The following is a 70,219-nucleotide window of genomic DNA, read 5'->3' on the forward strand; positions in this document are numbered from 1 at the left end:
CATCATTCTGTCAGAGATTCTCTATGTCAGCTAGCTCTGGACTTTGACTGGGTCATTCTAACAATGTGCTTTGTCTTGACAGGTTTATAGTTAAGCACAGTGCAAAACTTGATCCATTAAGATGTCCAAAACACATTATATTGTTATTATAACCTAGTGATCTTTAATAATAATTGGTTGGAAACTGACTGAGCACAGATGCCACATCATCCACATTGTTATTTCTGAAAGATTTAGAAAGTCTTACATCATTTTCTGTTTGCTTCACAATTGTGTGCACTAGTTGTTCTTGGTAACTGAAATGAAAAACCCTGCGAAATAAGTTGAAGTTTGCAGCGAATAAATGTTGAAGGAGGATCGTTACTTTTGCAGGGCAACAGAATATAAAATAAACTAAAGACCAAACTGTACTTTCATAACAGGAGGAAATCTGGACCACAGAAGAAAGTGGACTCTCTGCTTCCCAAGCTGCTTACCAACAACTTGACTCAGAGAGTTTCAAAGATCTACAGCGGCAACAAAATCTGCACTGATGTTGTCATTTAAAAACATTTCGGAACTCGTCTTTTTTTTGTTTTGTTCATTGTTATTGTTGCACTTCTACTTAAGTCTGACGCTGCCTGTCCAGATAAGTAAATTGCTGTACTGCTCTGTACAGTGTGTTAGTTACAAAACTGTCTAGCATTCAACAAATATGTTAAACAGAACTAGGAAGCTACTTTAGAGACAATAAATCAAGAGTTTTCGGTTTATTGTGTACTTTTTTTTGCCAAAGCTCTTGCTGGAGGATTAAACAGGCTGYAGTWACTTAACCAGGATGTTTTATAGTTTGCCAAATCTCTTGCCAGGTGATTTACTTAACAGAAGTTCCTACATTGTTGTGTATTGTATATACATGTACATTTATGTATTTTATCATGTTATTTACTTGTTTAATATGGGCCTCAAACCTTGCCAGAAACCTGATAAAACAAGTATTTTTTTTATGTAACAAAAAACAAAAAAATAAATGTGATGGCTAAAGTGTTCAGAATGTATTTTTAACCGTCTCTGTTGCACACTTTGAACCAGAGACGTTTTTAATCACCAGCCTAGTATTTCTAATGCAACTGAAAGTGTAACATGACCAGAAGAAATGAGTGTGTCAGTGTTTTAATGCCACAGACTTTGCCATTTTTGGGGAATTGACCCCAACAGGAMTTTTTTCGTGGTTGCTTTATTCCAACACAAGCGAACGTGATTGGTGCCTTGACAGTAAGAGTGAAAAATCACCACACTCCCTCCTGGTTTCATTTGAATTTTAATGCTACTTTATGGCTCTAATAACCTGAAAATGTAAATAGAAGTATAGATTAAATGAATGTATGCCTTCATATTCACAATTMATCTTGGTTTGTTGCATAATCAAATTGTGGGGATGAATTGTTTGTTTCTATGTTTATCAATTTAGCACTTAAACAAGGGGTTTTTATTTATGCTCCTATGCTACCTTTTATTGAGAGACAATTTAAGGATGGTTTTTTTTCATGTTTGTTTTATSTCRGACATATCAGTGATTTTCAGATGTGAAACATTTTAGATTTTGTTCGACAAATAAAGTTGAGTTAAATATATATCTGCTTTTGTGAAGCTTGGAAGAGATTTGTATATATTGCTTTTTGTAACCTATTTTTAATAAAGTATTATGAATAAACAATATATATGGTATTTCTTAAAGTGTTAAGTTTTGATTCTTAACTTAATACATGTAACAAATGCAAAAGAAGTGCAGAACTTCTGATGGATAACATCTGCTAAACGTTACACCATCTTGCCTGACTGACACTCGTCTCTCCCAGGATCTCTTGAAGACAAAACGTTGACAATAGAGCAAGCAAGATGTCTGAGTCTAAAATGATAAAGCAAAAGAAAGTAGCTCAGCAAAGTAATTAAACAACGCATGATTAAACCCAACTGTGGCTAGGATGGCAACGGATCCAAAAAAGTAGGGAACACTTAAAACAAAAAGTAAAGACAGTATGCAAAACAAACCAGGTTGACAAAATATGCATATTCAAACATAAAGAGTGCAAAGATTCAAAGTATAAAAATCACATAATGCCAAGACAAAGTACTAAAGTACAAAGTACAATCCCGTTCCTTCTGAGACAGTTCCTTGGAAGGAGGGCCAGGTACAAAAGCACAAATGAGTAGTTTGGGGTTGAAGCCTCGGCGAGGCACGGACTGCAGGAGGGCGACCTGAAGGCAGCAGGAGCCAACGTCAGAGAGCAACAGGAACCTCAGGAACTGGTAGTGAAACACGAGAGGTCGGCTGGAGATCAGGAGGGACAAAACACCGGAGCTGAGAAAGTTGGGTGAAAATGTGTGCTTTTGAGAAGAAAATAAAATAAAAAAAGCAATGGAATGCTGGTGTGAAGCTTTTCTCGGAACAGTAATTTCACGACTCAGTTGTAGCAATCAACAGGAACGCATGTTTCAATTTCCACAGAAAATGTTTGAGGCCAAGATAAAATTTAAACTCTCTATTTCCTCTTTCTTCACTTTCTGCAGAGAGAAACTCAATATTGATTCATTTTGAACAGTACGTGCAGGAAACCTAATGAATTCTTGTGCATGTAAATAAAAACTGCTATAGTAATTTTTAACTCTTTTATTTTTAACTGTATAATTGGCATAATTCTTATTCTGTAAAGGCAACCATAGACTAGAGAATTAATTACTGTAATTATTGCCAATGTGGATAAAACATGTACTGGGTAACAGTAAGTTGTGTGTGGGCTAATAAATATATTGAGAACATGGCAGTGGTAAATTAGGACCTTCAGAGATACATAAATAATATCAGACGAGAATCCTCCCTTCTTCTGATAAGCCTGGCAGGAGGGATGCATTTCTCCTTGACAAGGAGCCAAACTCTGCTGCTGAAGCAAAACAGAAATTCCAGAGAAAATGTAGACTGGAGAGTTAATGAACTGAGAATATCTTTCAGCAGTCGGCATGGCTGCATGACGAAGAAAACCAAAATAAACAAGAACACTCCACACTTTTAGTGGAAGAGGAATATTCAGTTTTTTATACAAAAAAATCTCAGCTACTTTCCCAGGCTGCTGTAATTTTGCTTAATTATATTACATTGTACAACTATGCAGATCAAGAAAGCCAGATAATTTGTTGCTTTGAGGTTTATATATGACAAAAAAGGCTTACAGAATAGGTTGTCAGAAAATTTTGGCTTTAATTTTAATTGCGTCTTAAAATAATATTTCAAACTAATTCCAACTAACTTTGATTAAATCTGATCTGATTTTTATATCATCACACATTTGTTCATTATTTTGTCCTTGATTTTTTTTCTTTTTGTCAGATTTGAATATCTTACAAAGATAACCGAAGTAAAATAAGAAATTGAAGAAAAGAAGAGGAAGAGTCGTCGACATCAGACTCAAAAGTGATACAAGACTTTGAGACTCCAGTGAATCATGGTGAGAGATTTTATCTAAAAATGGTGGACAATGATGCCCAGCTCTTTCATCTACACTCTGAGTGAATGTTTGCTGCTGATGTATATTTCTGACCACGTTATAATATATATAACATTATAATAAGGTAAATTTGTTCCAGGGGCTGTGTATAAAGGGCGACATCTGCTGGCCAGAARTCAGTATTGCACTTCTGTTTCTCGAAGGGAAATTTGAATTATGTAAAATTAAAATGCAWCACGTGCGCAATAATATTTCATGATCTAACTCAGAATAATATACATTTAAACTGGTAAAACATTTTCAAAAAGGATTAATTGGTCAAAAGAAAATAGAGAAATCTATTTCTGTTTTGTTTGCTAATCATAWAAAGATGCCTTCCTAAGATTTATTAGGAGCATTTTAAGCAATCTATAATGGGTTAGTTTTATTAAAAATGGATTTGTAACTTACTCACCAATTCAATTCAATTAAAAAAAGACTTTATTGATTGTAAAGGGAACTTTGGAATCAATAAAGTCATATTAATTCAAATTCTTCAAAAAGGCTTTGTAGATCGTTACGGCTTTTGGAAGGACAGATCTTTTGCAGCAGTCTGTATTACAGTGAATCTGGAGAGGCCTCTGACTGAAGACACTGTTTTCCCAAGATAAATATAATCCAAAATTGTTCCGTTTTACCGGTGTGTTCATATTAGTTGGTAGAAATCATAAAGTTGCAGACTTTAAAGTAACCGTCTCAAACCACAGACGGGTTTGAGACGGTGAATGTCTTTCAACGTTTAAACGCTTCAAGAAACTTCAGTAATTAGTCTTTAGCTGTATGCTGTCGAGGTAGTTGATTCTGATATGTTGGATYAAGGACACATCGCCCTTGAGGAATAAAGATTAAGACACAAGTTTCAATTAAATTAACTTAAAATCTTTTACAATACCTTTTGAAACTTGTTCATATTTTAATGCTTTTATTAGGATTTTGTGTCAAATGTTAAATAAACTCCAGGGAATCACATAAGTTTAACTGGCTGGTATAATAAGGATACATTAGATGATTCACTGGAAGATTAATGGAGACACAGTGGAGTAAATAAGGGTTTTCTGCTTCCTGATTTCCTGCTTTTTAGTTACGTTTTTCAGGGTGAGTAGAGAGAAAACAAGAAAACATGTTGTGAAGACAGGGTTTTAGTTAAACATAGAAAGATAAAACATTTAATAACTTTCTTAAGGAAACAGATTATTCAGGAATATAGATTAAGGATCTGGATTAAAGAGAGACATCTTGGATTCACAAAGTCTCCATGGTTGTTTAGAGGGCAAGAAAGGATCTTATTTAAACTCTAACAAGTTTATTAAAGCCACTGGAACTTTATGTGGACTTGGCTTATTTTAAACTCAGCTTGAGTTTTTCAAACATGTTCACTAATTTGTTTGGTAAGGATGAATATGTGGAAAAGTACCACATTCCCTTGTTMAATATGGTGGAACATTTGCTCTTTTCCAAATGTCCAGGGAACCTCAGTGATCATGACTTCTCTGAAATACTTAGAGATTACAAAAGACTGTAATGATTCGAGAGGATGGTCCTGTACGCATCCATCTCAAATACATGTCCAGCACAAACCTGCTTGCTACATTATACTCTCTCTCTCTCTCTCTCTCTCTCTCTCTCTCTCTCTCTCTCTCTCTCTCTCTCTCTCGTTGAGAAAATAACCATCTGGCTGTAGGTTGACCACAGCTCTATGTTTGATCCAGCATTCATTGACATCCTCAAGGTCAGCCATGGCAGCTGACTGCTTCCCACATCGGTGTTGTCAGGTTCACACAGCCCTTTTCTTCTGATCTCTGCTTAGGCATGGATTTATTTATGGGCTTAGATAAATGGTAATAAGWGTTTGTGGATAAGAATTGTGCTCACGCTGCGGTTCGTCTTATCTAGATGCTGTAATACAAAGTGGAATATTATGCAAGATATTCAGATAATTTTATTACACCTCAAGAGATAACACAAGTTACTTGAGTGCAGGATTTGTACCATTCACAGCCCCCAGTAAAAACACATGTAGGTTAAACGGGACCCTGCGGGCTGCAGAGTGGCGATAGTAGAAGAGAAGCAAGTAAAGTTATTTGGGTTAATGTGTAATTTTGGCGGAGCCAGTCTTGATAATAGATTGGTAGGAGGGTAATGTACAGCCCAGGTGTTGCTGCTCAGTCAGTTCATCAGTCTCACAGCTCGCTGGCTCTCATCTGCACAAGATGAGCGTCTTCATGAGGATCAGCAGCGCTRGACGACTGCAGGTCTGATCTTTAGATTTCGTGCTTGTTTTCAGAAAATCTTATGCTTGGGTAAAGCAATGATTTTGTTTCTCCTCAGGTGACGGCGTGTCAGAGCCGATGTGTCTCTGACCCCCGGGTTCAGTAACTGGAATCTGTCCCTGCAGGGTGAAAGCGTGCAGGGCCTGGCTGGTTACTGCACCCAGGGGCCAGGCTAATCTTCACAGGACAGACTCCCTTCGAATTCTGACTAACTGGATTTTGCAAGATTCACCACCGACCTTAAAAGCTTTGGTCTATCCCACTTGCTTCCGAGCTGCAGTGGTTCTGCTTATTTTCTGTTGATAAAGAAAAAACTGTCTAGTAAAATATATTCAAAATGAGCAGAAGTAGATACAATAAAAAATTTTTAAAAAACAAGTACCGTTTCAAGCTATGGTAGAAACAAAGAAAAGAAGATTAACAAATGTTTCTCTCCCAGGACCAGATGTTAATTTTGATAAACTGCAATCTGCATTTGACCAAAAGTGGCTTTGCGTGTATGCTACAGTTTATGCTAGACAACTTGACATCACGTTCATCTGACCACTAGGTGGAAGAATACCACCATTATTAAGGCTGCTGTTAAACACAACACCCACTAAGTGCACTTAGAAAATAGTCCTGGGAATTTAGCAACCAGCTTTTCTACCAGCACACAGGAACTGTGCCTCCGTTGAGGCATTTCATGCTGTTCTTATGACTTCTCTATTCTCAGAGATACAGAAGAGGAGTATCTGTGTAGGCAGAAACCTGAGGGTGAAAGCCCACAGGCATTCCCACCACTGACCTTTAAGACGGATCACTGTAGTGAGATGATGCATTTTACAGCCCTCTGCTGCTGATTAAAAGTAAAGAAAACCGACTGCAGATAATGAATGTGCATAGTTCAAGGATAAACAAGGTTACATGTGGGAGTAGGAGAACGCTTAATGTTTTTGATCACTGCTATGTTAAAAATGCTCAACTTGCTCTCTGACATGAAATCACAATCTGTTCTTAATGTGACCAAAACATGCTGCCTGGAGTCATAATTTGTAAAAACTGAATCATGAGGATGGTCTAGAGCGCCTCACCTCTAACCTTTAAGTCGCATTTCTAAGATCCCAGGAGGCTAACGTGCTAGGAAGCATCTTTTTTTAACAACCGTCCTGCCTCGCTTCGATCATTGTGATGTTTACATAAATTCACCCACCGCCTGTTTTTACATATGTTGGATGCTGTCAATCATGGTGCATTAAAGTTGTAAGGCTTTCACTGTAATTTATATTGTTTTGGTAATGCATTGGTGTATTTTTATCTATAAAGCTGCCCAGTCACAGGCTACACTTTCAGCTCTCCTTTGGTTTTCCATTAGTAAATGTCACAACTTGGAAAAAAAAGAAAGCATTTTCTCACTCTAATGCTTTAATGTGAAACACTAAAGCAGGATCTGAAACTTTCCACTTTTATTCCTTTGGAACAACTCAAATTTCTTAAGACAAAAAGAGAAATCTTCTCATGAAAGCTACTCTTGTTTTTACCTAATTTAATTTAACGTTTATATCAAAGCAGGTTTCACTTGTAAATGAGAGCTTGGATCTCAATGAGATACCGTGTATAAATAAATAAAAACACACATTCAGAAAACAGCAGCGCACAACTCACAGAGCCCATGTATCAAGTCTACATGGTGAAATAATTTTGATTCCTTTCCCCCTCGGGGGTTGTTGATTCTGGTGTAAATGCTCTTCGCAGCTGTTCGGTTTTCACACCGCTGCAGCTGTGGGAAATGTTTATCCCTTTTCAGCTGCAGCAGATTGAAGGCAGCCTTCACCAGCCTGCTCAAGTGTGACCATGCATGCTTTCCGTTTTTCCACCAGACACGGGAAGAATGCCACCTTAAACTTTTAACATCTTAAATCGCACCACGCACTTGTTTAATGAAAATAAGATTTTTAAAAATGATTTTTGTGAGCTTCCCCTTTGTTCATTATGTATTTCTGGTACATTACAGCCTCCATGGTTAAAATGTGCAAAAATCTGTACTATTCACCACAGTTGCAAAAAAAAAGACAGAAAAATACAACTTTTGAACTAAGTATCTTTAATTATTTGGGTAAAAATACAGCAATTTCACAAAGAAAAAAAAAACGTGGCTGCAGTTGCACCCCTACAACTTGTATTATATAAACATAACTTTTTCAAATTTTTTCTGTTATTTTGGGGTAGAAATACATGACAGACAACCATTTTCTATGCCACTCTTCTAAATGAGCAATCCAAGAGAACATATTCCAACAAGAAAGATGTGTAACACTCATGTCATGAATTGGTTACAACAAAAAATACTCACCTAACCTGTATACATTTATCTGGACACCTGGATATGAATTACTTTTTTTTTTAGTTTTCCTGGTATTCTGGTTTTTGAATGTGATACTTTCTTTGTTTTTTAAAATAAAATAAAATAATAATAATAATAATTGACATTATTATTGTTATATAATTATAGGTTATCACCTCTAACCTTTAAGTCACATTTATCCAGAAGTTGTATTAACTTCTGGATAAATTGTTGCAACTTCTTTCTTAGATATTTATTTGGTTGTTTTTATATTGTTTATTTTCCTCCAGTTTCTTTTTAAAGTCTAATTGGCTGTGAATACAACAGTCAGACCTCAGTCACATGAAATAAATATAGATTTTGCTATGATTTTTTTCTCTGAAGATTTGGTTTGTCTCATATTTTCTAGTAAGAGCAACAATTAAAACATTTAAAATAAATGTAACTGTGTTAAGGGAGGATGACTCATTTGGTGGTAAAGAGGTTCACTAGCATAGCAATAAAAAGGGATTTATTTTCAGGCTTTGCTACCAGGTGTGTCTGAAATTATTTTCCATCCTAAATTCATGAGTAAACTGTTAAAAAGCTGTAAAATGTGGTACTGATGAACAATGAAATGTTCATGTAGCTCTACATTGTACACACTAGCTAGCTAGCTAGCTAGTTAGCAGTCCAGTGGTACCTCTTTAAATAGCTTCCGCCTTCCTCTGTGGAATGTGTTCCAGATAATGAAAGTGGTTCGGTGGCTGAGCGTTGTTTAGTCTGTAGCAGGGCCATCCACCTCCAGTCCTCAAGGTCCTAAAACTGGAGTCAAGGCCTAGTTTTACGTATGTACCTGCTACAACACAGCTCCTTAATGAACTGTCTTCTCACGTAGCTTTTAACGAGCTTTCATTTGGTTCAGGTGAACCAAGGTAATATCTAAACAATCACTGGTTTAGTTACAACTGTTAGCTACATATTGAAACCTCTTGTTTTTTGTTTTAAAGGACATGTATTAACAAAGTTAGGAAGTTTACCCTAGACAAAGGGATAAATACATGAAATTAGAGTTTGTGTAAACTCTCAAACTACAAAAATATGTCAAATGTTTCATGTAGTGTAGCATAATTAAATTAATTTTACATATTAGCCAGCTGACTTTATGCTAGCAACCAGATAGTGAAAGCAGCGAAGTCTTCTTCCAAGTATTGAACAATAGAAATAAAAATATCTATACATTGATTTCATAAAAAATGTATTAGATAATAGGGTATTTCTGATTGAAAATTTTAAGAAATATACTTAAATATTGCCTCCAACAATAATATAAAACCCAAATACTCCCAAACTAGACATAATTAATGTTTGTAATAACTTAGAACTGCTTTGTACACTTTTCAGTATTTGAAGGACAAACTTTTTTAAAGGTGCCATGTTTAAGATGTTAACTGAAATAGTCATGGGAATGAGCACAGACATTAAACCGCATTGCATTGTGGGAGTGTTGATGTCTTAGTTTCAGCTCTGCTAAACAGGAGTCCATAGGCAGCAGTCAGAGAGACAGAGTGCCTGGATAAAAATAAATAAATGAATAGAGATGAAGGGGAGACTTGAAGGAAGGTGGTTGTATTTATCCTAGGGGAGTCTATGGCCTGTAATCATGACAAAATTAGACTTTAAAAAGGTTTTCAGGACCAGGATTTTCCTCCTGCAGTCTTTGGTTCTGTTGACATTCTTAAGGGGTTTGTCTATTAATACATAAAAGATGAGCTAATATAACTCATGGAGGGCTGATGTACACTTCTCTTTCTCCCTTTCAAATTTAGTGGAGTGTCAAAATACCTCTTGGAAAAAAGCTGGCGAAAGTCCTGGCATCTGTAATAATATTGTGGAAGAGTATATCTTTAGCTAGCAAGGCTGAAAAATGAACAAAAATCATTTATAAACAACAATTATCCATGATTCTCTTCATTTCTCAGGAATTTCACTGAAAATGTCCTTTTTTAATGCAATCTTATTCTCTAAACTGGTTTAGAGAACCAGTATTTTTGTTTCTGTGGTGTACAGTCATGACAGTTTGTAGCAAATATGTCCAAATGTTTCCTTTAAACAACACACATAGAAATATTTCGTATTTATTTGTAGATTTTATGGGACAAACTAGTGTGATTGTTTTTTTCAGAGGCTACACATCTATTAAAAAATGTCTAATTTACACTTATTAGATATGTTTTAGTTTAAACAGAGGGGAGATTTACACTGAATATCAGGAAAGAGAGAAATTATGCCATAAATACACTATAAAAATAAAAAATAAAAAAAAGAAATGTGGAGATCAGTCAGTCCTGGTGAATAGTCACCCCCAGCATATTCAGGTCTGTGTCAATTCTAACAATAAACATCCTGGAAACGTCTAGCAGCCTGAGCCAGTCCAGAAAACTCTGTGCTTTAGTGTTGCCACCTCGCCCCCTCCACCAAACGCCACCGGCAGCTGAGTGTGACTGCAGGATGGGGGCGGAGATCAACTCTCACAGCCCTAAATAGCACCTTCACAACCTGTCTAAAAATAACAGCGAGAGCAAGACAGGAGGCAGAAACAAGACATGGGGTCTGCTCACGTACAGGCCCTGTGCAGAGCAAAGAGAAGTTTCTGTGGGTTTAGGTTCGCATTTTCAGCAGCGCGGCAGGGATTTCACTAGTACATGGCATCCTCGTAAATGTCTGTCCGCAGGCAGAAGAGTATCCCTCCGCCCAGCATGAAGATGGTGGCTCCCCAGCCGAGTCCGTAGCCCCAGTTGAACTCGTGGTAGGTCTGTAGAACCGTCCCGTCAATAAACTTGATCGGGTAGAGCACCAGGGCACAGGCCTGCAAAACAACTGCAACCAGAGAGACGATCATGAGATTGCGCTCGTTAATAAACAAAGATTTTATAAGAAGCCTTTCACGTTACATTACTCACACAAACTGAAACGTCTGAGCTGATCGTAAAACTGTTTTGCTCAAGGTTCTTTGCACCGTAAAATAAGAAACTTATTCAGCCTTAATTGTTAACAATAATAAGTAACACATTGTTATTTAGTAGGATAAACATCCTACAGCCAATTAATAGGCCACAACTGCACTTTCTGTGCTTTATAAAATCAAAAGTGCTTCTTGCAGCAGGATCTGCACCAGACACTATTATATGAAACAGACAAAATTCAAAGCCTAAACACAAACATTTTCTATTTTCTATAAAATGATTTGAGAATCAAACTTTTTTTTTTCTGAATTTGACACATTTCTGTATTGCCAAGCTAACATGTAGCAACAAAAATATCTTCCTAACCATATATATTATAGGGGTATTGAATTTTCTAACCAGAAAAACAAGACTCATTGTTATGAGTCAACGCCTGTAATGTGATGGGATTACAGAGGGAAATGCAAACAATAGCATATTCACAGCAGCATAGATTAGGAGTCAAACTGTACAAAGTGTGTTAGAGAAAACGGAAAACATGAAAAAAACCATCAATGGTTGTTCCACGCAATGTAGAGTTCCCACATATGTGGTTTAAAATAGGGGAAATCTTAAAGTGCTCTGCTAACAGCATCAAAAATGTAAAAAATAAGCTTGTGAGCAAAATTGGTCAATTTTCTGCTCTACTGGCCATGATTGGTGGCAGACTGGTTGAAAACCTTTTTTTCCCCCCAGTCGGTGAACACACTGTGTGTGGAGGAAGTTAGAGAAGGAATCAAACTCCAACTTGGGTGTTTTCAAAAAACCAGCAAGGAATGAAATCAGAGGAAGCACAGCGACGTCAGAGGATATTTAAAAGGAAACAGTGTTATGTAAGATGAGTCGAGACGATTCTGTGATTCATTCAGCAGAAAATGAACCTGAGTCAACGGATCTACATTCTTTAGAAACAACAGAAAGCTGATTTACTAATACTAACCATGTTAATTACTGACATAATGTGCTAAAAACTGTTTTAAGAGTCAACTCATTTTGTCTTTGCTTTTAAGTATTAGTCAAAGTTTTACAGCAGCCATTTCCACGCTCAATCTAGAATATGTGCTCCACTTATCTTTTTCTGTTTCATTGAAGTCTTTCATTTAGCTTATTCAGATATTTTCTTAATTATTTTGATTGTTTTCCTTTCTCTCTGTCTTTATGCCTTATTCCAAATTCAAAATCTAACATTGGTTATGGATTAATCTTTTTTTTTTTTGAAGTTCTTTATTCTTTTCGTCTTTCAAACTAAAACTCTGTAACATGCTCGCGCCGTTAGCAGTGGGAAGCCATTCGATGTATAACAATTTCTGGTTTAAATGAGGAAATGTGATATTAATGAACCTGAACATGAAAACAAACAGCTTCCAGGCTGAAATGATGATTAAAAGTTGGCAGTTTGACTTTAAACAGGACCTGATGATAAAATCGGTCGGATGTTTTTCTGCGTTTTCAAAATAAACTGAACATAACATGCTTATACAATGAATGATTATTGATTAATGATTATTAACTTATTTGTTCTGATGCTTGAAATGATCATATTCTGATGTACTTAATATTTAGTTTACCTTAAGTCTTTTTTTCTTTTATATTTTGTCTCAGAAACTTCAATGTATTTTATTGCGTTTCAAGGAAAACCAACACAAAGTAACTCACGACTATTAAGTGAATAAAAAATGATCCTTGGTTTTCTGCATTATATATAAAAAAACGCTGAATAGTGCGGCCTGAATTTGGATTCATCGCCACGATTCAATACTGTGTAATTATTCTTTTACTGCTGTCAGTCCCATGTAGTTTGTCTCCAACAACTCTCCATATTTAAAATCACAAATTTCACACATGGTCCTTAATATTAATTCATTAATGTAACGTATCATTACCATGTATCCTGTTTGATGTAAAATGAACTTAATAATAAAAAACATGAATACAAGTGCAAATTTTAACCCGTTCTTATCCGTAATACGTCAAAGATAGTCAAGATTCTCATTATTTCCTTATGGTTTTAAAAACTGCAGCTCCATGATTCATTTTGTCCACTAATGTTCTCAAACTAAAATTCTACAATTTATACATTTGTTTACAATTCTAGGATTACTGTATACAGGTGTAAATAATACTTCTAGTGGCAGCTGGTTTTATTTCAGGTTAAAAGAAATCTGATTTTAATATATGGTAAGAATGAAAGAAAGTACAATCATAAATCAATTCCCTTCTCCTTCACTAATATGCAAAGCTTCACCTTGGTTTGTTACCTAAAATCCCAATAAAACGGCTCTACTGTGAAAAAAGATGCCCAATACTTGAAAGGCACAAAGCAAAAAAAGGCCTTAAGAACTCAGTAAATTWGTTTGGTGTGTTGTGAGTTATTACTACTCATACCTTCCAACTTCACAGATAGAAAAGGTTTTCTAAAGACGGTGGATTCTGCGGGTTTCTCAGAGGAAAGTGAGGCCTGGTTGAAGTGGCTTCTCCCCGACAGCAACAGACGTCTAGCGCAGATGTTAGCACCCACAACACAAGGCTTGTTCGGCTCTTTCACGCAAAAAAAAGTGCGAAGAGTCGCAAACATCATTCTCTTAATCTCCGCCTCACACGTGGACGAAGGTTTTTTGCGGTAACGTCGTGAATCATCCTTTCCTCCCCACCAAAAGAATTCACACTACGCTCGCTCCTTCGCATGCTCGCTGCGTGACTCTTGAGGACTTTAAAGGTGTTTCCACCTTTCCTTCCTACAGGACGCAGCCCTGGGTGTTTGGGTGGAGACCCGGGCCGTGTTCACTGAGGCCCGACGGAGTGAGCTGAGGTCATATTTCTGGAAAGAAAATAAATACCAGAGAGTCACAGTCCTCCTGCCAAAAGGCTTTTAACAATCCAGCCCTTCTGCTGAGGACTCCTGAGTCTGTGTGGAGACATTTTCTCTCCAGGCTCTTAAGGCAATTACACACAGGAAGGAATAACACGCCATTCCCACGCTTGGCAGTAAATGTGTAACAGGCAAAGCCACAGCCACTGACAGGACTACAGTGCTCCTTTGTAGCAGCTGTTTTCAGAAACAGAACAATACAAAGCTTCCTTTTCAATGCCAGTCAGTGTTAGAAAGTTACATTTTGCTCAGTTTTACAGTGGCTTGAGAAAGTCTGCTTTCCTTTGACCACTTTCACATTTTGTCAAGTTGCAACCAGGAGGCCCGTCGCGGTAAACAATAAATCAACGAATGGCACAATATATTAGAACAAGCTCAAAAATTTACAGTTTGATGAATTATTGTTTTTCCTCTTTCTACCAAAAAAACAAACAGACTGGATGATAAAAACATTCATTCTGGCTCTTTTTTAGAATGATTAATTTATTCTATTTGTTGTTTCTGTTGTTTTGGATATTTAAAATGTCTTCCAGTTCCAGTGTTAAATATTCTTTAGAATTTAAAGTTTATTCATCTTTGAGAATGTGTTCTTGCATTATTTCACTATTGCCTTTATTTAACAACGATATAAAAAAAAAAATCAATATTATCGTTAACTGCAATAACTTCTGGGATAATTTATTGTCAAGCAAATGTTCTTATTGTGACAAACTTCTATGTATTTTATTGAGTATTTTATTTATTAGTAGTGAATAATTGTGAACCAGAATGTAGATGATTTGTGATTTTGACATGTATCCGTACGAAGTCTCCCTCACTAGATCAACATCTTGGTGGATTTGAGAGGGAATCACAGCTGCAAGTCTTTTTGTTTTTGGGTATGCTTCTCTTTGCACATCTGGAAACAGAGAATTTTGACCATTATTTCTTACAAAATAGATCATTGGATTGTAAAAAAAACAAACAAACAAAAACTGCAACTCTTGTCACAGGATTCCAATTTGATTTAAGTCTGGACTTTGACTGGGTCATTCTGAATACGGGTTACTTCCCCTGTAGTTGTATATTTGGAGATGCTGCCATTCTGAGAGATGAGCCTTTTGTCCAGCCTTATGGCAACAGGTTGGCACAGTTAAACTAATCCATTGAATATGAAAGATATTATAGAGTTCCTACAAATTTTCATGAAGAAATTCTACACCTTTGCAAACATATACTTCTAAATTTATCATACATTTGATTATTTGTAAATTACTCTAAGAAATTAGCCCCATTTCAAAATATATAGTTTGTACTTGTTCAATAAGCAAGTTTAGTTTAGACTAAACGTAGACTATTTAAAACATGATTTGTGAACTTTGGTACCTTTTCCTAAATTCTTTGCCATCCACTGCTTTTGGAGCAACAACGTAGATAAAAAAATAAAATTTCTGAGCTATGACTAATTTTATTTCATCATTTAAAAGCTAGTGGCCATTAGCACGTACTAATAGCGAAAAAGAACAAACGGAAATCCTTCCTTTGCCAGTAACAACCATGTTTTCCCAAACATTACCCAACTGAAGTGATTTTGAGTCTTACTGGCAAAAGCAGTAACTCTTGTTGTAAGAGATGCTTGGCAGCCTAAACACACATTAACTAGCATCAGTTGTGGGTTTAGTCCATCAATTAGATTTCATTTATTTAGAAACCACCCTGTCTTTTTTTTTGAACGATTGTTTCAAAAACCTGCTTTCTCCAAGTTTCCTGCGAGTGTTGCCACGGTTACGGCCATTGTTTACTCTCCAAGATGACCGCTGGGTACTTCTTGTGACGCCATTGCAAACAGCCCATTAATTGTGGTTGATCAAAAGGAAACCAAGGTTGTACGGGCAGCAAAAGCTTTTTTTTCCCCCTCCATATTTATGCTGATCATGTTTCTTCACAGTTGTAGTTTGTTTCAAACTGTGCCAAATGTTTCTGATGAGTGATGGTCTGAGTTTGAGATTCAGAGCGTTTCAGTGCAGACTCGTGTTGTAATATGTGAAATATGTGGCCCGAAAAGCCTGGAATGGCAGAAATTTGATCTCAGCCTCTGAGCTCAGATCACTGTGAAAGTTCAGTGACCAAATGTTTTCATAGTAAAGTCAAAGAAACCCATTTGATTTTTAAAACTTTGCCTAATTATTTCAGTTTGAATTCTCTACAGGTTTTGTACAAACGCCATGCTGGAGTCCATGCTGGCTGCGAAAACATTTTGAAGGACAAACAGCCAGGAGCGTCACGATGGCCCCTTCGGTCCAGCTCGCTAATTAGGCTAAGGGTTAACAGGTCAGTAAACAACCTCGGAGTAATGTCATAAGAGTAAAATTGCCAAGAATTTGGGAATTTCATCATCAGAAGAAGTGGAGAAAGCTGTGATATCTCTGCATACATGGTGGGAAGCTGAAAAATGGTTTTATGTTTGCATCATAAACACCGTGGAACAAGGCAGGAAGCTCAAGGGGACGTTTAGCAAAAGTCTTTTCACCGCCTTCACACTCGTAATTAAAAGAACAGAAACATTTTCAACAAATAAAAATCTGAGAAGTGTGGCCTCCACTTCTATTGAGCTCCCCTATAATCAGAAACCCATAAATAAAATGAAGCTCCACCACAGCATGCGTGTAATTTAATCTCACTATAAATCCAGCTAGTTGTGTGAAGGCCTCAGAGGTTTGCTAGAGAACGTTAGCGACCAAACGGCATCATAAAGACCAAGGAGCAAAGCAGGAAGCTGAAGGGGACGTTTGAAGCAGGGCTAGGATATAAAGCAACATCCCAAGCTTAGAAAAGCTTGCAGAGAACCTTAACGTTATCTGAAAATGGAAAGAGTTTGCCACTGTTGGATATGAGCTGCTCACCTAATCTAACAGGCTTATCCCATGGTTACTTTAGAAGAAATCTGCAGCTCAGATAGAAGAATTGGTCGTCATGGCAGCGATATTTGATACACAGCTAATATGTAGAAGAAAGAGCTACAGGAGAGCAAATATTTCACTTGCGAGAAGACGTTTCTCCCATGTTATAAGCTAATTTATCTGCCAATAGAACAAGTACTTTTTGATCAATATTAAAAAATTATTTACTTAAAACAAGTCTGTATTGTGCTACATTACTCGTGAGTTAGTGTTGTCTTATTTCAATTTTACCGAGATATTTGCACTAGAAACTAGACCAAATCTACTTGGTAGGATTTTGTGTTTTTGCAGTGTAGAAATGGGGAATTAATAGACTTTTGACTCTGGACTTAATTTAGCACATAATAAACGTGTCATAAAGTCTCCATGCTGAGAAGCATAAAGTTTTCTTCACACTCTGAAACCGTTGAGGTTTATTTGAGGTGTGCTGGACATCTGTTTCTTGTATAATTTGACTTTATTTTGGAAGTTGCCACTGCTTGAAGTCAGTAATGTGCGGAGATAGTGAGTGTTTGGGGTTTCACTACTGTTAAGCTAGATGAGGCTTGAGTTATGACTCAGTCATTACAGTCTCTCTATATTCTTCATGGAAGAATGTGTCTTCATGATTCTTCCTAATTACACGTTTCAGATTTAGATCCTCCCTCCTCCGCTACAGAGTTTGGTTTGGCCCAAGAGATCTTTCCACAAAGCAGGACTCCATTGTATGAGGCAATGCTGGCTGAGCGGTCTCTAATGACTCCTCCCGCCCCGTCTCAATGTGACTTTACTTTAGCTGGTAAGGTTGGAAATTCTGCGGCTGCCGTTTCTTGGCTCAAGCAGCAGCAGCAACTCTCCAGACTGAACCTCACAAAAGTATGAGCTCAACCACCAAACCTCATTCTGCTGGTTTTCTTCTTTTCCGTTTCTGCATCGCCTCTGTTTAATGGTAGCATAGAAAAGAAAACGTGCGAGCATGGAAACTATTGTGGCGAATGCAAATCAGTTTGGTCCTTCCATCCCCAAACGCGCTCACTCAAAGGGAGTCGTAAAGGCCGAACCCACCTGCAGTGAACAGGAACACCGCCACGATGCGGTAGTGCTGCCTCTTCGTACCCCAGCAGAGGGAAATGAGGGCCACCAGGAACGCCACCAGAGTCGCGACGGCGCCGGCCCCCAGGAGCACCAGGGTGGCGATCTGCCAGTCTGCAGGACACAGGCAGGTTAGAGAGAAGCATCCCCACTCCGACAACAAAACACCTGATTCAGAGCGCAGCACGGCTGAATTGAAGCGTTGTGTCGAACAGCACAAAGGAAGTGCTAATCCTACACAGAACCGAACAGAGCAGAACAGACTCAAGCCTGCAGGAGAGAATCAGGAACACGAGTAACAAGCCGCAAACACAATGTAGGGTATTACTGTGGAGAGAAGGTAATGATGCAGGGCTCTTAACATTTTACTTCAATGCAATTAAAATATTAGGAAAACAGGATGTTGGGTTTATTTGAAGGGGTGGGCATAAGACTAATATGAGACTGTCACAAACATGACCAAACCTGTCATGGACATGAAGGAGTCTTCATGAATGCTCATGACTGTTGTCATGAAGTGTCATTTGGTAAATAGTGACAGACTTTTAATGCAAGTTTTAATGGAACAGCAGTGCTTCTAGGAAAATGTTACGCTTCTGGAATCGCCATAGAAGTCTGAATATGTATGTAGCAGAAATCTCTGGAGAAATATCTCCGCTGCTGTTCTTCATCCAGCCAGGTTGAGTCCAAATGTTTCCTCTAGCAGGCATGTGAAAAGTTTGCTAACGCTTCTTTAGCTCTGAACCTGTGGAGGATTGTGTATGGGCGGGTGCACAAAAAGAATTGTATCTTTTAAGATGACTCTGAAGGAGTGAACGTGGGAAAGTTTCACGTCTGCGAAAACGTAGCATAACAGAGAAATTATCACATGGAAATCAACAAGTTTAGGACTTTCTACTTGAAGATTTTGGTTCTCTAGTGTCTGCAAATCCCTTTTTTCAGTGATCCTTGGTGACTTTTAAAACAAAACTTCAACGGTCTACTCCACACAAACTGCTGTTGCTACTTTCAGAAAAGTACAACTCAGACATTCTTTCCATCGTAACATATTTTTCCTGAGAATACCTCCACAACCGCAGGCGGATGAAACTGCACGTTTACCCTATTTTTCTTCTCTTTTTATTTTAAGACTGGGCCATAACAATCTAACCAAGCCTTGTGCTCTGACCCAAACCATAAAAGGATAAGTTGACTTGTTTTTACATCCCCCTGTTGTCCTCCAAAGGAACATTTTATCACTGCTCTCTGAACGTAGTTTGCTGAAACTCCAGAAGATTTTTTTTTTCACCATCTTTACTTTATTATGTGGTTACATATTTGCTCTGACACACGGAGAAACGATGTTCTCACATTACAAGTATGTCTCTCTAGTCCTTTCTAACATTGTTTTTAATCAATCCAGTCACCTGCATGCTATTTCCTTCAGGACAACGACGTCACTCCAAAAATAAACAAGTCAAAGAACCTTTGAGTGAGCAAGAGGACATGTGGATGATCACCCTTTGTTGCCTTTTGCAGATCTCCACCTTTGACCCCACTCCACTGTTGTTTTAATGAGCTCAAAGCAGTGGGCCCGCCTCCTATTCACCCCGACACATTCCACAGTGTGAGAGGGAAATCAGCCGCCACAGGCTGCAGGTCCCCGTTTGTTTCTGGAGAGGACTGGGAGATAAACTGGTGCTGGACGTTGACTTAGCAAGTCCAGGTTTGGGCCCTCCGAAGCCAAAAAGGAGGAGGATGTGGAACGTGACAATTTAAACAGTTTTAAAGCCTTCTGGTTGTTAGAGTTTAATGTGCCAGAGATGCTTATGGTGGAGTTGTGTTTTTCTTTTAAGGAATTCAATTTACATTGTTCGTCTAATCTGTGGCTGTCCAATCAGAATAAAAATTTTTTTTAAAAAACACACAATCAGTGTCATGGGCCACGCTTGATTAACTTGGAAATGGTGGAAAACTTTTAGATTTAAAATAAGGATCTATATTCTCCTGGGAGTACAAACCAAGACAGCAACAGCCGCTAAAGCTAATCATGCTAGTTGCTAACATCAGATGCTGAATACAGTTTATGTCAACTTCAAATCCTTTTGTCTTACTTTTTTTAATTTCTTTTTGCCTGTCACAAAGCAAAAGTTCAATTCAACCTTTACTGTCTCTTCCTAAAACCAGATAAAGCAAATTTCACCTGGCCAAAGCAGCTCTTAGAAAGCAACTTAGTAGATTTCTTAGAGGAACAGCAAAGATGCTACTTGAGTTAAGATCTTTCTTTCTAACTTAACACTGAAATGTTTGGGAGACATATTTACTTTCCTTAAAACTACACCAATAAGCTGTCACAGGTGCATCTTTTTCAAAATAAAAAAAGGTGAGATTAACTATTTGTTTAGTAAATAACATTACACCAAATGGCTGCATAAACGAGCAGCAAAGAGTTCACACCTTTTCCCATCAAACATTATTCAGGTCCTGCCCTCTAGTTCTTAGAGGCTTCTGCGCCAAAAATCTGATTATGTCAGAAGCTCCAAGCCATACCAGAAAATTAAAGACAACAACCTCCGTAAAATAACACAGCAGGCGCGAGAAACAAACAACAAACAAAAGCCTCTTCCTCCTCTCCCTCCTCCTCCTCCGCCTCCTCCTACCAGATGTGAGGGTGGAGAAGCAGCTCCACGCAGCCTCCTCCGCGGCTTGCCGAGCCTCGGACTGGGAGCAGGACTCCCAGAGAGACAGGGAGAAATGCTCGGCGGTGACCCAGGCTGGACTCAGCAGAGCCACCACGTCCAGGCACAGCGCCAGGAAGACGCAGAGCAGGGCGATCAGCTTGAAGGGCCGGAACACGTACACGTCGTCCACAGACATCTTCTCAGTGGTCCCCGTCAGCAGCAGCTCTCCGGAGGTCGATGCGCTTCTTCTCCTACCATAACCCCCTCACTGCTTTGTCTGAGACCAGCTGGGAAAGTTGCCTGGGACACTTCCGGTTGCGTGGACTTTTCACAATAAACGTTCTCGTGGATCACGTGAAGAAGAGTTTTTGTTTGTTTTTATTACCGCTGCCTCAGTTGAACAGTGGTGATATTTTTTATTAATTTGTGAAATGACCGAATGATTTATGAATCATTTAGTAAGTAATTACAATTAAGTGAAAAATATTTACTACTATTAGATAATAATAACACTACTATTACTACTACTAATAATAATACAAAATATTGTATTTGTAACATTTTCATCTGCTTTGTTAAATTTAGCACATAAGTAGAAATATTTGCAATGTAAAAATGCAAGATCAAATTAAACACTTAATTAAATAACGAATAAGTTATTGAACTACAGCCAGTACTCCTGCAAAAGACAAAATATCAACAATAATGATATTATTTTTTATTATATTTATTTAAACTTGTCCAATAAAAATGAAATCGGTAATCCAGAAATAATCCTGATGTTTTTCCAAAACAACTTTTCAGCATCAGTCATTCCAAATAACTTTGATTGAAAATAACGAGAAAAATTATGCCAAATTGCATCTGTGCTGACTTAATGCAAAGAAAAAAACAAAAATGCGCGTTATAAAAAGCAGAATCCTCAACACTAACACTAAGGCATTGCGGTTGTAATATAACTTGATGTTTTTTTTCCGATTATGACAATAACGGCGCCATGACAAGCAGCTCAATAAGACGTGTCGGAAAGAGAAAACACTTCATGTAGGCACAATTTCAAGGCATCAAATTAAGAAGTTAAATTTCTTTAATTTCTTCTATTTGACATGTAAATATATTTAAAATCTATATGCAAAAGTGCATCACTTTTAACAAATGAAGGTAACAAACAGTTACTTAACTGTGCTGTATAACTGGACTATATGCCTGGAAAATGTATAACACTCATTTAAGGAACTTCCACGCAGTTTTTCAGTCAATAATTTCATTTTTATACAACTCACCAAATCAGAAACACATAATCTCTACCATGTATTGTTAAATGACAAAAACATGAGCACCTACTGTCTTCAGGTTCAAATAAAATAAAAAACAATTGGCTTTTATCTTTAAATAAATAAATAAAAACATCCAGTATGAATCCGTCATTCTTGTTTGAACTCCCTCTCGATGCAGCTGCTCTGCACCGCTGACAGCGTCCAGCAGAGGGCGCACTTGTAACATTTTTCCACGCCTTTTCTTTTAGCAAATAATCGGATATAATTTACTAATTTACTAAAGCACCGGTTCTCATGATCAGTGGATGCTGAAAAATGTTAAGAAACTCAAGCAGGACATATATACACTACTGCAAAAAGAGAACATAAGTCTTTTAAATGTAATAATTAAAAAACAGATTCATGGTGGAAATGGACCCATATTCAGGCAGAGGAGACGGAGCCTTAATTCGACATTTTATTTGAAAAACTTAGAGAAAGAAGATTATGATTGAGAGTCATAATTTTTATGAAATTAATGTAATTTTTTATATATATTTGCTGCACCATAGTAGATTTGGATTGCAGATTGGACCATGAAGATGCATCAAAACTTTCTTCCTAAAAACTGTCTTGGTGTTTTTGGTAAATATGCACAGAAGCAAGTTTGAAACAGTATGATGATCTCTGATAATCTATGGAGTCAGCATGGTTTTTACCTAATAAGAAGCTCAGAAATGTATTTGAGATTTCAAAACTTTCAGGTGATTTCTCCTGATAGTTCAGTAACTGTTGAGAATTATGGAGTTGAACAAAGCAAAAGTTCAACTCTGACGTAAATTCAATTTAGGTCAGATTGATACTTAGGTCAGATTAATATTCTAGTATTAATACTCTAGTATTAATCTGACATAATATACTAGAGTTTATATTACATTTTATTTGTACCGGTTGTTGATCTAAATCCTGTTTTGGGGATTCAAGTTCTTTTCATAACTGAAAAAGAAAAGTGGACAAAGATCAAAAACTGCAGAAGTACAAAGAGAAGCAGAGGCTGTGATGCTTTCTTGGGCTTTACTTTTGTTCTTGTTGTTCTTGTTGTGCCCTCATGATGTCCCCAGTGCTTCTATAAAAGCTCTGGTCTCTATTCTTAGTCAAGGCAAGTCAATACCTCCCAGTATATCCACTCTGCTTGTGGGCAGAAAAGCAAACGGTGGCAGGATCTCTGTTTGCTTGTCTTGCTACCTTTTGAACTCATTATTCTTGATTCAGTTGCTTGCACCTCGACCATAAAACACAGCAGAAGACATTACACTCGACATTTAGGAGTTTCGTTGGCCTGAAAGATTTAAACAGCAGTTGAGCAACGCTTACATAAAATACCTGTAACATAAAGGTACTGTCCGCTTAGATTTCTATGAGATTTTTTTTCTGTACTAAACTAAACTAAACTTTTAGGGACTAATATTTACTTTCAGTCTCACTGAAATCACAAACACTCGTCTTCTTTTCATTTTTGCTTGCAGGTTTTAACAAATCTCTGCTGCTGTTTCCTGTTTTTCTGCTGCTACATAAAGGGACCAGAAGCTCCAGACTTTGTGCCCCATACCAAACAAAGAGACTCTGAGTCCTGCAGCCTTGTTGTCGAGTTTTTCTTTCTTTCTTTTTTTAAATCCTCCCCTATCATTTGGAGCCTGGATTACAGGTTTTCAGCGTATCTGACATAATGAGAGTTTCAGACTAATACCACCCTTCTCCATCCTAATACTGCTGCCAAGCTGCCAGCAGGGCATCTGAGTAGGGGGGGATCTGGCGCTAAGTGTATCCATGAACAGCGCGTCGCCGGTTTATTTTGAAAGCCCCTCCTCCCTGACAGAGCGGACAGAGTGCCCTGTCATCCTCCTCCAAAAGCCCCTCATTAGAAAATCTGCAGAGCAGACAAAGCTACTTGAGACAGCAAAATGGTCGCTGCCCACATGGAGATTTAAATGAGCCATAAAGAGAACGCAGGTCTTGCATTATGTTTTTTTGGGTTGTCTTCTGGGCCACCCTCCTACAAAACCCCTGCCAGTCTGAGCCACACTGGAAACATGAAGATAAATTTGTCCAGACTCCCACATGCTGCCAACATGTATCACTGAGATAACTGTATGAATAAACGAATGTATAAAAGACAAAGAAGAAACCAGGAAGGAAGAGGAGAACTGGACTGTGAGAGTCAACATGTTTTAAGATGGCAGGTTTACATTGTGTCTCTGATGAGGACCAGGCTTCACTATGAATGACTCGTCACCTGATGTCATCCATTGTTGCTCATCATGGATTTCCTGAAGTGGCTGATTAAATGACAGTAAGCCTCTCAAGCCTTTTTTTTTCTGCCTGTGAATGAGCCTCCATGGTAACTGGTAAGGCCTTGTTTAATGATGGCAGCACATTGTAACACATCGCTGTCCTACTCATCTCTTAACATTGAATCATGAGGAGCCATGCTGCTATCCGGCTCTACAAACATGTGTCCTTTTAAAAATACATATGTAAAAATAGGTATTTCAAACTTCCTGTAACTCGGGATGATTTGTTGCCCTGATTTATTACTTGTCTTGCAATTAAACATCAATTTCATAAATCTTAGGTAAGATATAATTGTAACCACTTACAGGAAAAAGTGCATACATTTTCCATTTACAGACAGTAAATATTCTGCCTGGTACTTCATTTATTTTTGGGCATAAATTCAAACAAAGCCAAATTGATTTTGCTCAGAAAATGTTTATCAGCAATATGTTTACATGTCCAAAACAATCCAGGTGGCGATCATATCACACTTATTATTGTATCACAAAATCAGACATTATTATTGTTTTTAAAGCAGTTTGTTGTTTTTATATCAAACCAGTGTTAATAAACTCTGCATACATCTAAAATTGTTGTTTCTCTTATTGCACTAATACAGTCTAAACATAAGTTTATTTTTGTTGTTTTTACTAATTGTTTTACTTATTAAAAGTTGAAGTCTAAAACTTGGTTGTTGTTTTTTTGTTGCTAAACAAAATTAAACTGTTTCATTTGACCTTTTATTTATTTTTAAATGTAATCAATTACTACTAATCATCATTTATCAAGAATCTTTGAATTTCCACATTTTTATGTGGGACAAGAGTGTGTTTCAATTAATAAATCTATTTAGATAAATAAAGATATGCTTTAACAGACATGCAATATTTTATAGCCTCTCACCAGGATATGCCACCCTGGGCAGTGAGCCATATCTCCAAAGTCATAAGTTCATTGGAGTCCACTTTCAAAGTTTTATTTATTTTTATTTTCAGAGCCCAATGATTTATATATCGTGTACTCTAAATGTATTATTTGTTTCCGCCACATATGGGTAATGAGTTTAAAACATCTCACAGTAACATCTCACAGCAGCTGGGTTTGAAGTGCCTTGCTCAGGGTCATGTTGACATTTTTCGCAGAGGGTCGGCGACTTTGTGTCTCCTTGTCTTCCAGGACTCAGAATTAGCAGCTTAAAGGGGATTAAATTTGGTCTTGTTAAAGTTTTAAATCCTAACTTGTGACTTTGCTCAAAACGCTGGAGTTACGTCCCAAGAGCAACGGCGTAACTTTGATCAGAGCTGCTGGGATGAAGGAGTTTCTCACAGCATCCTGTCTGAGACAAGAGAGAGTCATGCTGAGATTTTGACTGGCAATTTATTTGAAACGAGAGTAAATGTCGTCAAGATAAGGAATAGATTTTTGTCTGCTCCCACTTCACATATGGACTTTTTTCTGTTTGTCTATCCCAATAAAATACTGAAGTTTCATAAAGTGTAAAAAAAATATCAAGTGGTAATAAAACTTTTATTTTTCTTTCTTCACTTCAAAAAACATGACGATACTTACTTAAAATGCTCCTTTACAGTGAACAAAAGTATCTGCATTGGTGGTCAGGATGGCGTTCTAATTTAATCTACGCCAAAACAAAAATTTAAATCTTGTTTATGTTATGTCCTCCAAATGAAACAGCAACAGATTTGTTTGTGAGAAACTCGACTGTTGCTGTTGTAGACGGGCGTCCATGTTGGCGTCGCCGTCGCTCTGCAGTCCCACTGTGTTTCTGGACGCCCACCTGTCTCTCGGTGGCGAGGCCACTTTGGGGCCGTCTGCCAGCTTGTGGACATCTGTTTACTTCCTCCTCCATCAGTCGCCATGGCTGCAGCTCCCCCCTCCCCTCAGAGCATCCACCACAGCCCCTCCCCGTGCCGTCCGGCCCTCCCCACCCTTCTCTCGTGTTTCCCCAGACACCAGCTGTGAACCACTTATGCTTATCCCGCCTGCAGCCCACCTTATGTAGCTTGGCCCCAAAGAGGCGAGCGTGGACCCGGACCGCAAACGTTTTATTCAAATATGTACCCTGAGATCTGCTTCCTGTGGAAGTAACAGATAACTCAGGTTTAAATTACTGCTTCAGTTCGTCCTTCTGCTGCTACGATAGAATGACCTTTAGCTTTGACCTTTTGCTTATCGCCAACAGGATTATATTCTCTATCGAAATGCTTCTGTCGAGCAGCATTTCGATAGCATTACATTGATGTCTGCTGCAATACCTTCGATTCCTGTGCGCTCATTAAATGATATTGGTAGGGTCAAACTCTCTGAGTAAAAATGTCGGCTACATGCTGTCTCAGGGTCAGATAACTGGGTTCACGGTTGACCTGGATTGCTAATTTTAACGGATTAAATGTCATTATTGTTCTTTGTTTCTATTCTTCTTCAGTAGACAAAAGCAATTGATACGATTTGTTTAAAATCCTTCTTTTTCCCCGTTGATTAGGGAGGCATTTGTTTGAGCGTCTGTTTTACTTATTTATTGATTCATTGATTGGTTTCGAGTGGCTTTCCTTTGTTTACAGCCTCACCTTCATTTGTTGTAGGTTTAGGTGTTAAAAACTGTTTTGTTTCAGTTGCAAATGAAATGAAGCTGAAGCAGCGGTGACTTCTGTACCTTTTTAGATTTTCTTAATTACATAAAGAACTTGTACTTTAGCGTTTCTCTGAGGTTTTTTCTTGTTTTTTGAGTCCCGCTTAGTTGCAGCTCAAACCACGTTTGGTTCTACTGGAGGCTTCTTCCTGTTAAAGGCGATTAATCTCCACATGCTTACTCAAACTGAGGACTTTATGCGATCAAATGTGTTTTTTTGATAACTTCTTAATTAAAGTACAAATATTGTTCATGATCTGCATCAACTTTACAGCATTGTCATTTAACCTTGGGAAAAGCGTGAAGGCATACATGGAAAAAATGAGTTAATCCTTGGGGCATGCCATAAAAGATAAAAGAGAGAATCAGTTGACACGTGAAATGTTCAACTAGATGAACCTGTGGAAAACTTTTTTGCGGGAGTTGGTCTGAGTCAGCAGCTCAGTGTTACTCAGCGGTGATGATTCTGCTGTGAAGCCAGGAGGATTTACTCACCCGGCTTCTCATTTACATAAAAACGATGATGTGTTTCCTCCTAGCAAAGTTTGACGAGCAACAAGGAAACATGGGATCAGATTCTGGAAATTCCTGGAGGTTTTTCCCTTCCAGGAGTCTCCAGGAAACGCAGCGCCCAGCTGAGAGCCAAAACAACAAGATCTGCTTTCTTCCCACATGATACCTCCAACCCCACAAGCTTCACCCAACTTCAGCTCGCAGAGGGAGGTGTGTAGCAGCCCGTGATCAGAGTGAATTAGAGCTATGTGTGACATGCAAAGGAGAGGCTCGAGAATGTGACAACAGCTGAGTTATAAAGTGAAGCTTTCCCGCCTGAGGGGAGAGCAGACAATGACAAAGAGACCCCAGCCTGCTGCTGTGAACAGAGTCAGCCTCTTTAAAACTCAGACCTGCATGTGGGCTGTGAGTTAAAGCTACGGGGCTCAGGCATGTTAAAGGAGAAAGGTTAATTAATGATCACATGGATCAAGTGACACACTAAAGTCAAATTTTGTGACTTATGAGTAGGCCTATCACAATAAGCAATAAATCAATTAATCAATTAATTACATGATAAATTAAAACAAGCTTAGTTTTCATTTGCGTATTTTACCGTTTTTCTCTTTTCTCTCTCAAAGACTGGATGACAAAAGTGTCAACAAAAGTGTTTTGGTCTCAACTAGCTCTTATTTTGAAGGACAATTTTGTTTACAGACACTTCATATTTCATTTTATTGGTGGATGTGTTTATTTATTGTGGATATTTAAAATGTGCACATTCAAATTCTAATATTAAACATTCATTTAAAGTTTATTGATCCTTCAGAATGTGTTCTTGCATTATTAGACCATTACCATTATATTACTTGGAAACGGGCTAAAAAAACAAACTATATTTCTGTTAATAGCAATATCTTCTGGGACAATATATCCCAGAAGATATTGCAATATTGTCACAATAGCAAAATTTGTTATCGTGACAGACCTATTTTCATGCACCTATCAACACCCACACACAAATAAATAGCCTTTACGTAGCTGTCCGCCGCAGAGACCAGCTACTTAAATAATCGTTTGGATTTTAGATTCTGATTTCATGCTAACTCACCAGACTGATGAGAAGCTGTAGTGCGTCCCTTTAAATAAAACCACATATAGATACAGAGTTGTCGGAGCTCTTTGTTGGGAGCACATGAAAGCCGGATTACCTCATCTCTCGTGCCCATCCCTTTTCTTGTTGCACTAAAGAGCCGTTTCATTCTCACTGGTCCGTATGACTTGTGTCATCTACCGGTAAAAGCTTGTGAAGGACCTCAAAGTTGTTCCTGGTACACAGTCTGCTCGCTTTCTTATTGTTGCTTTTCACAAAATCATGGGCTCTGTAGTCTGAAAATGTTTCCCATGGCTTCAGCTGGACCTTATTGTGTTCTGCCTTTGGTGAGTTTATGTTTGCTTGCCAGAAACAACAAGTATAATGAAATTTTAATGATGGGAAAAGACAACCAGTTTCCCAATAGAAGGGCTGATTGAGTGTTTTTGCATGGCTATATGAAAGAGTTAATACAAAAGACGCATCAAAGTGATGTCATGTATAGATTAGGCCATAAAATATCCCCACAAAGGTAACCACATGAAGAGAATTATGCACAACTCTCAGGAATTATAGGCATCTCAGATAAAGATGTGTAAGAAGCCATAACATAATCAGACACTGAAATTAAAAGTCAACCTTTGATTTCATGTTATTAAGAAATAATTTCCTGGAAAGACAAAAGAACATGTTGTTCAACTAAGGTATAGTTGTGTTAATGTTTACATGTCAGGCAAACTCTTCTTAGCTAAACCATATCTACATAGAGACTACTGCTCTGACTTTTTAATCACTCAATATCTGGAACAGTGGAAAACACGGACTGAACGACTTCATCGCAGAAACTCTGATCGTTCATATTTTACCGAGGGTTGAATTTAATTCATGGTGGATATGAGGTTTAAAATAAAGCTACAACACCATGAGGATTAAAAGACTCCGACATCGGCCAGAAATAAGATATCAGGTAAAACAACAAAACTGTAAACATTGTAGACATGAAAATACATTTGAGAGTAATAAATAAAAACCAAAACCAAGTCAGGGGAAAACAGGACTTTATTTAGAAACATGTTAAATAAAAACATACCCAACTATAGTTTATGAAAAGACGAAAGCAAAAGCAAAACAAATTGACAAAACATAATTTATTGTCTTGTTTTCAAAAATGTAAGTGTTTTCTGTTTCTCCAGTAAATTCTGAATTTAGATTTCTTTGATATGTTTATGAATTTTTGATTCATAAACATATGAATGTTTATGAAGCTCAGGAGTACTGCAAGAGATCCTGCTGGAATCCCTCTTAGCCTTGTAAGAAAGAAAGAAAGAAAGAAAGAAAGAAAGAAAGAAAGAAAGAAAGAAAGAAAGAAAGAAAGAAAGAAAGAAAGAAAGAAAGAAAGAAAGAAAGTGTGCTGGCAATGTGAGAGCGTATCTGAGGTATCACCTCAGATCTGTATGTGCTCCACAGGCAGTCACACGGGGGAAGAAAGGTGAGATGTTCGCTTTACAGCGCTTACCTAATATGGGCTAAAATGTGGCAAGAAGTGCAGCAGTGAGTCAAACAAAGCAAAACAAATGAACTCTTGTGTCAGGAAAGTTATTGCCTAAAAATGATTTGTGGGGCTGAAACAGCACAATGTGAAAACCGGAAGATCCTGAAAGAAAAAAAAAAGGTTCTCTTATTCTGAGGAAGATTTTTTTTTTTAACTCAAATTAACGTACATTAGGTATGTGGTGTTTTACTGAGTTTTGAGAAACCTCTCACTACTTTTTTGTGACACAAAATTTCAAAATTTTCAATAACAAGCTATGTTTATTTGCTAAAATTGGTGAAATTTTGATTTTTCTGAAATCATTTCATATCATCTTGACGGGTGGATTTAAGAAAAAACAACTATAAGTGGGTCTTTCGACTCTCCCAAGCTAAAATCAAAATCCAAATTTTTTCATGAAAATTGACAGCAGTTGCTAATTTTGTGCTTTACACATTACCTCTGAGATGTCCTCCACTGGAGACGTGAGGATTTTTGTTGTTTTGTCGAGAGCCAATCTGATTTGTAGGACGGTAATCATCATTCGTCATTAAAGTGGACATTATGCATCACTGAGTACATTTTAACTTTTTTTTTTTTTTTACCAATAGTAACAAAGCTACATTTTTCAAAAGTAACTTTTTCAGGTGTAGCAAATTTATTTTTGCTTAGTTTAGTAGTTCAGTTTTTCATTCCTTAAGGCTGGTTGATGGAGCTTTTACATAACAGAAGATGTTCTAAGAGATTCTGTATAGAAATATCTTTTTCTCGCTGTCTGATGTCAAATAAGACAGAATCGGTCCTTATTAGATCAGATGCGATTACCAAAATGATTTCTGTTTGTTCAGTGTTGGAATACGAGACGAACGTTTCAGTGTAAAATATGCGTATTCACTCCAGAACAAAAGCAAGAGCTTTTAAAGATCCGGCTGATCGAGGCTGGTGAAAATGCGCCACAACCCAAAGTGAAACCAGTTCTGTACCAACACAAACAGCGAAGAAGCTTTACTCCAAAACCAAAAGTAAAAACCACAGTAAAGATTGAAAATGCATTCGAAAACGCTTTCGTTTTTGGTGTCCATGTTCTGGGAATTGGAGAAGCTAAATACAAGTTTTTTGCCCTAATGATCATTTTTATATTTGGAGAAAAAAGTGAACACCTGCAAATCTTCCTAACTAGGAAATGTGGAAGTGGCAGCATCATGAGGTGGTGAGAAGAAGCCTGTTTAAGTGCATGAGCCTTAACTTTAATTTATACTGACAGATCTTTATTTATCTATTGATAAAAACAACATTTTTGTTGTTTCTGTAGAAATGCTGTTAAAGGTCAGAGAGACTTTGTTTATTGCACTGAAGATTAGAAAATGGTAAAACATGCGAACCACAATTATCATTTTCTAACTTTGTACACTTAAGACCAAAATTATTCATCCTCCTGGCAGGTATGCGTGTAAAGTTACCAGACACACAATTTTCTGAGTGGGAGAAGGACATGAATAATTCATGATCCGGCATTTTAGAATAAAATGTAGATTTTAAAATAGAGCTAAAACCTGTTCCCATTTACACTGATTTAGTTTATTTTGAAAGCTAATATCTCATTTACTATCAGAAGCAAACTTCTTGGTCTAAATAACAATAAAAAAAAACATAATGTGAAATCTAAATCTGCCGTTGTGGGAATAATTTTGGGCTACAAATATTTTTATGTGAGTGGGAAACAATTTGAAAGAATTTTTTACCAACTAATTATTATTTTTCCTGCAAATATAAATAAAAAAAGCAATAAATAATAATAATAAAAAAGTCCTGGGTGAGGTTACTCAGGCATAAAAGCCCCTTTCATCTCCCAACCAGACCTGAACAAAACCTCTAATCCATGCAGGACTTTCCTGGTCAGACCGGCTACACCTTGAGTGACCCCTGATCTCAGCTCCACCCACTCCAGCCCACGCTCACTCGCACCTTTATTTCCACGGTGGGCGGCTCCGCAGCTCTTTAGGACCCAGTGGATGCTCCGGAGAGGCAGGCAGCGGGGCTCGGCTCTGAGACTGAAGCAGACAAAGGCAAGCGGAGAGACGGCGTGCCGCTATCCTGCTGCATCGACTCGCAACACCCTCACATCCAGCTCCCCTCCCTCTCACACACACACACACACACACACACACCCTTCCTTCCTTCCTTCACTCCAGCTGCGACGCAGGTGAGTCCGCCACCGGCTCCTGGGGATTATGATGCTCTGATTTACTGAATGCGAAAACGTTAAATGGGGATTTTTAATTTTTTTTTACTTTGACTGGGACAAGTTGAGGTGTCATTGCAGCGGAGTGTGTTTGGAGTAGGTGACTTTCGGCTTCGCCTCGGAGCAGGTGGATTTGAGTAGGTGTGCGCACACCCAGCCCCCTCTTCATCCAGCCGGCGAGAAACTCACATTTTTCAAAGCTACGGTTCTCTGCCATGTGGCCGGGCTCATTCATCATACATGAAACCAGAAACTTTTCTCTTTATTCCCGCTTTGCGCTTAAAAATAATCTCAGTGGTGGATTAGTTTTGTAAATTAGTTTCTTTGGAGAAAAGCCAGTGGATTGTCAGGGTAAGTGTGTGTGTGTGTGTGTGTGTGTGTGTGTGTGTGTGTGTGTGTGTGTGTGTGTGTGTGTGTGTGTGTGTGCGCGCGCGTGTGTATGTGTGGTCATTGGGTGTTGTGTGGGTGGTTCAGCCAGGAACACAGAACCAGCCAAAAATATCAATGACATCCTGCAGTGTTACTGCGGTGCTGATGATGATGATGGCAAGTTTGGCTTTCATTTTGGTAAAAGGGGGGAAAAAAACAAAAAAAGATTTATTTCACTTTATTAAACTGTGTAATTGAATTATTTGTCTTTTAATCGTGATCATGTAGTTTAAGATGAAGAAAATCAGATTTTTCTTTCCTCTGGGAGAGGAGGATGCACCGGGTGAACCTGAGCCGGCTGCAGCAGTGATGGTGATGTCACTCTGAAGCCAGGCTCCCTCCTTCAGACAATGGCCTGTCCTGGTTGAGTCTCCACTGGGGAAGGGTCACTGTTGGCCCTGCCTATTAGTGCAGCAGATGGCCCCGAAACCTGGCCTTTGTCAGCTGAGGAGCATCCCCTTCCCCAGAGGTCCCACCCGTCACAGCGGTCCCGTCATAAAAGACGCTAGTCAGCAAGTCAGCCATGTGGTTAGCATGACTGGAGCGGCCCTGCCACATGGTGACTGGATTTGTTCATCTGAAAGTCAGAGGAGTGCTGAGGTGTTAAACGGAGACGGATTACAGTCAGACCTGGCAAAAGATTATTTCGGGCCCTGAGCAGAATTTGAGATGGAGTCCCCTGTTGCACCGCATGTAGTTTTTGTGAATTGCTTTTCTGACATCTAACATTTGGTTTGGTGGTGTTCAGAATTTAAACCAAAAAAATATTTGCCCATTTACTCATGTTTTTCAAAATGTTCTTATTCATTTAGTGGCATTTTTTTTAGTCTTTTATCTTCAGTCATGTCAATCATCTCTTATTTAGTGCTTTCTAGTACAGTGAACTTTTATAAGTTTAACTTTTCAAGTTTAACTTTACAAAGAGTAAAATCAATGATGACAACTACAATATTTTAAAGTAGATTGAAAGATAAAAACAATTGAAAATTCAGGGGTTTTTTGTTTAAAAAAAATCTTCCATCAGTTTTAAAATTCTTTGTAAGAGGATCTTTCTGAGATGATCAAATGTAATCCAGATTCCTTTAATAAAACGTTAAACTGGCCCTTTCATTTAGAACAGAATTAAATGCTGTGATCATAAAACTATATTTGTACCCATTCTCCATCAACCGCAAGAAGAGTGAAATCGACAAATTACTTTTCTTTGAAACAAACTCGAAAATGTTTCAAAATTATAAGCATGAAAAAAGCCAGTTTAAGAGGATTATATGTGTCTAGTATTAGGTTTTGTCTCGACAAATATGACTACAAAATTGAAGTTTTACAGTTTTCAGTGGATGAAGTCACAGGCTCACAGGGCCCCCTGCTGGCCTGGAGGCCCCAAGTAGCAGCATTTCTTATGATTAATACATCTTTGCTTTAGTATTTATCAACAACAAATTAAGAAGATTTAGAAAAGAACAAATGAGGGTTTTTTTCTAAAAAAAAAAAAAAAGTGTGATAATTTTTAGAATAGTGAAGACATGTTTGCGTTTTAATAATTTTATCTGAAAAACTGCAGAAGGAACATGGACTAAAGCTTTACAATGTTTTATGTTTAATTTTGACTTGTTCATCTGGTAAAACTCAACTCTGAAACAAACAGGAACCTAAAAATAAAAAACAAAAACGCATTTTAAATCTTTCGTCTTTCTTCAAAATGCAGATCTATTCACATGAAAAACTGAGCGTTTGGTGTTTTGGTTCACCGAAGACAACATGCTAAAGTTAACGAAAGCCAGTTTGTTTGACTTCATATTGCTTCCTGTCAGGTTCTTTTGGGTCATAATGACCTGTAAGAGATACATGAGAGATTGCATTTCTAAAGTTAATCCCGGCTTAAAGATTTTAAAAAGAAAAATAAACAAAAGCAGATGAAATCAGTGAAGCGCATCGTTCATCTTTGCATAGCTAACTTCCTCCTTCATGTGGTGGTAGGAGGGGGGCTGTGGGTGTTTATGGGTGTGCACCATTGTTTGATCAAGTAACTTCAAAAAAGTAGAAGTTACTTCTTTTGTTAGGATTTTCCTCCATTAATCAGGTAGGAGTTTCACATTGAGAGATTTCGTTTTCGAAAGGCTTCCCCTGGCTGCTGCGGACCGCACAGGGGGATTATTGTTTTACTGCTTTAACAGGTGTTACAGGTTCTTAAGAGAGTTGGTTCTGGCTTTTTATGACTCGGATCATGTAGCATAGTGTTGCAAAGAAAAATCTCTTAATGCCACAGTTTGTTCTCTTAAATATTTGATACTGCTTGGAGATTCCAGCTGTGTGTGTGTGTGTGTGTGTGTGTGTGTGTGTGTGTGTGTGTGTGTGTGTGTGTGTGTGTGTGCGCTGAGCCGTAACTGATACGCAACATCCATCTAAGTGGGTATCTTAAAAGGAGGCAAACACTGAATTGGTGATCATATCTTGTTAAAATCACATTTTAGCAGTTTAGAAACCCCCAAAAGAAGTAATTTCAGGATTTTTGCTCTCTAAACATCCCTTTTTTTTTTTGTACGTATTTATTATAAGTCTGATGGYGATGGGGTTTTAATTCCTGTTGAAATTTTTAGCAGATTTGAGCAGTGAGAGACGGATTGGGATGTCCTGGTCCTTGACGATCAGTTTCAGGTGTTTCCCTGCTTGTCCACGCTTGATTTAAAGGGTTCTGCAGAAATGTGCGCACACAGTGGAGCCAATCTAGGCATCAGACAGGACGGGCTCTCACCGCTTCAATCGACGCTTGTTCTAGCAGCCAGAAGGAARCGTGACCACTCGGATCAATGACTGATGTGTAAYAGGGTTTGTTTGCCAGCAGGATCTAAAGGATTATAGTTTCAAATAAAAATGATGGTCTAAATAATGAAAGTCTGTGTCTCTRCAGARTATTCTTTAATTGGTGGGAGATTGCATCTTGCTGTTTATATTTTGATGTTTCTTGTCAGTTTTTGGTGTGAYGAACTTGAATCGCTGCCATAGAAGGAGAGAAAATAATTCAGTCATTTATCTGAAACATGTAAAACACAGAACCTTAAGATATGCAACACCATCATGTGGGGGACAAAATGAGCCAGCCTCCTGTAACATGGCCATCCTCACAGAATCTATCTAATACTGAATATTTTCTGGTCTTTTTGGAAAAAGCTGACACGGCAAACCCTAAAAGTAAGGTGCAATTTTAAGCCACACGTCTAAAATGATCTTTATGCTCATTTTACTTGGTTCAACTACAAAATCCTTCATTTTAATGTTTGTATGCCCAGTTAGAAAAGTTATATAAAACACAGGTGTAGTTGGCAAAAATGCCAAAAGGTCCACAGACAGGAGTTTAATAAAACAGATGACAATCTGTTATGATCTGTAAATGTTTTYATTGATTATAGTTTTTTTTTTTAAAATCATCCTCATCATAGGATCTTTGCTTGACATTCATCAGGATAAATATGTTTGTAATTTAAGAGGTTTAATTATGTTTCATATTTATTGTTCTGGCATCAAACACTTGTATAAATCAATGGTGAAACTCAGCCTGTGTTAAATTTAAATAAATGTACTTGCAGTGTGATGTATCACATTTTACTATCTTCTGTAAAACTGTCAGCTCATTTGAAAATTAATGACAGCAATGAATCTGCAGGGGAGCTGAAGTTCATGAAAGGTTCCTTAACATTAAGCGTCGGGGAGAAAAAAAAAACTCCTGGTTGTTTTTAACATTTTATGATTTAATAAATGTTTTCAGTTGATGAAAAGAACATGATGGCCTGTTTTAGCACCAAGACTTTTTCACCACAAAGCTAAGTTTGCGGATTAGACTTCGCTGAAACATGTGAGGCCTGAAGGTGATCAAAAGCTCACAAAGCTGAAAATGCACCAGTCAGGTTTTCAGAGCCCAATTCAGGACCATAGTGTTTGTATTTTTAAATTTATTTATTTTCTTCAGTTTAAGAGGTACAAGAAGATGTGAGCGAGACACAAATGTGTTTTTCTGGCCTTGCTGTTGTTTATGGCTATCAATGGTATTGTTAGGGGTAAATTTTTTTCAAAACGATGGCAAAATGTTGGTATTGTTAGGGGTCAATTTTTTTCAAAACGATGGCAAAATGTTTAGAATTGACATTTAAAATTGTGTTTTTTAGCATTTTATTTTAGGTCTCTGTGTGTTTTCCCTACTGTGAATAATTTTTAAATCCAGGGTGTTCCATAGCAGAGTCTGGGAGATCAAAAGGTTAAAATAAGTCAACTTTGCTGTTCTCTGTTCAGCCTTCCTGTTATCAGCTGGAATCTCGCTCTCTTAATGGTCTGCAGACATGAATTGATGTAATAGAAAATGGTTTCCTTTAAATGATTTGTCTTTTCGTTTCATTTTRAACACTGAAAAGCCTTCATCCTTCAGTATGAATGTCGACGGCATTGTTCCAGTTTGTAATCTGAATTATTTCCTCAGATTAATCTTTTTGTTTTGTTAGTTTGGTGTTAAAACTCTTCCACTGTGCCGCTATTTTTCWTAAGATGGCATTTTTGTCTTTCTTGAAGATTATGTCATAGAAGAATCTTTTCACTAGGAGTAATTTCAGAAATTCCTGTCCATCCTCTTAGCTTTTTATTGACTTCTTGCTGCCATCAAATGTAAGACGAAGCCACAAGAGTCATTTAAAGTTAATCATGTGAACAGGAAACAATCCGACCACATGATCTTTTGAAGTGGTTCGGTTCAGTTACTAGCAGGACTTTCATTCTCTGCTTTTTGTACATGAAACCAATTTGCTCCTGCTTCAAGGCTAATGATCTATACCAGGCCTTTACAAATGCCCACAGTGATTAAGACACCAACAATATTCTATGAATGAATCTTATTGAGATAATTTGTTGTCTTCGGGTCTCCAGGACTGATTTTCCCCCCCAACATCACATCATCTACGACCACCGCYGCCATCATGGAGCTGGACTTYGGGCATTTTGACGAGAGGGACAAGACGTCCCGCAACCCGCGGAGTGGGAGGATGAACGGACTGCCCAGCCCCACGCACAGCGCCCACTGCAGCTTCTACCGCACACGYACCCTGCAGGCTCTCACCAACGAGAAGAAGGCCAAGAAAGTGCGCTTCTACCGCAACGGGGACAGATACTTCAAGGGCATTGTGTACGCCGTGGCCAACGACCGGTTTCGGACCTTCGATTCTCTTCTGGCCGACCTTACGCGCTCCCTCTCTGACCACATCAATTTGCCGCAGGGGGTTCGTTTCATCTTCACCATTGACGGATCGCGCAAGATCGCGTCTCTGGACGAGCTGGAGGAAGGTACGTTTATTCTTAGCTTAACGCAATGWGAAATTTATATCACTTTGTGTGTTTTGGTTGTAATTTGGTAGCCAGCAGTTCTATTTTCAGAGGGGTTTTTATGATTTTTAGCTGATTTAATTGTGTAATGCACCGTAGTGTATGGTCTCCTTTTTACTTTTTTGAATCTCACAAAGAAGGGAATAACCATAGAGGAAGAATATGGGACAGGAAAGCTGRTGAGAGTTGACTGAAGCAAGGATGGAGCTACATACAGGGCAGAACTGAAAGAAAACCTGCTAAGAGCATGAAAGGCGTGAGAGAGGGCCGACAAAAGCTTTGTGTGTTAAAATGGACTAGTCAAAGCAAAGTCCAGAAGAAAATYGAAATGGTGTGACCTGCTGTTCAGATATTATCTGAGTTTGAGCTTTTTTGGAAAGAAAAGGGGGGGGGGAATCCCCCAGATGTTTGCTTTTTAAAAACTTGGAACAAAATAACGCATCCATTTCTGCTTCACAAATATCCACTATAAGTTTGGTTTTTATACGACTTTCTAATGCATTGAAACAGCTTTAAATGCATTTCAAGCTCAATGCTTCTGCTAGGTGAGATACCAAGAAATGTGCAGTGACGAGTATTAGTCGTCTTTTCCATCCGTTCTAGACTTTAAATCTACAGGCCTGCATTCTTGTGGTCTGTGACATCAGTTCGAATGTAGCCGCGTTGGTGACTCGCAGATTCTTTAACAATGAAACTGCTGACTGGAGTCTGACTGCTTTRCAGATGAGCATAAACGAATATAACTTCAACAGCATYGGCTGCCAGACGCAGATTTGTCTCTGCTTCTTTTAACGTTTCTCTGTCTGGTCATGCAGAGCATTTGGTCTTGCCTTGTGGCATATGATGATGGTCAACACACCATTATCATTTTATCATCYGTTTAATTGAACTATGTTTATTTTTTTCCAAGAAGAAGCTGATTTGATTTCTAATGTTTTATATTTTACATCATGTGACTTTTCTAAAAGTAGGAGCTGAATTTGGTTTAGTTTACTCAAAACGAGGCGGTCGTGTTGAGCRGCTTATAGTTGGTTTGCTGCATGTGTGGCTCGTCTGCAGCGCGTCTGCTGGAGGGGCCATTTCATTGTGCTTCCTCTTTGTAGGATATAATTAATTACTCGGCCTCGTCTGCACAGAGTAATCTAGTTTTCTGCCCTTTGTCTTAGCTTGAGTTTCCCCACATATAATGTAATTGCTTCCTTATGGTTTCCCCTTTTTTCCTGCGTCATTGTCCTACTGAAATTTTTTTTTTTTTTTTTGTGTAAAGATACCAGACGGGATGGTAAGAGAAAATGTTCCATCTGATCATTTAGTGCTGCTTGCTTGAAATTTGTGTAATTAAACAAAGTGATTTACTGTATGTGCACTTCTGGATTTTTGTGTGGCGATGTTATGATAAGAAATTTGTAGGCGTCTGTTTTTTACTTTGACCAGTTAGTCTTTTTATTCTTTAGAGCCATAATAAAACATAAGAACAGCATTCAAATGATATTTTTTATTATTTACATTAGCAGCGGAGTTATTGCCACACAGTGTGAGATTATTTAGAGAGGCAACATTATGATGGAGGGGACATTTTAGACTTGCTTTACTAGCTGGCATTGTATGCACTGGTAGCATTTCTAAAACTGCATCCTGAGTTCACTGATCCTCAGGATTTCAAACAGGCTGCTAATAAATCCAAATCCAAGATATTACAAGACAAATTGAGAGCTCATAAAGGTAAAATAGAGAAACTTTGCTGTAATGCCTTTAGCCTTTCTGTTTTCCGCTGAAAATCTTGATCTCTTTAGTGAACCACAGACATAATTTGACATAAAAAAATAGTTTCCTTTCTGAATGCTTTTAAAATGTTGCCTCTGATTCTGAAATGGCAAAGACTTCATTCAGTGATGGCATTTTTAGTGAGTCTGAATATTTTTGTTTTGCTCTTTCACTGAGCGGTGAATCTGCTGAGACGATCTTTATCGCTCTGCTTGTTTTCTACGATGTATTTCTGGACTGACTTGCTTTTTTTTTTCTAGTGACAGATGAATGATTGGAAACATGTCTAACAGTAAGCAGCTGTTAGTTTAGGTTACTTGATATAATCACGACTCCAAAAAGCTCCCATTCATCTCACATTTCAGTATCACTGAAATGTGGATCAAACTCGACAAAGAAATCATTCCAGTTTTGAAAGTGTGAATGCAGAGAGCAGGCTTTTATTTACATCCTGACCAGTCACTAGCTATATAGTCTGACTTGAGGTCTATATTTGTCTCCAAAAGTATTTCACATGCACAGCGAGGGCAGATGGGGCCAAAAAGAAGATTTTGCCAACTAAAACAAGCTTTTAGTATAGTTGCTGCTGCGAATTGCAAGTTCAATTGAAATCTCAAACAAATCCTTTCTTCTGAAGTTGTTCAAAACATGGAAGCTTGAAACCCAAGAAGTTATTTCAGAAATGTGCCACAACGTGATGAATATTGACTTCCACAGTTTCTGTAAATGAAGTCCAAGCTGGAAGCAGGACATTTTTTGTCGTGTTGCTGCACATCTGAATTTAGGTGAGCCAAATATGCATATGGAAAATTTATTATATTTCAAGCTGCTGAGGTATCAAGTACTGCACTTTTGTTTATATTTAGGTGGAGTCCCTTCCTATGAGGAAAGATGAAATAAAAGTGGTGCAGAGTTTTCAAAGCGTAACAAAAATGGAAACGGAGAGTTTCACATTAGTTCACCTACACAGCGTAGGGAAATGAATCCTTCATCTGATTTTAAAAATGCCATCATGTCGATTTATCTGAATAACCAAATTGTATTAAATATAAACCTTTGCTCTTAAAAAAATTAAAGGAAATAAGGAATTAAATTGTTTGGGGAATAAAACTTCCTGGTTTAAAATAATAATTCATGAACAGACACAGTTTCTGTGGTATTTATTTGTAAATCCCTTAAAATAAATCCACACTGGGAAACAACAACTGAGAATATTAGAAATATTTTTAACCTTTAAACTCAACTACATCTAATTGTGGAATAAAAATCTAAAAGATTTGTTTTAATGAAGTAGTCAGGCAATTTTCAATACTTCTCAAGAAAGTCACATCGATGCACTAAAGACAATTAATATTAAAAAGTTCCTAGAAAATGAAAGTATAAATTATAAAAAGTGACTAAAGTTAAGAGTAAAGATCTTGTTTTTAAATGGTTTGCGTGGAGCGTACAGATTAAATTTATGAAAGATGACGATTTTGTATTTTTTTTAAATTTATTTTCTGTGCAAGATTTTGCTACCGGAAAAGATTTTTAAAAGGTTTTTTACTCATTTTTCATTTGGGTGTTCATATAAAACATTCTTACCGTTTTATATGAACAGTAAGAATGTCTTTTTTACTGTTCATATACAGTAAGAAAACATTCCTTTGCCTTAAAAGTTGATGCACCAGTATGAGTTTTGTGATGAATAATCATGAAACTCCTATTGGTGCCTCCTCATTGTTATGAAATCAGAATAGAAATCAACATAGTTGAGGACTGAAAAAGGAAACCCTGATTTACTACAAAAAAAAGGTATCTTTAAAATGAAATGAACGCAGATTTATTAAATGATGTAATTCCTCCTGGATGGTTTATTGGCTTCTCAGGTGTCAAATAGCTGAGCAAGCCTCAATACACTAACCCAATATTCTCCTTTCCCTCCCCAGGTGAAAGCTACGTTTGCGCATCTGAGAACTTGTATAAGAAAGTCGATTACACAAAGAACGTCAATCCCAACTGGTCTGTGAACGTCAAGGCCTCCGCCAGCCAGAAGAACATGCAGTCCCTGGCCGCCAAGGCCGCCGGCGATCCCAGAGAGGGCAAAGACTTTGTCCGGCCGAAGCTGGTCACGGTGATGCGCAGCGGCGTGAAGCCCCGCAAAGCCGTCCGTGTCCTCCTCAACAAGAAGACCGCGCACTCTTTCGAGCAGGTGCTGACCGACATCACGGAGGCCATCAAGCTCGAAAGCGGAGTGGTCAAGAGGATCTACACGCTGGATGGCAAGCAGGTGCGTCACGCCTTCAGCAGGAGCTGCTTGCTTATTCAGAGAAATGGTTTGCATCGTGCCCTTTTCCCTGCAAATCTGAGCTGATTGGAAAGCGAGGTTATAGTCGGGGTTGGGGGGTTAGGTACTGCCACCTCCTAAAATTCAAATGTGAGAATCTGCAGAGGCGTTCGTCGCCAATGAGGAATAGAGCTGCTATGGTGCAGTATGTAAGCAAAGGGAAATGTGTGGTCAGAGCTGGGGACAGTTTACCTTTCATTCACCTGCAGTCAGCCAGGCGCAGACAGGTGTAGAGATTAAAGGGCTTCATAGGACGGGCAGACTGTTTGCTCATAACCTCGGTCAATATTGACGCGGTGACTACATGAGAATGCAGAGTGGCGATGAGAGCAATCTTTGTGAGCTTTACATCCCACTGTCTGCAGTTTTTGTTCTGACTTTTGGTTTCTAGCAGTTTCCTCTCCTGTCTTGTGGTTCAGGACATCATCAGGTCTTTTGTTCTAGTTTCATTTTAGGCCATCTGTCATTGAAGGTCCTGGGGTGTTCTGTCATCTTCCCACAGCAGCAGCGTACAAAAGACCAAGCCTTTTATTGTCTCAGCATATTGTCCCCACTGTCCCTTTATACATGTGCATGGAAATGCACATGCTGACCTACTGAAAGGAAGTATGGAGAGAGGGTCCGGGCCAACATTTTGTAGTTAAAGGGTCTTGCATAAAACGTCCTGTGAACCTTTTAACATTTTGTCACATCACAGCCACAAGCTGCAGGGTTTTACTGGGAGTTAAAGTTATAGATCAGCACAAAGTGTTTCATTCCTCTGTTTGTGTTCAAAAGCCGCTCAACTGGAAACAATATTTCACTGGTGTGTAGTTTAATAAAACCAACCTTGGAGAACAAGCGGAAAGGTTGGAGGGGGAAAAAGTTCAGAAAAGCTTTGAATATCCCACAGCTCCGCTTAACGAACGATCACTAAAGGGACAAAGCTGGTGAGAGTTGATGGGAAAGCAACTAAAGTGAAATGCAGGACAACACTGAGGCTGCAGAAGACTTCAGGCATTCAAAGATGGAAACGGATGCTTTATATTATCAGGTTAAGCTAAAAGTTCTAATGTGTCGTTTGATTTATCGGAAGCATTACAATAATTGTAAAAAATTTTAAAAAGAAAACAAAGTCTGTTCTGGTTTTTAATAAAACATGAAAAATATTGGCATGTATAAAGGAAGTGTACAGTTTCTGAATGTTTTTATGTGATTGTGTGGTTGAGAGAACTACACCGTTATTGCATAATAATGGAGCAGTTTTTTATGTAGTGTTTAATCTGCTGAATGTTTATTGGCTTGAAGTTGCCAGAAATAAAATGCGGATCAGATTTTTCCAACAGTTTTAACCAGATCCGGCTGAAGGTTGTGGAAAGTCATGCACTCATCAGGTACAGTGGATGTCAGGGAAATGGTAAGGTTAGGTCATTTCATTTGTGTTGCACATTTTCAGCAACAAGGCAATTCAAAGTGCTTTGGAAGGAAATACAAACAAAATAAAAGGAAAGAGCAAAAGAAGAAAATAATAATAAAGTATAACCCCAAGTTTAAGAATAAGTAGTCTGTGATTTATAAACCAGTAGGTGTTTCTCTGGATTTTTGAGCAGTTTCTCTAGAGAAGCTAATGGGAGTTTTTTGGATTGTAATTTTTTTTCTAATTCCTGAGTATGTAAACTAGATGCTCCTGTTGTAAGTATAAGTCCTCCATAGTTTATAAGCCAGAAATTGTCAAAAAGTTGGTCTTACTGCTTCTATGTGAACTAGGGGACACTAGCAGAATGTGTGATAAATGTATTTATTTCACAGTTTTACATTAAATCTTTGTTTTAGGACTAACTAGATGGATCAAATGTTCTCCAGACTGCTGTGTATTTCTACAAATGAGCCGAGACAGAGATGAGGTGGATGTGAACATCTGCTGCTCTGATGCAGCTACACGATCTTCTGCAGCTTTACTTTAGGTTGGATCACGTTTTGGTTGCTGCGCTGCTGTCCTTTTTCCTCCTTCCTTTTGAATTAAAGCCAGAAACACGTGTTCAGGAGGAGGGGAGGCGTTGTGAAATGATAGATGGGAGGGATTTGATTTTAATGCTCTCTCCCAGGGGTGCAGTCTGGCTGCATGAGGCCTTGCAGTGGCTTTCTTTGGAGATTCTAATTACTTCCTGTCATCGGATGGTAATTCCTGGTCATGCATTTTTGATAATGTGATGCCACATTGAATTAAGCATATCGATTATGATGTCACGTTATCGGCGTCCGTCAGAATCGCTCCCAGTCGATGTTTGTTTGGTTTGACTTCAGGATTCGTCGGGTGCAGAAATGAAGGAATGTTGTGCCGGTTTTCGCAGTGCCTTTTGTCTGCAGAGCCACACTGCAGCTGCTGTGTGGTGAAGGTGATATGGTGGAGAGCTCAAATTGATGCAGTGCTCACCCCTCCCTAACTCTGCGCCGATCCTCCTCTTTTTTTTTTTTTCTCCCCTCCGTTTGGTTGCTAGGAGACCACATCCCAGGCACAAAGAGAGCCCAGCTGGTGTGGACCGGTCTGTCGGATCCCACATCCTGCAGCGGGTGGGAGAGCCTCATCGCCATCAATGCGAGTCTTTGGCGTTTTAAAGAAAGAAGGAGGAAAAGCGCGTGTCATGTTTACCTGCATACATTCCATCAGTCGAGGCTTGAATTTGTGATATGAGCACTGAAGATTTTTTTATTAATTTTTTTTTAAATTGTCTACTTGCATTCCTGCGATGGCGACTCATCATGAATGGCGTTCCTCTTTTTCCTCAGTGTTGTGTGGACTCCGCTGTCTGCCAGCCCTCTTTTCTCTGCCAGAGTTGAGGACAAAATCATTGCCATTTTCCTCTCAAATGCCGGTGCTTCTTTGCTCAATCAACTCAATAGAGGGAAGGGTGGGGCCGCTAGATTCAGGGAGCAATTTAGGATCCTTTTATTTTCGCTGATGGGGCATAATTACTCAGGCTCCATCCATCCATTTTCTTTACACCCTTGTTCCTTAGTAGGGTCGGGAGGGTCGCTGGTGCCCATCTCCAGCTAACGTTCCGGGCGAGAGGCGGGGTCACCTGGACAGGTTGCCAGTCTGTTGCAGGGCAATTACTCAGGCTCTTTAAAAAAAAAAAAAAAGGAAAAAAAAGTGCAAAAATCTGCTCCTCTTGCAGCTAAAGGCCACCTATTAAATTGCAGGGAGCCATTTTATATTCATTCCTCATCAATGAATGCATCTGGAGTCATACGAAAATGGGAACAATGTGAAAGAAAGCGGGGAAACAAAATGCTCCAGTAGAATTGAAATCTAATCATTTCAAACCAGGTTTAGAAGTTGAGCTTTTTAGTAAGAAAAAACAGAATTTGAGAAGCGTCATATAAGCACAAGTTCTGTCAGACAATAAAGTATTTGCAAAATTTCAGTGTTGATTAAATGTGTGCAAAAAAATTTTTAGTAGCTGCAGATTCTTTCAGGGCTTTTAGTGTCTTAAATGCATCCATTAACAGATAAGAAAAGCCAGCTTTCCCCCTGTTATCAGGGCTCTCGCAGTCTGCCTGCCTCTTGCTGTGCTGTGGAAGCGGTTGTCATGGCAATAAGCTTCCCCGTGATGGATTCAGCTTGTGACAATGGCTGTGATATGCTGAGTGGGCTCTTTACATAGTCTTACCTGCCCTGCCCCCCTTAATCTGTCAGGAGCCCGCTACCTCCACGTCTTACTCACTCACTCGCCCACCCACGAACGAACGAACAGAGGCGACGTGGAAAGAGACGGGTGTGGTTCCCCCCCACACCCCCATGCTGGAGTCCTGAAGCTTTCCCCACTCAGGCCTGTCCAGCAGCTCTGATTTCCTCCATGAACATCAACAAGTGAGCATGACCTGGAGCGAAGAGGAAGAGGAAGAGGAGGAAGCTCGATTTAATAAAGCTGAGGCCACATCAGTCAGCCAAATGGCTGCTTCCCTGGGGCCGGGGCGGGGTGGCCTGCAACCAGCATCGGGCACCAGCTGTGCACCATGACTGTGCAGATACCGCCCCCCTGTAAGTGGCTCATCTGTGCTCCAAATGCATCTGGAACAAACCTACTGAAATGCGGTGCTGCTGCTTGGGGGTCAAATAGATGTCAGAGATCTGGTCCAGATTAATCTAATCAGCGGTTTCCATCAAAAGATGCCAATCAGAATGCGTTCAGTTGTCCCCTACTTTGATTTTGATGAACTGGATTGACAGAAGAGTTGGTGGAGTCCTGACAATGACAAAAGATGTTTGGAAGAATATTCAACTCTGCATGTTTTGTTTTTGTTTTTTTTGCCCAGGTAAAGGATTAAAAATAAGGTTCGTCTCCTTAACACTCCTTTTGTCGCTTCTTCAAACATAAGTTGGTTATGCCAAGATGTCAAAACAGACAATTATCACTTTTCTGATTCACCTTGGATTTTCATTAAATGATCAGATTTAAAATCCAAAAGAAGCATCCGTATAAAATGCTGCCTGAGCATCACAATTAGTCATTCGCTGCTCGATGTGGGTTTTATGGAGGCACGACAGGAAGGAAGCAACTCTTCAAAGTCCCCAGGAGGAAGTTTCTCTTGTTGGATGAGACCAAAACGGAGCATGGTATCCTGAACACAAAATCCGTTATTTTGAAACATGGTGATGTGAATGCCTTTTCTTCATCTAACAAAGATACTGGGGTTTGAAGGTATTTGGTCCAGCCTGACGGCAATCCGACACATCCAGTCAGAGCTACAATGGAGGAACGGTGCAGACCAGGGTTTCTCTAATCCGATGTCTTCTAGGTGTGTCACTGGTCCAACACACCTCGATCAAATGGCTGAATTACTTCCTCAGTTTATTCAGGGTCTCCAGATTCCTGATCATTCCCTGATTATTCGAGTCAACCGTGTTGAAGCAGAAGTGCATCTAAAAGTTGCAAAGCATTTTTTGTGTTGGAACGAACGGCCCAGTCAAAGTTCATTCCTTAAACTGATGACTTGTCATAAGGTTTGAAAATGTGTCTTTTGATGCCCCATTTAACCTGACAGAACATTCACAAAATATTACTTTCTAGGTGTGCAAAACTGTTAGAAACTTTCCCTTCAAGTATGTGTCATTACAGTAAAATGTTGTTTCATGGGGAATCAAAGCCTCCATTTTGTTTTTCTTGTATACGTAAAAGAAATAAGAAATAATTTTCTTTCCTATTTAAAATTATGTTCTACTTTGTCAGTCCATCGTATAAAATCTTTTTGCTGCAGTTTGTAACTGATGTGACATTTGAAGAACTGGAAGGAGCAGCGTGTTTGTAATTTATTTGATTTATAGTCCATCCTGTGTGGTTTGAAACCAGACAAGTGTAAAATCGATTAGATAAACTCTGCTGGTTAACAATTTGCTGACTCATTGGGGCATTAGAGGGGAAGTCCATCCCTCAGATGTTAAATGGCTGCATGGAGATCAATTGATATGGCTGTAGATGAGATAAAATCATCCCGGTATTTTGTTTTGGGTGTGCGTCCTAAAAGGATGATCTGAAGTGTTAATCAGCTGTTGGAAGCAAAAGTGCCATTAAAGTAACTAGTTTCCACATTAGATGTCTTATTGATGCCATTTATTCATGTGCAACAAACAAAAATGCATTTATTTTTCCTGCATGTCGTTTGAAATGGCAACGAATCTTCAATTCGCTCAGGATCAGTTTCATCATCTCGGCAACCTTTAGCTGAATAAAGGTTGAATAATTCAGTAATGGTAGGCGGATCGCTGCGCGTCTGATGGAGGGGCTGCTGGTTTTCATTGGGTCATGTGGTTCTGACAGCTGGTGAGGCTCAGATTAAGGATGGGCTCGGTGAGACGGAGGGTGGAGGGCACCCAGAGTCTGGAGAGAGCCAAAAAAAAAAAAAATCCCAAACCCCCTGCCTCAGACAAACACACCGGTGGGGTTAACGGGTATGTTGACACTAATGTGTGCATCGTCTGTGTAACCTATTGGTGGATATGGTTGATGATATTCATCTTAAGAGCGGACGCTTCTTAAATTAGACCAACATTTTCCACGTAGTATTTCCTGTCGTGTTGGATTCTGGCAATTTCTCCAAATCACGTTCAAAACGGGTTTAACAATACTTGCAAATTATGGTTAAAAAAAACCTGCATTTCTTGAATGTTACATGGACTAGAGTAATGTCTTCTGCTAATTTAATTTACGGTAACACTTTATTTGAAGAGGTGTGCATAAGACTGACATGACTGTCATAAACATAACATTACACTGTCATGAACATGAAGGAGTCTAAAAATGTCTGACTGTTATTTTGTAAATAATGACTAGTAATGCAGAGTTGCAATAAAAGTCAATTAAAAGTGTCAACTTTTCATTAAAAGTCATTTACTTCATGACAACAGTCATAAACATTCATAGACTTCTTTATTTATGTTCATGACTCATGTCAGTCTTACGCTCCCCTTCAAATAAAGTGTTTACTCACAATTAACTGTAAAAAATTTATTTCTCCTGCTATGATTTAATGTGGGACAGTTTACAGAAGTGCTGCACCTTGTTGTAAAATATCTTGATCATATTACAAGTAGACAAAACTCTGAAGATTGTAAACTGCAGCAGCAAACACAGTTTCTCTTTACCATGAAGTTTATTGGAATAGTGAACGGGGGGAAAATGTTTCTTTGAAAAATTCATGACTAGAGCCAAAAATCAAACCTCTTTAACATACGAGTTCATCTACGGTCTGACCTACAGTCACAATATTTTACCCTCAACTGGATGTATGACAGCATCTGAAACTATAGATGTGATATATGATTAGCAGAAAACGATCACTGGTTGGTTGGATGACTGGATGGTTTCTTGTAGCCTTTAATTTATGTATTTGGCTAAAACGCTGAGATATGAAAGGCTCTGTGAATCTAATCTGCTTTGTTTTTGTTGGAGCTGTTGGTTTCAGGATAATGCAGGTCACTTGTAAACCTGCAGGCATTGAGGTTCCTTTCTGCAACGTTTCAAACATTGAACAAAAACTCATTTTGAAGCTGCAATTACAGTTTGGAAAGTTGGTTTATGAACAACACAGTGCTGGTGTTGCAATGGAAATTATTTGCACAATTGGTTTCTACAAACTTTATTTCTTACAAACCTCCTGCTAAGACGTCTGAAGGTTGGTTCCTGGGTTTTGGTTCCAACGTATGAACCAAATGCAAGGCGGGATGTTTATGCTGAAGATTAAACGGATTGGTGAACAACTTAAACTCTTTATGTTGGTCTGTTCCAGAATCCTGCGTTTGAGTGGAGATTTAGTCAATGAAGACGGTGCATGTTTGGATTAGATCTTGATCCTTTTAATCAGCTCTATTGTTAAAGCTATTAAAACGAGCTGCTGTCTGCCCTCCGGCCCGTTTTCTTCTCCTCCCCTTCGCCCCTGGGAGGGGGTGAGCTCTTCTTCATGCCTCCATTTTAGGACGACCAGGTGTTTCTGTTGCCACAGGATGCTAACCCCATCGCTGGTAACCTGTATCTAATCTCCTTACACTGAAATCACTGGATAACACTAATGTGTTGCCTCTGATTTGGGGTTGGCAGAAAACCCAATTAGTGTTTGATCCCTGGAGTCAAAGCAGCGTCTCGGTCTTCCAGCGTGGATCTGTATCCGGGGAGTTTTGTGGGGGTGAGGAGTTTTTTTTTTTTTTTGTACAGCTGTTAAATGCCACGCCAACAAGTCACCACCGCCACCACACACTTTTAGCTCGTCTAGCAGGACTGAGATTCAACATGGCAGCTGGTGGGGTGGAGTGCTCTCAAATTATCTGTCGCTCATAGTTTAGGTCCGCATCACAAAGGGAAACCATCTCGACTGGGCCTGGCATCCACTCAGACACGTAGCCGTGATTCAGTTACATTATCGCTGCTCGATATGTCTTTATCTCGTAAGTTGGTATTTCAACAGGTATTGAATATCGACAGAGATGCTCCAGTGAGAATAAAGCAGCTTTTTGATCGAATGGCTCCAACAGGCATGTCAGGCTGTATAATGGAGAGTGGAGGAGAAGGTGTGGCCCACAGACATCTGTCCACTAAGGAGGCCATATTGTTTCAGCAGCTGCTGATTGAATAGACCCAGGGGAAGGAAGCGGAGGCATTTAAACATTATAGGAAAGGTGAAGCCTTTTTTTGTGTGTTCATGTTTTGTTACGTGAACAGAGTGCGGCTAACGGCATGAAATACAATGAGAGCTGAAGCTTCTGCTCACAGGTTTTTACTTGAATATTTTCACATGGATGGTCACTTTTTGTATTTTTACAATTTAACTTTATTGAGACATAATTGAATCCTGCAATAGAAAAAATATATTTTTCATAAAAACAAGATTTGTGATTAAATGTTCTTGGATAAACAAACATTTGGTATTAATTATTTTAAATTTTATGACTGATAATTTATTGTACATGTTGATGATGGACATATAAATTTAAATATTTTATTGATACTACTGTTAGGGCTCTACTGATCAAGTTTTCAGCATCATCCGAGGAATAAGACAAGCTCTCCATCTGTTATCATCAGCAATTCAATTTCAATTCATTTTAACAGAGAAATGGGCTCTTGATATTATATAATGAGAACAAATTTGCATGTTTTGACCAAACATTTAATTTTGCTTCATAAATTTCTATCAAAATCTTTTCCAAAACGTCCAAAGGAATTTTTCCAAATGTTTTTCTGCTTTTTTCCCCCCCTCAAGGTAAAGTTTTACAGTTCACATTTATGAACCTGGAGTTTAGCAGCATATTCTGTTTGAAAATATTTGCAAATTTAAATGTAATCCTGAACATACACTGTTAAAAGTTGCTGAAGGAATGTCTTTAACTCTATTAAATACGTAAATATGAATATTTGAGTTGACTCGAAGCTGGAGTTCATTTAGCCAGATGGATGCAGTCGTCTGCTTTGTGATTATTGTTTCAAAAGGCATTACGGATGTTGACTTAAAATATATCCAATAAAAACTCAGATTTTTGGGGTTATCATTATGGTATTGTGAGAAATTGACATGTATTGTGGTGCACCTTTAGGTTTGTTAATGTTTTATTTTGTTTTTCTTTTTGATAGTTTCCAAGACGCCCATCTAATGTCGTATCTTGTTCCCAATTTCATTCCACTTGAACTATCCAAAGCCTTCATGAACCACATTTCTATCAGCATTTTTTTAACATGAATTTTGAAGTGTTGCATTTGAAAGGTTGATAGAAACGGCAAAATTCAAAATAACCACAAAAAAAAAAAAGATTTTAACACACTTGCGTAGTTTTTGGCTTTTCTGAAGGAGTTAATGCAGTAAAGGGAAGATGGAAACACATTTGCTGAATACATTTGATGTAGGAAACCCTTTCATACACTGACGGTTCTGTTCTAGAGGCACAAAACTTGGACAAATTTATAAGTCTAAACCTTTCAACCCGGAGGGGATGACTCTCCATTTTTCCAAGATGTGATCAGTGCTAGTTGCACCCTTTGCATCTAGTTTATCAAAGCCATTTGTAGCATTAACGTCTGAAATTAATCCCGCTCCATCTACTTTTTTCTAACCAGTAGATGGAAACAAACCTAATTTCCATTTATTTTCTTAATTTCTTGTTTCTCAACTACTGTTTTCTCCCTTCAAAGGTCACCTGCCTTCAAGACTTCTTTGGTGATGACGATGTCTTCATTGCATGTGGACCAGAGAAATTTCGCTACGCACAGGATGACTTTTCACTGGATGAGAACGGTGAGCCTTAGTCCAACAGAGACGTCGTTTATAATGTACTTTATTACCAAAGTTACTCACTTAACACACCATAACATATGGATTATGTGTGTCATGACAGACATAATCCATAAAGTTTAATATTAACTCACTCTTTGAGGCTGAAAAAATCTCCAACTCTTCCAGGCAGGTTTGAGTATGCTCACGGAAATATTTTATTATTCTTGATAACAAGTCCCATAAGGTATTGCAATAAACTATTATTGTTTTTAAGAGTTTTTAAGGAATAATAATTGCATAATAAAGCAAGAACACGTTCTCAAACATCAATAACTTTAAATCCAAATGAACATTCAACCCTGGAACTGAAAGACATTTTAAATATACCAGATAATTAAACAAAACAGCAGAAATAAAATGAACAAAATTGTCCTTCCAAAAAAAACGGGCTAGTTGAGATCAACGCACCAGATTAAAGACTTTTGTCGTCCAGTTGTTGGTGGCTAAATAGAAAATGATAAATCATGCAAATGGAGATGATTGAGTTTCTTAATTTTTAATGCAATTAATTGATCGCTCATTGCAACAGGCCTAATCGTGTCACATCACCAGGCCTGAATTTGATGAGCTCCCGTTAGCAAACCATTTTCTGCCCGTCTATGGCTTGGATGCATTATCCGAAAATCTGAATTCAATCATTTCGGTGATTGATTGGATATCTTTGGCAGTGTAGTCCAGGCTGAGATGGTTGCATCAATCTTTTTCTCTCCCAACAGAAATAAATTCAGCGTTGGCATGAACTAAACAACAATCGATGCAGTAAATTGAGTTGGGGAAGGTATCAAACACGCTTAGAAGTATATCGGTCAGCTCAGTGAGATTTATAAGCTAATGCCTTGGTCAGCGTGGTCGCTAATATTCAAAGCTAGGTGAGCGAAAAATGAGGGATACTGACAAAGAGGCAGAGAAAGATGGAGCTGAAGCAGAGCTTTATCAGCAGCGAGCAGCTCGGAGGGAAGCGGGCAGAAGTCAGAGAGCCATTAATCTGTCCAGTGACGGGTGTAGGCCAGCTGATCTGTCGGTGCTGATACCGCTGTGAAGTCGAAGAGAGGAAAAGGTAAAGCCAGTAGTCTTGCTGAGTGTCTCTCCTCCCTGCAGACCTGAAAGACCTATTTTTAAAGTCCCTGTTCTACATAAACTCCTCTCCTGGAAACGTGCGGTCTCTTCCTCCGAACACAGCGGTGCTGCAGAGCTGACTTCTTATTATGTTTTCCTCCGTCCCTTCGCTTTGCCACGGAGATTCCAGTAATGATCTGTGTCCTTAATGTTCTACAAACTCCCCCGTGGACCCGAGCTAAATTGTTTCATTTAGTCTCTAACCTTAGGCCAATGCTGCAGAAAATGAATGAGGGTCTGCAGCATGCCGACATCACCGAGTCGGCCTCAGAGGAGCCAGCCGGGATGGGGGGGTTGGAGGGGTTGACTGCTCTGTATCACATGGACATTAAGTCTGCAGACATCATAAATCTTCCACACGAAGACAAATGAAAATGCTTACGTTCTCTGTATTAAAGGAGTCTAGGTTCTTGTCTGAGGAAAACCTGGAATGATTTGGTTTTTTGTTTTGTGACCCTTTTGATGTCAAAAATAAACCCACACTTCACATTTAGTGGGGTGGAGCAGAACGTATTTGCACCCCGTTCACTTTTGTATGTCACAAGCTAATTAAAAGTAGATTCTTACAAAAGGAAAATCCATGCAGATTAGCTCATGACTGAAAACATGTTTCCATCTTCGTTTGATTTACATTTCCGACTGTAAATCAAAAGTGCTACAACAACAGGCAGATGTGTGTCCAGTTGTTGTTCACAATTGAACTCTGGTGAATCTCATCATCCTTTGTGTTTTTGAAACGCCTAAAGGAAACGATCAGCTGATTGCATATAATTTAGAATGAAACGAAGCACTCCACTCTGCATTGGTGCAGAAACCAAAAATTCTCTGCTCTGAAAAAGATCAAGCAGTTTTCGTCACTATCAAACGCTTTGTGTAAAGGAAACATTACCATTAAAATGCAGCCGTAATTTCAAATGTAATTTTCTTCAAATCTAATCTTCGTGATCAGTGATCAGTCTTTGATTAAAAGTTGCTCTTAACAAACATGTTTAGAACCATCAGTTTTTGCATATTTCAGATTCTCATGTAGTTTTTGGTGAGTTGATGAGCAGAAACTGAATTTTACCTCCACTTGTTCAGTTCTGGTCCAGTGATCTGAGAGGTCAAGGTTCAAATTTAATCAGCTCAAMTATATTTTGATACAATATCAGAAATTTAAATTCAAAATAGTTTTCAAGCAAACCTGAACAATGATGCCAAAATACATCTTTGTGACCTTAACGCCAAACGCCATCATTACTGTGAAGCATAGTGGTGGCAGTGCCATGCTGTGGGGGTGTTTTTCTATGACCAGATTTAAAATCTATTTGAGTAATTTTGTAACACAAAAGTGTAAAAAGTGAGGCGGTGCGAATAATTTCTGGTGGAGCTGTTTATGCAGCTGCAGCATTCGCAGAACCAGGAATGTGATCTGACTCTGGGCTATTTTGGGAGACAGACTGCCAGTCTGAAGTACTGTCAAAGGAGCGCTGGTGACACACTTGCCAAACAATAGCGCACCAGTTTTTACGTCTGTATCCAGCAGCGTGTGAAGGTGAAGAGAAAGAAGACGGATATGGTGCGATCCCAGGAGATGGAGGGAGGACAGAACGTATAATTAGCATCAGAGGAGGGAAGGAGCGCAGAGGAGGGGGAGGGAAGGAGGAGAAGAGAGAGACTGACAGTATAAACGGAATGGAAGATGCTCTGAGGGAGGAGCAGTGATGTCTGCAGCCTGTCTGCTCTGATTATTACACTGACCCAGAATACCAAAATGTAAAAAAATAATAAAAATAAAATCCTGGAATGTATTCTGTTTTTTTACAGATCTGAGGAACGACGCTACGATCCGACACCCTGATTAATCTTCAGCCTCAGTCATTCGGTTTTTATTAGTTTTGATTTTCCTTTTCATCTGTCCCACAGAATGCCGGCTGATGAAGGGGGCGGCGGCCAAGGCCCAGCGCGGTTCGGTAAAGAGTCCTGGTCCGATCAAGCGCTGCAAATCTCCTGCTGACTCCAGTGAGTAACCGCCACCCGACGCCGACGTCGCCTTTCCTGACCGCGCCCCGCAATGAGCGCAGTCGAAGATCGGCAGAAAAACAACGAGGCAGCCTGCGGTGTTGTAAATGAACTAACATAACTACATGTGACAGCAGAGGGATTTAACTGACCTCTGACCTTATTCCAAGAGGCGTGGCGAGCATGTCAGATCAATAATGTATGAGGGAAAGGTGGCTTGCATCCAATGAGCAAATATCCGAGATGATTGGGTTTTAATGCATTTGTTGTGCTTGAAGATAAGTCCTCCTTTATCTGCAGGAAGGGAATCAGGCTCGACGGATGGATTAAACTACAGGATCAAAAAAATCTGCTCCTTTATCTTAGATCGCAGGACTGGATTAAAAAAAAAAAGCCCAGTTTAAATCCAGTCTTTGCTTATAAGTAATAATCTAGGATTTAGTATAATTGTGTTCAACATGCTTTATTGAATAAGAGAGGAAAAAGCATGAATAAATCAAGAAAAGTAAACAAAGACAACATGAACAGCTGTCGGCTGTTTGTTGGACAGACAGGTTAATATTTAATGATGTCCACTGAAACCCAGGGCGACTTGCTTATTAATTGTTTATTAGCATTTATTGTGAAAAAGGGCCTTGATAAAACAGGATTGTGCATCTGTCTGAAGATATCAACATCTCTCTGTTGGGATAAATAAATAAAAAGTACAGCAGTGGTCGGAACTGAATGTATGTTTTTTAATTATGTTGAAACAGTGATTCAAAATTTACCTGATTCATATATACTTTTTTCACCAACTAACAATTTGGCACAGATTTTGTATTTTTGGAATAACTTTAAGAAAGTTGAAGGAATATTTTTGCTAAATGTTCAGAAATTATCTTAAAAACTGGAGGAGCTCATTTTAATTGTCTTTTTTTTAGGTTTTTGTTTTTGACTCTGATATGGATTGCCTCCTTTACCCGTTCTTAAACCAGTTTCATGTTTAACTTCACAGTCCTGTTGGAAGACCCAATCCCTGTCCTAGAGCCAACAACATTTGGTTCAAAGTTATGGATTTGAAGGTTGTCATCCTTTATCATCCCAACTATTTTATGGAATATATTTACAACCAAAAAAAAAACCCCTCAATGTTTGACCACTCCAGAGATTCTCCTCGTCATTCTCTGTTTTTAATGACTGTAAAACCTTCACACATGGATAATTTGTGTAGATTTGGACAGCTTCAAATCTCAGCTGATTGTGAAGGTAGATCAGCTCCAGCCTCACTGATTCCTTGGTTGTTCTTGAACCATTTCCTGCCGTCTGAGGGTAAAAATTTAGATCGAAAACGACAGAAAAATGATCCCAAACACGCCTCAGACTGGTTTTGTAACACGTTTTAAGTCTAACATTAGTGATTTGTCATAGAATGGCTGTGAAACCTCTCTTTTTCAAAGTTCTGTGAGCCTTATAAATATTAAAATGTAAAGTCAAACTTTATTTGCCTTTGTGGAGAAAACATTACTGTGTCTCCTCTGCAGGCGACTGTCTGGTCTCTCTTGGCTTTTTGTCCCATCGCTGTGGGAGAGCTGCCCGTCTCTCGCAAACCAATTTTTAGGTTTTCCGAGGTAGAAGGGCTTTTGGAGCGAGTTTAACTTTTTACTTGCTTACTCTCCATGTAGCCGAGCGTTTAAACGAAGCCAACAAGGGCGGGTGGGGGGGGAAAGAGGAGCTTTATCCACTGTTTGTTTTCAACTCCGTGGCTCAGACTCAAGCTGGCCATCTGCTTCGGCCTTTTCATCTCTTATAGACAAAACTCTTTTAAGGCACTTACAACACACAGCTACATCACCTCACACCACTCTCGGATCTAAACAGAGGTTCCTAGCAACGATTCAGGACACAGACTGCGAGAATAAAATGTCGCCAAACTAAAGCGGCAGACTCATCAGGCTCCCGGCGGGCCTTTAGACGAGAGCCAGGGGAGTCTATCGTTCAGCGCTGACTTTTATGGAGAGCAAGGGGAAAGAAAGCGGTTTGGATTGGTCTTGCACGCTATCTAATCCACAGTACTCTCTTTTTCCCTCCTCCCTGTCTTTTCTTTCTGTCTGCTCCGTCGGATCCCTCAGCCAACGGGACCGGCTCCAGCAGCCAAATCTCCACCCCGATATCCAAACATTCCCCCACCTCCACCCCCACCAGTCCAGGCCTGAACAACAAGCAGAAGGTAACGAAACCTTTCCAATGTTCACGTTTCAGTCAGACTTTATATGAAAGGCCAACACAGAGTAGTGCATTTATGTGAAGAGGAAAGGCAAGTTACACATTTTTAATGGTGAAATGACATTTAAGTTTGTGATTTCTGACAAAATGTGAGACTTTATTTCTTTTTAAAGCAGCTCCATATTTTTATTTGCCGACGTCTCGACGGCGAGCTCACGGGTAACCACGCTGCGCTCTGCTTCCAGGATCTCTACCTGCCCTTATCTCTGGAAGATGAGGACTCTCTGGGAGAATCGATGTAACTTCCTTCCTGCAGCCAGCCTTCGTTTTGGCCTGAAACACAGAAGTTTGACACGTCTGCTGCTTTCCACCTTCACTCACAGTGCCACCAGTCGAAGAGAACCGCTCTTTGTCTCTCTCTCTCTCTCTTTTGGGCCTTTGACACCATTTGCTGCTTGAGAATAACAATCGGTTGTTAAACTCAGTCTCGTCAGCTCACTAATGTTCAGACACGATAACCACTTGATCGCTGTTTATGGATTTTCATCAGAATAAGTAATTTTAGACATGTCCACCCGGGGTACACTTTTAAATTTCCACTCAAGCAGCAAATGGGGGAATTTTCAGCCACACGTTGAACAACTTTTTTTTTTATTCACTTTACATTTTTGTGACTGTCCTCCTGTCCCTCCGTCCAACCGTTGAAGGTGTGAATGTTACTGGTTCCTAGTCTGAGGAGGAGGGTCTGTTGATGAGGGTATTTCTAAACCTGCTGTGTAAATACTGTGTACAGCCATCCGTCCACCATAACCTCTCTGCTCAGTGTCTGTTGCTGTGCTTCCATTTTGTCACTACAATGTTCAACCTTCACTTGACATGTCACAGGGTCACGGGGTCAAAGTAGACGAAAGAAATCAAGCGGTGATGGTTTGGGTTGTTGGGATTAGAGGGATTATCCGTCAGAAATGTTTTAAAGTAAATAAAGTATAATTTCAGAAAACTGTAAGCACTGAGGCTTCACACAGTGTGCAATAGAAATTTATTGGCATGAATTTTGCCCAGTCGGACCGAACGGGAAGATGTAAAGGCGTCGTCTCCTATTTCTCTAAATGTTCATGCTTCATCTGCTTTGACCTTTAGACGGTAGGCTATAAGTGGTTCGTACCCTCCGTGTTTTTCACAAGATGCAGTGCATGATATTGTATGAAACTTTTAAGTTTAAAAAGCTGATTTCTTTGTTTTGTTTTTTTTTGAAGGACCTAATGGTACATAAAAACAACCAAAGCAAAATCAAGTAGGCCCAGAATGCAGCTTTTATATCCTGAGCTGATTAATTCCCCTTTAAGCCACTTTATCACCTCCTTTTTGGTTCGACCGCAACTTGTGGTGAGTTTTAACAATAAATGGTGTCCGGCAGAAATATCAACAACACTTAGACTTTTTCCAGTTTTTGTCATGTTGCAGCCACAAACTTGAATAATACGTCTTTTGGAACCAATGACAGGTTTTCTTTCCTCTCCATTAAGTCCRTCCATTCCCACAGCCTGATGCTGCTGCTACCTTGTTTGATGGTGGTGGTGCCTTCACAGACCAGCTGGGTTAAAAAAGATTCAATTACTCATGGTTAGACTCTAGTTACTAATTGGATCACACTTGGAAGCACCTGGTTGCACCRTTTAATTAGTAGCATCACTGTACGTTTCTGTATACACGTTCACGCTGCACTTTTAAGTTTGTAAAAATGTTAAATATCAGCTTGAAACTTGCGGTTTATAGTTTCCTTTCCCTTCACAAATATGCGGTGCGACTTTGTCTTGGCCCAAAAGAAAGAAAATTTAAATTTTGTGGTTGCTGCGTGTCAGAATGCAGAAAGGTTTAAGCATCAGAACCGCTTTCGACCGGCACCAAAACCGGTGGGGTGGGGGGAATAAATCTCAAAGCCAAAGTGTTGTTTTGACCAAGAACAAACAAAACGGGAGGAGATGTAACGTTTTGATGGTAGTGAGCACACATGGAGCTGATGCATGTCTCATTGAAATAATAAATCCTCTTCATCTAAGGCAGGCCGTTGCATTACGGCGCTAAGGCAGTAGTGGGATTTCTCCTCTTTTTGCATGGCTCGGCATAGTTCAGGGATCGTGGGAGGGTGGTGAAAATATGTTTGTCTAAATTTCATGTGTGGGCTTAAAAGTTTTATAAAGCTTATTAATTTATATTAAAGGTACCTGTGCAGGATTCCTCATTTCCTTAGTTTAAACTTGCTCCGAACAAGTTTTTCCACGCTTCTGTGTGCAATTTTGTATCTCCATATTTCTCTTTCTGTCGTTGCGACTTCTTACGGCGCGCCCACTCTAAGGTGGAGATGGGAGTTTTACTTGGCAGGGAATCAAGCCTGAGACGTCTCTGAATCGAATGACTGAAGCACAAAAGCAGGGAACCACTAATTCATTTACGACAACAGATTTTTACCGGCCGGCCTCTCAAAACGATTAACCACCCATTCTCAATAGTCATAAAATGCTGCACATGTAGCATCTTTTCGATTAAGTACTATGCATTTGGATTCAACAGTTGCTGACATTATTCTCTTTGGTAGAAATTGCCTTTTTATTAAAATAAGAAGTGTGATTAGAAAGGAGCCTAAAGTGAGCTTTTTTTTATTTTTAATTTTTTTCCATTGTGATGAATCGTCTGTCTGGAAGTCCTGTCTTTAGATGTGACGCTGCGTCCGCCTGCTTGATGATCTTTGGTCGATGTTTTTTTCTCGTCAGCCTCAACGCTGAACACAAGCCATCACAATCTGGTGCTGTGACTCCACCTTTCTCCAGCAGGGAGCGCTGTTATGCCAGCACAACAACTAAAATCAGCAGCAGGGGGCGCGTCCCTTTGACTCCTATTTTATACCAATAAAAGGAAAAACACAAAAAGAATAAAAACAATTTCCTATTGCTTCTGTTAAACCTCACGCGCTAATGTTCTAGTTTCCTTACAACTTTTTACATCTCAACATATTTAAGCAGAAAATGTTTGTCTTGAATGAAGCGGCTGCCACCATTGAAGATGACTGGTGTGATTTATCACCATCAGTGGTGCCTTTCTTTTTTCTTTTCTAGATAAATGTCTTTTGATAAAAACAATAAATGGAACGCAAGAAGGCTTGTTCTTTAGCAGCTATTTGTAATAMATTTTTTTAAATGTCTTAAACGAAGAGGCCTCCTATCACACTTTGTTTTGTAGAGATACAGGACACTTTGCCATGGTGTAAATACACTTCTTTCCTCTTCTTTCATAATGTATGCCTTTCGGATCAAATTACTTTCTTTCTCTCTCTCTAAAATTGACACTGTTGTTTTTAGTGGTATTTTGCAATGTTACCGTGGCTTGTTTCAGTGCTTCATTCAATGTATTAACTGGTATCCTTTTGCAAATAAAACATTGGTATTTCACGTTGTGTTTTCTGTTCTTTACCCTATGAACATCTTTTAATTCCATTTTATTAATTTAAATGCTTGAAGGGAATCTGAAGTGGGATGATTACGCTCAGTCTTGGTGTCTAATTGTGTAAATGTTGAGTCTGAATATTTGATTTTAAAGTAAACGCTGGTAAGAAATGGGGCTCAAATGTTAAGTACTGAATCTAAAGAAAAAATATTTAAAGGTTTTTAAGTAATTGGTTAGTGGTTAAATGTGATAAATATTGAAATCAAAAATGCAAACTTATTTAAAACAAAATGTATGCTAGTGGTCAAATCGTGGTGCAAAGGTTTTATATGGGTAACTGTTTAAAATGTACTTTTCTTCCTCCACACAAACTTTTAGTGGGAAGTCTCTAACATGTTTAGCTTTAAATCTGTAGTTGTATCATTTTGTCAGATGTTGCAGCAGTGAGTCGCCCCCTGCTGGCTCTTTCATAAAAGTTTGGTTTAGGCACAACAGCGAGAACCCATGCATGCACAGGGAGAACATGCAAACTCCGTGCAGAAAGACCCCGGGCCAGGATTCGAACCCAGAACCTTCTTGCTGCTAGGCAACAGTGCTCAGTTTTGTCAATGTGAAATTCATTCTTATGTTGATGTTTGGATATTTTCTTTGGGACAAACTGGTTGCCATCAAGGTTCGATTTCAAATGTATGGGGTTCCGATGTCCACTGTAGTGGACACATATTTCAAAAATAAAAACTTTTTTTCTCAATTTTTTTTTTCAGTATTCAACTTACCTTACAAACGGTGTGGGATTAAAAAAAAATGGTGATTGGAAAATAATTTTTTTCCTGTTAGTCAAGAGGCTATGACAACATTATCTGAATATTTAGTTGTGTCCAGTTCAAAGCACTGTGTTGCAAAATTTGCTTCCAACGCTTATCAATAAAAATTAAAAGATACAAATTTGCAGAAGGCCTGGCGAGGTCAATTAAAAGCAACGCGTTAGCTTGGTTGCTTTGTATTTAGCTCCATTGTGATAATGAAATACAATTCTTCCTTCACCGTGTGACTTTATTTTATGTTTTTTCATTCATGTAACCTGAGTTTAACCTGCCCGTCATGGCAGAATTCAGCCATTCAGGCTCCTTTAGCCCCCTCTTGTGGCCAACTGCTGCAGTGGCATCTATTCAGTAGAGGATGGAGCTCACCATCACTTGGTAAAACATCGCGGTTGCATTGTCAACTAGTAAATTACAAATCCATTTTTTTCAGCATTTCCGCGAAATTATTAAATATATAAAAAGATCATTATTGTTAGAAGCAGCTCCAGTGAAAAGTGGGAGTCAGATCTAGTTACACAAAGTGTGGCCAAAGTGCCACTTTTGACAAAAATGTGGAGTTTGGCAAGATGGCGACTAAATGATCAGTTTCTGAATCATTTATAACATTAACGAAGTCAGACTAGTTCGAAAAATAAATTAGCAGGATTTAATTTTATGGTAAATATATTTCAGGTAGAGTCCAGCAGTATTTGATTTGTAATTTCAAAACATTCTAGAGAGAAAGGCGCATAAACTACAACCAAACACTATTTAAAAAAATTAAGCTAACCTATTCAAGAAATATGTGGTTAGCAAAAGTCAGATAGGTATAAAAATACATCTATAATTTAAAAAGCTAATTTTTTTTGTGAATATCAAATGAAAAGATCCTTGTTTTTGACAGATGTATATTATAAATTAGAAAATCCCTCTGAGGTCATAGAACCAAGCTTGGCTCCAACTACTGTTGTAAGCACTTTGGGTTAAACATCAACAGACGGGAACTTTCAATCACAGCAAACATCTCAAGCTCAGTCTAATAAAATGAAATTAATTTGCGGCCACCAATTTTAAAGTCTTGCCACAGATGCTTAGTGGTGGACTTTGACTAGACCATGCCATTTGCATTGACGCTAACTGTTCCATTGACTGTTTGCCCTAATCTTAGATTTTTGTGCATCTGACAGATTTTCCTCCAAGGTTGGTTTATATTTACCTCCATCTATCTTCCCACATGCACAATCTTTTGAATTTAGGTCAGAAGTTCAGTTTTGGTCTCATCTGATCAGATGTTTCCCCTACAAACTTTGAATGGGACAGCTTATGACCTTTTTTTAAAAAATGTCTTTCTTCTGTCCTATCGAGCGAGTCTCTCACCTGAGCTCTGGACCCATACGGCTCCTCCAGAGTTAGTCTTTTCTTTCTACTCTGAAGCAGAAAACAAAAGTAAACTGCGTTGCAGATTTTGATTTCAGGGGTACGGATACTTTCTGGTCCACTGTAAGACATGTGGACCAGAACGGGATTCCTCTGGTTGCATCATCGTTGCTGAGTGTGACTATGAGCCTGTGGAGCTGGAAAACGGTTTCCTTCTTGAGAACCACCTCGTTTTCCCTGAAATGCTCCCTCAGACTACACTGCCGCCTTTGTTCAGGTCATCTGGTGAACTGTTTTCTCCTGAGGTGTAATCAGCGCTTCCAGCATTCTATCACAGGAAGTACATTCGTCACATCATGCATCGTGAATGCTTTCTTCCTGTCTAAACACAACAATGTCCTCTCTAAATTCTGCGTGTGACAAAACTCTTCACTCGTATCTTCAACAGTTGATCTCCTGAATAAATCCCCTCATCATTGTTGGCCCTTTAAACAAGACGTCAGCCTCTTAGAAGCTGGAATTAGCCTGAGCAGATCTGATGAGGGAGAGGGAGTCACAGTGCCTCTGTGTTTCCTAACAGAGAAGCACAGATCACTGGGCGCCTGCCAGTTTGCTTCATTCCCACAGCTCACAGCTTATTAGCTCTGTTTATTCAACGGTGCAGACCACTGGTGCAAAAAAAAAAAATCAGAAAAACTGATTTAACACAGACAGGACAGCACATAAAACCCATTTGTGAGGCTGATGTTATTACCAGAGTTTTGTGTGTTTTCAAACACGCTGAGCAGGTTTCTACTGGATTTTGCCTTCAGGGAACGGGGGGTGCTTAGTTTCGGTTGCCCCTTCCTTAAATACTTTCAGAGATCCAATCAGCCGTTTTCCAAAAGTGACACACTCTCCTATGCAGCGCTATAGCCATCAGGCCAGTTTTCTGACCCTGCTTTTGGGAACTCCTCACAGCAGCAGAGCAGGAAATCTCATTTCATTCAGAAGATGGTGTGGTAGACAGCTGTTTTGTGTTGTGGCTGCTGAAGCTGAAGCGTGGACTGACTTGTAAACACCTGATGTGGAGTTTGAGGGAAGATCGAAATAATTTGGGTTCATCTCCACAAGAATAAGACTTTCTGGTTGGTAAGTGTTGCTTTTGAAATGTTTCTGTTCTTCATTTGTAACTTTTAAGAACATGTTACACAACTTTGGCTTAAAAAAAAACTGACCATATCATGTTGAATTGTCTCATTTTGCTGTTTTCTGAACTTCAGCTTGATCTTTAAGTACGTTTTACTTTTTGTTTCTCTGGTTGAAATAAACATGAATATGTCTTTAAACAAAGAGTTTTCCCTGATCTTCATGTTGGTTTACGTACGCCCCGTAAACACTGGGAAGTGTAGATGGCGTCACCTGTAACAACCAAACGAAAAACAAACTTCATTTCCTGAGACTCATTTTCTACTTTAATATTCCTATAAAGAAAAGAAAATTAAAATGTTATAATTAAAAAAAGTGAGAAGAAACTCTCAGCCAATACTAACTAATCACTCATTAAGCCGACTCACCGTTCAGGTCAGCGGTAAGTGCAAAACAGTCGAGCGTACAATAGAAAACAGAACTGGGGTGGGGCACTGAGGAGTGTGGAAATAGGTCAGTATTGTGTGGGAGGGCGAGTCAGAGACAGGTATGTACACGACCGGGAAACTTCCTTATTCTGGAGAACGAAAGTCTGAGCTGCGGATATCACAAAGGTACCGTCACTGGATATCCTCTCGTTTCTACCCTTATATTTATTTGCGGAGAAGTTCAACCTTATAGTTTGTTTTGTAATTTCAGATGATCTCTTTCAAAAGCTTTTTATCCATTTTGTGATTCTCTGGCTTTTCTACATATTTGGTGTTTATTGCTTCCTGTTGGATGTGTGCTGTTGTGTGATTGTTGGCCATGACTGAAGTACCAAGATTCTTATCTAAATAATTACTTCGGCCAGTACTGGGTAAACGGAGCACCGAGGGGTCAGTGTGGTGGGAAAACAAGCTTAAGTGTTCCTCCCTAAAGAGTCAAGCTACGTCTCTCATCACGACTCCCGTCATCACTTGAGTTTTTCTTTTCAACAAGGTTTAAAAAGGTCTGTTTCTGCTAGAGCCTCAACCAAACCACTGATCCAAGACCTGTGAGAAGTTTACATGACTCTCATGTTCATCTTCATGATGTTATCACCAGGTTGGATTGATGATGCGACATATGACATAAAATGACTGGATGCACCACCATGAATTCATCGCATCTCCGCTCTCTCCTCAAATACTGTAACTATTATGCAAACAGGCTCAAATGTAAACATGTAGTCCACAAATATTCGATTCACGTGAAGCAGTTGCTTTTTATGAGTCACCAAGAAGTTTCTGGAATCATCACTGGATATTCAATCACTCATAAATACTGGAGTAAATTTTAAATTGTTTGGGTTCCTTCCATCATTCCTCATGATCACAGCAGCTAGTTTTAAATAACTTGGAATCATTAAATCTTAATATTAGCCAGGTAATTTCTGACAGGCATTTAGAACCATCATCCTGCTGCTTCGTCCATCCAGATATTAATTTTGAAGCATTGCTTTTTTTTAATTCTATCCTCGTTGTGCATCCATTGGCAACAAGGTGAGCTCCACCATCTTTGTTGTGTTCTTAGTTCTAAAAACCTTTTTACTGCTCCAAAAGTTGTTGTTTTTTTAAACAGAGGTAAAATTACTCACATGAACCTTGAAATGTTTTTAACGTGAAGTAAAACCACAGAGTCTAATTTGGTCCTTTGTGTTGCTTTAAAAGTTTTTCAGATTCCAGAAATTGCAAAATGCTACTTAGTTGAAAAATACCTTTGATGTAGTCCTCTGTCCTGAGCCAAAATGTGGCAACAAACTACCCAAAATGTAGATTTTTAAATCTCAGTGATCGTAAAGGTTAGTATTTTGGTTTAGCAACTTTTATCTCTCAAACAACAGTGATTTAAAGTTCATGTCACATGGGACAGTACGCGTCTGGGTTTCAAGAGTTTGCAAATTCATGCCAAAACATTTCCTTACTAGATTATGGTTGCATTTTTTTTAAAGCCTTAAAATATTTGCACTTCAAACATAAACTGAATGAATTATGCTTTGAGTACATATAAACAGTCCTGAAGTTCTAGACACATAGATTTAGTTTTGTTTCTGTATTATCTGACTTAGCCATGCTAGGTGCTGGGGTTTTTTTTTTAGCAAAACTTAAATTTTTTGATCAAATTTCTTCTATGCAACACATTTGGTTTCTTCCATAACACTCGGAAAGAGCACAGTCGCAATTTAAAAACATCTATTTAAAAATATTTATATTCTGGAGCTAGTAAAGGTGAAGGTGTCAAATCTTTTCCAACATCATAACATTTTTCATCTGTCCATACAAACTCAATGAGTCCACCGAGACTCACTCAGGGTCATGGTTCAGTCTGGAGCAGTACAGCAATCCCACCAAGACTAAATCATTTCTGATTCCTCCCTTATAAAGACCAGAATCCTCTGCTGTTTCTCATCTGCAGCTGTGAGGCCTCGGCATCTCCACCATGCCTGTCGCTTACAAGGATCAGCTCTACGCTGAACTGAAGAAGCAGCACAACCAGAAAGGGACGTTGTTTGAAGATCCAGAGTTTCCAGCCACCAATTCATCAGTTTATTACCACAAACCCCCTCCTGGAGTTGTGCAGTGGAAACGACCCAGGGTGAGTTTATTCCACGCCAGGAATGTTAAAAGTGTCTTATGTCTCCGTAAATGATCTTTTTTTCCCTTGTATTATTAAATTAATGTCCTCGATCTTCTCTGAATGGTCCTGAATGCACTCTTTAATTTGAACAAATGAAATATTAATAGTGTTTCATGTCTCGTAAATGTCTAACTCACATGAATTTTGCCACTTTATTGCTTGCCAGTTACTTTTTGGGTTTATTTTAAAATCTGTGCTTAACTTTAAACACTGCATGTTCAAGCCATGCACGTAATTTCAAAGAAGAAAGATTACAAATGTGCTAAAAAAAACCTTTACAAATAAAATCTTACAAGTCTAGCATGTGTTTGCTCGACCCCTCGTTATCAAAACTTTCTACAACTACCTCTAACTGTAATACCAAGAGATAAAAAAAAAGATCCAGTGGTATGAATACTTCTTCTAAACCCTGTAAATATATTGTTTTTAATTTCTTGATTTTTATTATTTGGTGATTTGTAAAGTCTTGGAAAGTTGTGGTCATCCATGTATTTCTTTATAAAAGCCACTATCTTTTTAATATTTTAGGAAATATGTGAAAACCCACATCTCTTTGTAGAGGGCATCAGCTCTCATGACTTGAACCAGGGGATTGTGGGAAACTGCTGGTTTGTTGCTGCCTGCTCCTGCCTGGCTTTAAAACCAGAACTCTGGGAAAAGGTGAGTTTACTTAAAATATATACATATATATTTTTTCATATCTGTTTTAGCACTTCAAAATATCTACATGAGAATATTGTTAGAATGAATAAAACGACCAAGAGTCCGACAAGTAAATAACTTGCTAAAAGAATTTGAAAACTATGTGAATGATCTGTTCCAACAACAATGCAGCTGATTCAGTTTCAGTCCTTCAAAATATTTCAACACAACCTCTGCTACTGCAAAGCAAACACAGGTTACCCATAAGGGTGTACTACAAATATATATGTAAGTGAGACGTTTGGTAAATTTATTGTGCTTGCATGTTTCCAGGTAATTCCTGACTGGAAGGAGCAGGAGTGGGATTCAAACTACGCTGGGATTTTCCATTTCCGGTTCTGGATCTTCGGTGAGTGGATAGACGTGGTGATAGACGACCGGCTGCCGACAATCAACGGACGACTCATCTACTGTCAGTCAAAACAAAACAATGAGTTCTGGAGCGCCCTGCTGGAGAAAGCCTACGCCAAGTCAGTAAACCGAATCTGTTCCTCAAGACAACAGCCTGTACTTTCACTGTCAGCCCTGATGATGCTGCATGAAAAGCCTTAAAAGAATTCATGCTCTCAACATTGGCTGAATATTTTGAAGATGATCTCTTCTTGTTTTAACATGTTTGCACAAAACCGCACAAAGCAAGGTCTATAAAGATATATGAGTGAGTCTGGTGTGGAAGAGCTTGACTGGCCCGCCGCGCATAGTCTTCAATCTGATGGGACATAATTCAGATGGAAATCAGGTCCTATTGCCCAACAACAGTGTCTGACCTCACAAATACACTTCAGAAAGAGTGGTAAAAAAATCAAACTCCAAATTGTTGCTGAAAGTGTTCACAGAAGAAAAGGTCGCAGAGCAAAATGTGGCCAAACATCATGTATAAACTTTATGTATTTGAAATAGAATGTCACTAAAGGTTACATTTGTGAAGGGAGATGAGTAAATACTTCCGGAAATATAGTGGAAATGTTTATCTTCCCTCTGATATAAGGGGATACATTTGTTTCCAAAGCTCACAGTTAGAGAACAAAGACTTTTACACAAAGCTTTTGTTTCATCTGCGAGGAAGTGGTTTTTATTCACCGTACGGTGTAACAAAATGTTTGTGTTATCTAAAAGTGTCTTCTTTGAAATAGAAAACAGAAACAGGACCTGAATATAACTGCAGTCATCTCTTAATCTGCTAAAACCTGCGTTGAAATTAAGGATCATCAACAACACTTGCTAATTTTGAGTATTGTCTGACATCACATGAATATTTTAAGTTGCCAAACTATCTTTACTGCCTATCAACTTTTCAAATGCCCCTCCTCCCACCATGTCCAGGCTGTTTGGCTGCTATGAGTCCCTGGCTGGAGGCAACACTGGAGATGCTGTGGTGGATTTCAGTGGAGCCGTGGCGGAAGCCATCGACCTGCAGAAAGAGAAATACTATGCAGATCAAACCAAAGAAGATACATTTTTTGAGGATCTTCTCAAGGTGTGGAATCGCGGAGGAATCATCAGCTCCTCCATCAAGGTAAGTGACCATCTGTTCCTGCAAGTTTTCTCTGTTTACGCCTCTCCAGAGTCTTTGGCTACGTCAAAATTAAAACACTTTTTTTGAAATGTCACAGCCGCAGGGATTTGGACTTGAGTCGAGGACGGATAACGGGCTGGTGCGAGGCCACGCGTACTCCGTAACTGACGTGAAACGAGTGCGCTTGGGTCACGGGCTGCTGGCCTACTTCAAGAACGAAACCATTCCACTCATCCGCCTGAGAAATCCCTGGGGCAAAACTGAGTGGACAGGAGCGTGGAGTGACAGGTCAGGAGGGGTCATGAGGGAGTCATTTTCCTGTCACTGGGTCGGAAAGACATTATAACTGGCACGGCTCCAAAAACGTCTTTATAAATCAATTTATTAACTGAAAAAGACACCACACAGAAAAAGTAAGACAATTGATTTCATTGTTCCAGTTTGCTAAAATATAACTTGGGTTTAAGTCTGAAAAATCTACCTTACAGGTGAGGTCAAGGATGGCACAAAATGGTCTCACATCAACCATCTCCAAATCCAAACAAGATTAACAACATTTTTTCAGGCTTAAATATTAACCTGAAAAAACTACTTCGGTGTTAGCAATTAGTTCACGCAATAAAATGAATGTCTTATGTGTGGTTTAAATGATTTGAAAACCGGAAAGCTCTCAAAAGGCATCATTAATATCGGTAGATTTCATGGTGCAATCAGAATCTACAACATATTTTATTGGGATATTGTTTTATACGGAGCCTAAAAGTGATGTTTGCATTTGTATTCGGCCTCGTTTCATCTGAAACCTCTACATACACTCCAGTTCAGTCAAGTGGCTTCAGAATAATCTAATTAGTAAATATAGTTCACTTTTAATCTCAGGATCTTTACAGCTGTTCTGTGAAGGTCTCAGAGGTTGGTTAAGGAACATTTGTTCATCTCTGTAAGTTAAAGAACAAATATTTCAGGCTCTTAACTATTTTACTGTTGTTAACATGAAACATATTGAACTACAAATGCATTTAGCTTAACTTTCTTTAGGTACCTTTCTTTCACCTTTGTTCTCAACAAACACCTAAACTTATATGAAAACTATGCATTATTTCCTTTCCATGTCACAGGATAATGTATGTGAAACAATTGTTGTCTAAAGTAGAATATTCTCTGCATCTTTTGAATGGCTCCTGCTAAATAACCACCTTTTTGGCTTTGATTATTTGTTTGTCAGTTCTGAAGAATGGTCAAAAGTCGGTGACACAGAAAGAGGCAACCTCGGCATCACAGTGGCGGACGATGGAGAGTTTTGGTGGGTCGGGGTCTCTGATTACACTCCAGCTATTTAATTTGATTCCTAACTGTTCATTA

The 70,219-nt window shown here is 38.8% G+C and overlaps 4 protein-coding genes across 4 annotated transcripts in view; 3 read left to right on the forward strand and 1 right to left on the reverse strand.

Annotated features, from left to right (window-relative positions):
* The window catches only part of il13ra2 (interleukin 13 receptor, alpha 2), an 8,075-nt gene extending 6,377 nt beyond the window's left edge, over nucleotides 1-1,698 (forward strand). Inside the window, exon 9 of the mRNA XM_008427742.2 lies at nucleotides 423-1,698. Coding sequence (XP_008425964.1) covers nucleotides 423-546 — 124 coding nt within the window. The 3' untranslated portion in view covers nucleotides 547-1,698. The remainder of the gene's footprint in view (nucleotides 1-422) is intronic.
* A 6,155-nt stretch (nucleotides 1,699-7,853) lies between these two features.
* LOC103475831 (transmembrane protein 47-like) lies at nucleotides 7,854-20,968 on the reverse strand. The gene is made up of 3 exons (XM_008427744.2): nucleotides 20,617-20,968; nucleotides 17,951-18,091; nucleotides 7,854-10,973 (listed from the first exon to the last, which is right to left on the reverse strand). The coding sequence occupies exons 1-3, from the start codon at nucleotides 20,831-20,833 to the stop codon at nucleotides 10,792-10,794; spliced, it is 540 nt and encodes a 179-aa protein (XP_008425966.1). The 5' UTR covers nucleotides 20,834-20,968; the 3' UTR covers nucleotides 7,854-10,791.
* An 11,021-nt stretch (nucleotides 20,969-31,989) lies between these two features.
* LOC103475832 (neuronal migration protein doublecortin) lies at nucleotides 31,990-60,678 on the forward strand. The gene is made up of 7 exons (XM_008427745.2): nucleotides 31,990-32,193; nucleotides 37,570-37,983; nucleotides 41,715-42,055; nucleotides 51,769-51,871; nucleotides 54,932-55,027; nucleotides 57,139-57,236; nucleotides 57,478-60,678. The coding sequence occupies exons 2-7, from the start codon at nucleotides 37,620-37,622 to the stop codon at nucleotides 57,532-57,534; spliced, it is 1,059 nt and encodes a 352-aa protein (XP_008425967.1). The 5' UTR covers nucleotides 31,990-32,193; nucleotides 37,570-37,619; the 3' UTR covers nucleotides 57,535-60,678.
* A 3,831-nt stretch (nucleotides 60,679-64,509) lies between these two features.
* Nucleotides 64,510-70,219, forward strand: part of LOC103475864 (calpain-5-like) — a 10,333-nt gene continuing 4,623 nt past the window's right edge. Inside the window, exons 1-7 of the mRNA XM_008427791.1 lie at nucleotides 64,510-64,595; nucleotides 66,418-66,597; nucleotides 67,168-67,299; nucleotides 67,615-67,811; nucleotides 68,665-68,857; nucleotides 68,955-69,145; nucleotides 70,083-70,188. Of these exons, the coding sequence (XP_008426013.1) occupies nucleotides 66,442-66,597; nucleotides 67,168-67,299; nucleotides 67,615-67,811; nucleotides 68,665-68,857; nucleotides 68,955-69,145; nucleotides 70,083-70,188 (975 nt within the window). The 5' untranslated portion in view covers nucleotides 64,510-64,595; nucleotides 66,418-66,441. The remainder of the gene's footprint in view (nucleotides 64,596-66,417; nucleotides 66,598-67,167; nucleotides 67,300-67,614; nucleotides 67,812-68,664; nucleotides 68,858-68,954; nucleotides 69,146-70,082; nucleotides 70,189-70,219) is intronic.

This window comes from Poecilia reticulata, linkage group LG14, assembly GCF_000633615.1.
Source record: "Poecilia reticulata strain Guanapo linkage group LG14, Guppy_female_1.0+MT, whole genome shotgun sequence".
Classification (NCBI taxonomy): domain Eukaryota; kingdom Metazoa; phylum Chordata; class Actinopteri; order Cyprinodontiformes; family Poeciliidae; genus Poecilia; species Poecilia reticulata.

Coding starts and splice junctions, on each gene's coding strand:
- LOC103475831 (XM_008427744.2), bottom strand. CDS start 20,833: ATGTCTGTGGACGACGTGTACGTGTTCCGGCCCTTCAAGCTGATCGCC. Junction 18,092..20,616: donor CTTCTCCACCCTCACATCTG/GTAGGAGGAGGC, acceptor TGTGTCCTGCAG/ACTGGCAGATCGCCACCCTG. Junction 10,974..17,950: donor GGTGTTCCTGTTCACTGCAG/GTGGGTTCGGCC, acceptor CTCTGGTTGCAG/TTGTTTTGCAGGCCTGTGCC.